The following is a 54,191-nucleotide window of genomic DNA, read 5'->3' on the forward strand; positions in this document are numbered from 1 at the left end:
TGATTAACACCCCCCAGGACTTGTTTTAGACACACAGAAAGACACCAATAAATTTTGCAAATCGTAAATCGCGCAAAGTTTACGCGATTTAGGCTTCTTTTAACTAATCTGTGGAAGCAATTTCAGAATCGCTTTCTCTGTAGGGTTTTTGTGTAGCTGAGTTTTTTGTGTTCTCTAATTTTAGCCGCAGTTTTTGCCCGTTTGTGTTTAGATAAGAGCTACCTTTAATAAGTTAATAGCTGTTTATCTGCTAATAAGTTTCATAGAAATATTACCCTGAAAGTGTTTCCAGAAAGCGTTATAATCTATTATTTAAGTGTAATTTTGCAAAAAATTTCCGGGGGAGCATGCCCCCGGACTCCCCTAGAATACGCCTGCCTTCGGCCCGCTCTAACCCCCACCAGCTTTATTGCTTCCCTTGCTTAACCCACCAGGATGCGCTACTGCACATCAGGTGGCGATGTCTTAAATCAAACATTTTGTCGTTCTCTTCAATTCATCAAATATTTGGCCCCCCCCAAAAAATGTTTTCTGGCTACGCCACTGACCCCTTATAGCACTTTTGGTCCCTACATAACAAGTATCCTAACTTGTAGGGGAAGGCGGGGCAAGTTGTGCAAGTCCCCGTTTGAAAGGAAATAAACAGCGTAATAAATCTTTATCGCCATTATTATATTCTACCCATAATGCCTTTAATTAAAGCACGTGAATCGCAGTTATCAATTTTTTGGGCAGGTTTGGCTTGATCAACAATATAAGGTGTTTATAGGTCTTAGGATCTAAATTCGGATGCAAACGAAATTTGATTTTTTGGATGCATAGTAGAACTAGTCAAACTTTAGTAGTAGGGGTCAGTAGACAAATAGGATGTAGTTTTTTTCGCAGTTAAAATTTTTTCGTACACTTGCTAGTTTTCTTGAAATTTTCTGTTCTTTGAAAAAAGTGTGAATGGGGCAAGTTGTGCAATTGATAACGAGACAAGTTGTGCAACTGCACAATTTTGGAAAAACTATGATCTTAGCCTACAACCAGGCAATGGTGTAGGATGGAATGAAAGATGGAAATATCAAGGGTGAAAAGAAATATAGGCTAAGACTCGAATGGTGGGATAGAAGACTCCATTTCACCATCCCATTTCAATTCTATCATTAAGTTTGCACCGCCATATCAAGACATACAAAAGTTGTAAAATAAATTACGGTAAGTGTAAGTTTCCGTTTGATTAGCCTACATTTTTTCAACAGAAATAGGCTATGTCAATTTTTATTATAGCCTACCGTATTGAACCAGCGCGGCTATTGGCGGACGATTGTTTAAGGAAGTAAAGTCGACAATATTCACACGGTTTTCAGCTGGTCATACAGCCCTTTTTAAGCCTACAAAGAGCCTACCTACGCCTATCCACTCCAAAGTGGCACAAATTCCCATACTGACAGAGAAACAACGAAACGACCGTATGATAATTTTGTCACTTAGGGCGTTTGGCTAAGTATATGTGGTTTGGCGATTTTTTTAACATATGTCGTTTGTTGTTGTGGTATCTACATTGTTATGGTGCTAATTTATTCGTATTGCGTATAATTGTGTTGTGCTGTTTTCGGAACACACCAAATGAAACTTTTCACACTCTCCCACAATACTTTGCAAAAAGTCTTTGCCAACGCCTCTGTCTCATCATTTCGGTAACGACTAGAACATCACACAACTCAGGCGAAAGAGAAAATTGAAAAAAGAAAACTGATCGGGAAAAAATGATGGTTTGCGTTGTTACCCATCATTTCGGTAACGACTAGAACATCACACAACTAAGGCGAAAGAGAAAATTGAAAAAAGAAAACTAATCGGGAAAAAATGATGGTTTGCGAAAGAGAGTTAAAAGCTATAAGCATAGATATTTTATATGTAAGATATCTATGCTATAAGCTAAAAGCAACTACTTTCAATTCTCTCATTTTTGCAAACCATCATTTTTTCCCGATTAGTTTTCTTTTTTCAATTTCTCTTTCGCCTGAGTTGTGTGATGTTCTAGGTTTTTCCCATCATTTCAGCAAAAACCAAGAATAGACCAATCCATCGCCTAGCAACGTTCAGCCAATCAGAGCGAAGGAGAGCAAGCTATCTTTCCAAGCCCACTATCTAGCATTGCTTTTATGCAGTTTCCGTCACATTTATGCTGTGATTTTTTAGAAGTGGAATTTTCTTCTGTGTGGTACTTGCAGGTTTGACAGCAAATACCTATTTGAGATGTCTTAAAAAATTTAAAATCGTAAACCTGCTGCAAATAGTGCTTTCTAAGACACAGTTTAACTGGGTTGTTAGAGCCATGCAGTGTTATCAATGGTTTGAATAGTTGATCATATTTTTATAGAAGAAGTTATATAGCCTGGATGGTGTGCTGTGCTGCAAATGCTACGTTGTTTGTTTGAGTTGTTACAACAATTCACTGGAGTGAAAATTAATCTATAGGCCAAATCTTTTAAATGAAACCCATTTCTTAGCCTGCAGAGAGTCAAAAGTGGCTGATTTTCCAAAGACAATTTCAAACATTTTTTTTTGCATTCTTTGTATTTAATGGCACTTGTGGCATTTTACATCAAAAAATCAAACAGGGTTTTAAATTGCACGTGACTTAAACCAGTAGGCCTATAGGCCTAATATGCAAACAATTCACTAACAGGAGAATTTAAAATGGATCTTACACTGAAAAATGACCCTTCTTGCAACTGTAGCAAAAGAAGAGATTGTGACTCATGTTGCATTTTTAGAGCACAAAGTTCTTCTTTCAAAGCTTGATTTTCAGTTATCAGCTTGCATCTATTGGTCGGTCTATTGAGCTGAGTGACTGCTGACTGCTGAGCAGAGTACAAATTTTTTGAGTTGGCCTTGGCCTGCTAGCAGGCCAGTAGCAGTCGCAGAGTAGGGTTAATAGCTTAGTTCTGTTCAGAATTTTTTTGTAAAAAAGTAGACCAGGAGAGCAGGCATCCTCGCTAAATCAATTGAAGCTTGTCAGCAATGATAGTCTGGTAGCCTGGGACTTGTGGCACTTCAGTAGTCAGTATGGTAACTTGTTTTATTAAGAATTTTGGGCCTACTTTTAATTACGTATTTGTAATTATGTCAAAATTAAGTAGCCTAAATACAACCACACTTGTGTAAAACATTTGTTTGACTCAGAGAATTAAGCAATCTTTCTGAAAATCATGTGAAAGTCATCATTGCAGTCGGGTGCAACCTAGTTCGTACCCTGAACAGTTCGTATCTTGAAAAGATCAAGAAAAAAAATTAAAAAAGGCCGAAGTCGCTGATCGCAGTTTTCGCAAACATTTTAAAAATTTGCCCCTAAAAAGATCAAGAGAAAAAAATAGAACAAAGCCGAAGTCGCTGATCGGAGTTTCCGTTTTTTCCGCAAACATATTAAAATTTCTGATAATAATCCTAAGAGTTTGCCGAATTCGCTGATCGTAGTTTCCAAAAAACATTTTAAAAGGGGTTAGGGAACGATCGAGAGAAAAAAATAAAAAAAAGCCGAAGTTGCTGATCGGAGTTTCCACAAACAAACAAACAAACTGAAAAGATCGAGAGAAAAAAATAGAATCGTTTTTCCGCAGTTCCGCAAACATTTAAAAATTTCCAGTAATGATCCTAAGAGTTTGCCGAAGTCGCTGATCGCAGTTTCCGCAAACATTTTAAAAGGATAAGGGTTAAGGTTGATCGGAGTTTTCGCAAACATTTTAAACTTTCCGGTAATGATCCTAAGAGTTTTTGTTTGTTTGCGGAAACTGCGATCAGCGACTTCGGCTTTTTCAATTTTTTCTCTTGATTTTTTCAGGGTACGAACTGTTCAGGGTACGAACTAGGTTGCACCCATTGCAGTCTACTACTTAATTTAGCCTATATATCTCAAATGATTCCTTCTGTGGGCTAGGCGATATCACCATGCTTGAATTATTGTGCTTAGGCATATTAAACTAACTTCTCAACTGAATATAGCAGATAATATCTTCAGCTTAAATGACTCGCATCTTAGTTAGGCCTATTTCTTAATATTAGTGAAATAACGAATATTTAGCTGGCCAATAACTAAATGCGCTACTCTTTGTCCACTATAGCAGGGCTTTCCAAACTTTTTTGCTCGCGACCCCTTTTAATCTCCTAAAATGTTTCGTGGCCCCTTACGATTAAAACCGTGACAGGAAGATTGCCCGTCGGAAAATTGCCACCCGGAAAATTTCCCGCCGGAAAATTGCCCGTATGGGAATATTGCTCGCCGGAAAATTGCCCGTGTGGGAACATTGCGGTCGAGAAAATTGCCACCTGGAAAATTGCTCGTCTTTAAGTAAGAAATAGCTGCGAAAAAAATCCAGCTGTGAGTCTGTATTGAACTATTGTTCCTCAAATAGTCTAAACTTAGCACCCTTGCAACCATGGATTGGTGCGACGAGATTTAATTATCACGTTTTGACACTGATCTTTGTCATGTATTAAGCGAAATTCATGAAATAGCCTACTTTAATCTGTCGCAAACTTGATTGAAAATGTGCATTAGGTAATTCTCAGTAATAAAGGCACATCACATCATAAATTTATCATTTAGAACATTGAAAGTAGCAACAACTTTCATGCGAGAATGACAAGTATGGGGAAGGTTTAATTGATATCAGAAACTTACATGATTACTATTGTTGCTCATGTGTTAACCAAAGCGATCATACAGAAGGCAAATAATGAGAATACATCTATCAAAACACCCGGAAAATTCCATGATAATATACAAAGTGTAAAACAACTAAGAAGGGTGGCAACATAACAGTTCGTGTCATGTGCGTTGTGCATGGCAGATCAGCAAGTTTTCACTTCTTAGTTAACAATAACAACATCAATATTGCAATATGCGAGTTCGCGTGTAATCTTGCTTTGCAACTTGTAGATTTTCTTTAACTGCACTCTCAATAAATCGTAGTACCACTTTTATTCGTCTTATTCCGATGAAAAATTGTGATTCATCTACAACAGCATTTCTTAACCTTTTCTGACTCTAGCACCCCTGTAAACAGGCCTGACCAGTCTAGCACCCCCTAACTATTGTTGACATGTGATTACTACAGTGCCGACCAAAAGTTTAGCAGAGGCCGAAATTTTGACATGCCTTTAGATCGCTGGTAATATATTTTGTAATGAAGTCTCTTGTTGTAACTCTTTTAAAACAACAGCACAGTTTGTTAGGCGACAAAAAAATACAAAATATACCGCCAGCGATCAAAAACCATGTCAAAATTTCGGCGCCGCTATTAAACTTTGGCCTGCACTATTGAAAGGAAAGCGATGTACAAATTGATCATTGTGTTTATTCTTCAAAACTACTGTCGTCATTAGTGATAAAAGAAATAGGAAAACACGAGAATAGTGAAAGAACATGAACAAACTTGAGCATACTTAACACTTTGCTCCTCAAAGGGAGGCCAGATTTGGCCCCCCCCTCATATTTCCTTTAATTATTTGAAGCACAGTAACGCCATGCACTTGGTTTTTCTTGACTTTTCCTAAAATTGCCAGGCGGATCTGATGATATTAAATTTGATGCTAAAAGTTGTGTAGTTTTCTTGTAAATTCAAGATTTTGGTGAATTTTTGCTATTTCTAGCTAACTTCCAGCAAAGCGTGAAATGGATTACATTGCGATGACAAGCCATAAGCTCATAATTGCTTCGTGCATCGATATGCGCGAGCAGAGAGAAGCATCCTCTTGCTTTCTTTTGTTTGGTTTGACCTCAATAATACAAAGCGCGTTATTTCTTATGCTACAAAGAAAAGCCAGTGATCGCAAAGCTGTTAATTAGAAACAATAATAGCAAGCTTTTTTGCGTTATCAGCTCTACAAAGAAGAATAGCAATCCACGATCAAAATAGTAGGCTATGGAGGCCACAAACTATTCAAAACAGTTGTTTCAAGCAGATAATATTCATTGACGAATAAAAAACGTTACAATAAGAAATCTTTTCTTGGATAAAGACACGAAAACCTGGTTTCGAAATAAACGTTCTATGGAAATGCTCTCATTGACAAAACTTGCAATTGAGGAAATGTATCACTGCAAATGCTTTTGGGAGAAGCCGGAGAAATAGCGTTTTTGCAAACAGTAATTGTGAGATACACTCAAAATTATGAGATAGGCTCCATTTGCACGTAGCAGCTAACTCGATGGCGTCCCTTCACTGCTTTATGTCGCCTACTTGTTGTTATGTCCTGTATTTTTGTTTCACAGTGCACTGTGTTTTGTTCCAAAAAGCGCAAAATAAAGATGATAATGCCTCATCTACATTACAAAATATTTTGTAATGTAGGCCTACAAACAAAATGTACAATGTACACAATGTACATTACAAAATATTTTGTACTGTAGACGAGGCATAAATTTAGGCGTCACATAAGACAAACAACAAATCAGCTTTCTTCATCATTGATTCAACATCTGAATACGTTGCGCCAATGTATAAGAGGCCGGCTATTGTGAAGACCCGCCATTTATAAACGATCCGATTATACCAAAAGTGGGACAAACTAGTGGATCAAAGAATGAATAAATAATGCTGAGAAAACTAAATCTAAGTGACGAACAATACCGATGTCTTCATTTATCTTGGAAAAATGCTGCCTAAACTTATCAACAAAAAATACAGTAAATAACGGCAAGGATCCCGAAAGCAGAATTTGCTCGACTTTGGCATGAATTTAGTCAGACATCTAATAATTCCACACATACAATAACGGGCTCTCAACTGCTGTAAGATACATAATAATCAACCTGGTTCTGGGCGATTTGTGTAACAGTTTAGGGAAAGACACTATTTGAAATGATGCACCACACAAAAGATTTTCAATGAAGACTGAGTCTAAAAACCGATGTGGATAGTGCTGCACAATAACTTCAAGTTTAGGACAGAAGAGGCACAAAATATCACGATAAAAATAAAGACCTTGTGGGAAATTTTCGAGAATCATAACACGATGCAAATACCATAAACGCTTAGTTTGCATGCTGCTCTAAGCTGGCCGGCAACCACAAAGGTAGACAATAGCCTACAGGCAGTTTATAATTCGATAACAGCGCAATAAACATTATAAATACGTAAACCGACAAATTTCTTTTACAAACGTTTTACGTCTAATAGTAAATTTTCCCCCAACAATTTTTTGTGAAGCACTTGCAAACCACGGTTTTGTAAAATAATTCATCATTATTATTTTTTACTTCTCGGATATTGTAAAACGTCATCAGCAAAATCACAAAAAAAATTTCATTACTTCAATGTAGTAGGCCTAAGAATTTTTTATAGAATTGTAGCCACGTTGTTTCAACAAAGAAGCCATTTTTTAGCAATGTAAAGTTATAGAAAATAATTTGCAATCATGCAAATGGTTGGAAAGAATCTAGGAAGTCTTCTCACAATCTGGCACAAAATGATTATGTTTATTGTATCTCAGTAAAATGTTTTACGACAAACTTTGAAGCTTCGTTATAATCATTTTTATCTTTGAAGTCAAACGTTATTTTTTTTTTGGCCAGAAACATAATCACTGCCTTGCTGACGTTGTCGCTTTTACGCGTATTTTTAGTGCTTCAAACAATAAGGACCCAGTCAGCAATCCAGTCCTTTTACATTGATTCAACATTTGTAAACGTTAAATTTATGTAGATTTGCTGACTGTGGGTTATTTCACATTTCCTTTGTTTACGCATGTTCCTCAATTCGCTGTTGCATTATTTCGACGCTGGCGGACTAAAAATGTATTTTCAAATTGATTGACACAATCTTCAATAAAAAGTGAGCTTCGAACTTAGCTTTGTTGATGTAAATGCTGTATTTTTTGTGGATGTAATTTATGAGTCATGTTTATAAACACTCGTAAGCGAAATGACTTATGATGTGGCCTGCATGATATTTGTGATGCGACTTGACACAAATCCACAATTTCAAAAGCACCTAATTTGAACTTAGAAATTTCAGATTATTTCAACAACTTGTTCAATTGTCTTCTCTCTACTAAAAATATTCATACGGTACTACAAACTCAATTGTAGACCTAAAATACACAAACGAAGATGTAAACAGCTATTCAAGCAGGCTAAGGTGTTACTTATGAGAAATTTGGTTCCATAAAACTAGAAGCTAGCCATGAGTTTCGGAATGCATTAGTTTAGGACAAAAATGTAAGACAACAAACGCAGTTTTGTTTTTTTCAAATTCGTGTAACAATATTACTCTGATTGTATCTATTTTAGAATCAGTGAGTACTGAGTAGCTTACAATAAGATTTGCTCGCAAGTCGTAAATTCTAATCAATGCAATGATTCGGCACACCGCACACACACTTCGTGCGTTCGATCGAGCTCTTTGTTATTTAGAAGTTTGCATGAAATCGGATTAGCACGGTTAATTAAAGGCGGCAAGTTAAATCAAAATTGTCGTTTTTAGGTACCTTTGCAAAAATTGAAATATCAAGTTTAACATATAAAATTTTAAAATAATGAGTTTTCAAACTTATGGACAAATGATTTGCTTTCACACCAGTGCAACTTCTGTTGAAATAGCATCAGCGGATAACTCGTAACAGCTGATTGAATTTGATCCAAAAATGGCCCCCCCTTGAGCAGTTAACTTCCAAAAAAACGTTGAAAAGCAAAGGGTTAAGTTACCTAGCTGGGTAACTAGTTACACATGTATCAATGGGATTTTTATTGTTGCTTATGTGTGACCAATTTCTCTATTCCAGGCTTCGTGTTGGTCAAATCCACTCTCATATCGTGGAGCAACCCATGTTGAAGGCGATTCCTTTGTTTTTATTTGGAGCATAGTGGAAAACGCCTTTTCACACAAGTAGGTATAGTCGGAAATAGAACGATCAATTCCAGTGTTGCTCGTGCCAATGCAGGATATGCTGTCAACTGATCACACCAGAAATCAGCAAGCGGAAGGACAAAATTTTGTCCAACAACTCTATTTCACCTGCATGTCAATCAGCTCCTCCTTTAATCTATTATCATCACTCATGTCTGCCAAGAAGGGCTGCTGTTTCCACTCTGGATACGAGTGATTTGTTGGAATGTATTTTGTCATGGTGGTTTCTAGAAGTGAGAAGTGAGCAACAATATTACAACAAAGCACCCACCAGGTAAGTTCGCACAATCTACTCAGGATCAATTTGCGTACTTGACTGGGAGATGACTACAATAACAGCAAATCATGTTGGCTACTTCGAAACAGCAATCACTGATATGACAACTGCTGATACTGGCAGAAAGATGAAAAAACGCAGAAAAATAAAATGGCATTTTTTAGTAGGCTATTATACTGCATGCATTTAGCACCCCCTACAGTCTATTCTAGCACCCCCAAGGGGTGCTAGCACCCGCGGTTAAGAAACGCTGATCTACAAGAATGTGTTTTCCGCGCTCACTTTTTATGACGGTCACCATTTTGGTGTGACAAAATTTGAGACAATAGCGGAATCTGAAAGAAGACTGTCCTCAGAACTCAGTTTAAAGCTGTATACTTTTGTCGGTATGAGATAGAGAGTTGATCTTTATATTACCCAGAAGCATTTTTTCATTTAGCTTAGTTTGGCATTTACAGATTAAAATTTATCATGCCTTTTATTACAGCTGGGTTGCCTTTTATTACATGCAGAGTATACTGTGCACCTGTCTGGTGCCGCAGTGCTCACTGCCACAACATCGACACTGCCATACACAGCGCCCTGCGCACAGTGACCGGATGCCTGCGTCCCACACCATTGGACAATCTCCCCATTCTCGCTGGCATCCAACCTGCTGAGCTTCGTCGCGAAGAAGCCACTCTGTCCCTCGGTCGACGGGCACTGGAGCCTAACCATCTTCCCCACCACAAGATCTCTGCCTTCCCAAACGGGCACCCCCGCCGACTGAAATCAAGACACCCATTCGTGCCAGCCGCTCGGCTTCTGATCAACAAAGCTGATGAACAAGACATCTCTGCGGCTACTTGGGCGGACCATAAATGGAATTCTGAATGAAGGTCAAGCACCACCAGACTCCATTCATTCATCCCCGACGCCGACACATGCCCCATCGGCCTGACACTACAGAGACAGGCATGGGTGCGCCTCAACCGTCTCCGTACGGGCGTCGGGCTTTTCTGCTCAACCATGCACCAATGGGGAATGGCTTCTTCCTCCTCCTGTGAATGTGGTACCGAGGAACAGACCGCAGATAACATCATCAATGACTGTACCATCTTCAATTAAGCCACCTAACGGAGTGGAAGGTCTGCGCGTCATGGATGATGAAACTAAAGACTGGCTGCTCTCTAGCAGCCTTCCAGTGTAGTCTGGGAACATCGTGAATCTGGGGTGGTAAAAGTATAGACCCTCGGCCCCAGAAGCTCAGACGACGACAGCTGGGTGCTAAGTTTAAACTATTGGAGGAACAATGGTTCAATACAGACTCACGGCTGGACTTTTTTCGCAGCTATTTCTTACTCAAAGACGGGCAATTTTCTGGGTGACAATTTTCTCGACGGCAATGTTCCCACACGGGCAATTTTCTGGCGGCAATATTCCCACACGGGCAATTTTCCGGCGGGAAATTTTCCGGCGGGAAATTTTCCGGGTGGCAATTTTCCGACGGGCAATTTTCCTAGTGCTGATTAAAACGTTGAACACTGCGAAAGATAGGCTTACATTTGTGATATTTATTGAAAAGCTTAAATCTAACGAAAACCAAAAACCATTTATATACCGTTCTTAGTTCAGTTTTTTTTTTTTTTTTTTATTTCTGACCATAACAACGAAGCATATGGGCATCCTACTGGAAACAAAACAAAAAAGCAAACACATTTATTCAGTGTGATGGGTGTGACTGCTTTCTGTAACAAAGCAACTCCAGCCGTGGCTCAGTGTTTGTTAATGCAAGTCTCAAGACGGTTTCAATGTTACTTAGGTTGGAACGGTAGGCGAAGTGAGAACATTCCAGATAAATCATTTTGAAATATTTGTTTCAAGATGTTAAATTTTTGATGAACGCATCAATTTTAGATTTTAATGCAAAATATTGATGTCTTCTCTTAATAGGGACAAATTAAATTTGTTCAGTTTTTCAAGCAAATTTGACCTTTGGCATAATTCCAAAAGCTAGATGTCATTGCGAAAATGGTGGACCAAGACTGAATTTTATTCTGTTGGAAAAATCACGATTTCGGTTTTCAACGTTAATTGGCTAGCCATTTTAAAGCTTTGACTTTTGAAAGCCACCTCACTTCATAATGCAGTAAAAGAGTTTTTAACTCTGATTCCATTTCACCTCTTAAATTTTCAAAAATACGGGTAGCCTATTGAGCGCGCGACTCTTAATATACCGTAGTTAATAACTGTCTCAGCATCTGCATAGAAGTGTTAATATGCAGTACATTGTGCAAATTGGTATACTTTCTGCGACCCCTGAAGTTTGTTACACGACCCATTGGGGGGTCGCGACCCCCAGTTTGGGAAGCCCTGCACTATAGGATAGTCTACTCTCAACTCTCATGTCCTGCCTGTTAAACTTTGAGAACGTTTTGACCCTCAAGTTGAAAATGTAGCCCACTCCTGACATATTTAGGCCACTTAGTGTTAATTTGACTCTTTAGCCATATAAATGGTGTCTGAAAATATTCAAACAAATCAATAAAAAGCTCAAAAATCTCTATAGTGTTATACGGTTTAATTTGGCTATTTTTACTGTGTTCAGCTATTTTTTGGTTGAAGTTTGGCTACAAAATGATTTTGAATCTGGTAAGCCTGTGCTGTTTCGAAATTGGTTTAAAAAAGGCAGTGGCTATTTGACCGGCGCCGGTCTTTGAATCTGAAACACTATTTGACCAGTCATGATGTCACTATAGGCACTTCTTTCTTTTTCTCTTTCAAAGCAAAAGACGAGAAGAGTGCCTATATAAGTTCTAAATTCGACTATTACGTTCAACTGATTGGGTGGCGCGTAGTATACGGTACAGCTCCAGTTGGTGTTGCAGAGGGAATGAGTTCGATACTACGCGGAAGCGTTCTTTTATTTTTTTTAAAGTTTTAACTAAATTTTGACCCGAAGTGACTCAATCGTTAGGCTGCTGCATTTTTGTGGTCAATTTTTAATTTCAGAAGCCTTCAGCCCAATTTTTTATGTCTTTTCAACTATGAGTAATAAAGTCAGAGTTTTTAATTTTCTTGAATTTGAGAATTTCTCTACTAAATAATTTTCCGTTCGTCATAAGAGGATGTGACCGAGTTTGCCGAACAACGTAAAAATGTAATGCGTGACCGAGCGACGAACTATGAGTAATAACGTCAGAGTTTTTTAATTTTCTTGAATTTGAGAATTTCTCTGGATAATTTTCCGTTCGTCATAAGAGGATGTGAATGTATTTGCCGAACGACGCATTACATTACAACTCTGACTTTATTACTCATAGTTAAAAAGACATAAAAAATTGGGCTGTAGGCTTCTGAAATTAAAAATTTACCACAAAAATGCAGCAGCCCAACGATTGAGTCACTTCGGGTCAAAATTTAGTTGAAACTTAAAAAAAAAACGCTCCCGCGTAGTGTCGAACTCATTCCCTCTGGAACACCAACTGGAGACGTATACTACGCGCCACCCAATCAGTTGAACGTAATAGTCGAATTTAGAACTTATATATATAGGCACTCTTCTCGTCTTTTGCTTTGAAAGAGAAAAAGAAAGAAGTGCCTATATAGTGACGTCATGACCGGTCAAATAGTGTTTCAGACTCAAAGACCGGCGCCGGTCAAATAGCCACTGCCTTTAAAAAACCTTGAAAATGGATAAAAAAATATGCAGTTGAAACTTCTTTTTGCATATTTTAGACTAGACTACAGAGTAAACTGTAAAACTTTGGCTGAAAAGGCATTGGCAATGCAGACAAGTTTAAAGGTTTTGATGACACCTTTTTTCAACATTTTGCATGTTGCCAATGACAAAAGGATAACACAAAATTATGTGAAATACAGGCAAAGACTGTGTTACTCAATTACAACTCAGACAAGTAGCTTACTTTTGTAGCTTAGCCTGCCATCAAGCATCAACAAGTCTGTCATGATTCAAATTGAACTGTTGCATGAAAGCCGGTAACCTTTTATTTAGGCCTGTGTTGAAAATCACCATGATTTGTCATATATTGTTTTCTTCGTTGTGATGGTCAGAAATAAAAACAAACTGAACTGATTCAAATATTCTAAGCGATGCCTTGTTTCAGACATATTTTTATTCAAATGCAGCAATGATATTTGCACTAAGTAATTACAATTAATAAGTCAAAAAAAAAACAATTGAACAAAAATTGTCTTGTTTAATTATTCCAATTTTACATTCATGTTGCAGATAAGTGCTTTATGTTTATTGCATTTATGCTAAGCCACACCACAACAACTTCTTAGATACAAAAAGGTGTATTCTTCAAGTTGGCATGGATGCAGAATACATGAAATATCGCACTCCACTTGTTGCAAGATATGCTTCAAAAGACATGTCTCACAATTTTAGTGACTATAAAAAGTTCTCAACATGGAGGAAGCTTTGGACTATCTTAGCCAAAGCTGAAAAGGAGCTTGGGATCAATATAACTGAAAAGCAAATTGCAGAACTAGAAGAAAATGTTGAATTGCAAGAAGATGATTTTAACACAGCTAAAGAAGAAGAAAAAAGACGTCGCCATGATGTCATGTCACATGTTCATGCGTATGGTATAAAATGTCCAACTGCTGCTCCAATAATACATTTGGGTGCCACATCATGTTTTGTGGGGGACAACACTGACCTTATATTGATGAGAGATGCTATGGATATTCTTTTGCCTATGTTAGCACGCTGCATTGATCGGTTAGTTTACTTTGCTGATAAATATAAAGATCTTCCAACTTTGGGTTTCACTCATTTTCAACCTGCTCAACTTACCACAGTGGGAAAACGAGCATGTCTTTGGATGCAGGATTTGTTATCAGACTTGGACACTATTGAAAAGTGTAGAGAAAACTTGCGTTTTCGTGGAGTTAAAGGTGCTACAGGCACACAAGCAAGCTTTCTAGAACTTTTTAATGGTGATAAAAAAAAGGTTCAGCTGCTTGATAAATTGGTAACAAAAATGGCTGGGTTTAAAAAATGCTACATTATAACCGGGCAAACTTACCCAAGAAAAGTAGACTCTGACATTGTCACAAGTTTATCTAGTTTAGGTGCTTCAGTCCACAAAATTTGTACTGATCTGCGTTTGCTTGCCAGCATGAAAGAAATTGAAGAACCCTTTGAAAAAAGTCAAATTGGATCAAGTGCTATGGCATACAAACGAAATCCTATGAGAAGTGAACGCTGTTGTAGCCTAGCTAGACATTTAATGAGTCTTTCTATGAATACGTTTCAAACCACTGCTGTTCAATGGTTTGAGAGAACTTTAGACGACAGCGCTAATAAACGTGTTACAATACCAGAAGCTTTTTTGACTGCTGACATAATCGTCAACACTCTGCAGAACATCTGCGAAGGATTAGTGGTGTATCCAAAAGTGATTGAACGTCACATTATTCAAGAATTACCATTCATGGCCACAGAAAACTTCATCATGGCTATTGTAAAGGCAGGAGGTGATAGACAAATTGCACATGAAAAGATAAGGGTTTTGTCTCAAGAAGCTGCAAAAAATGTTAAGCAAAATGGACTGGATAACAATTTAGTGGAGTTGCTATTGAAAGAGCCATATTTTAAGCCCATTCATGACTCAATAACAAGCTTACTCCAACCTTCTTCATTTGTTGGTCGTGCTCCAGATCAAGTAGAAGACTTCTTAATGAGCGAAGCCAAACCAGCTATTTTAAAATATAAAGATTCTAAGGAAATCCAAGCTGAACTCAATGTGTGATGTTATCATACGATATGCATTATGCGTCTTAGTTGTTGTTTAACTATTGTGGACAATTTATGAAGGCACTGACAGAGTTCTGACCCAAGTAGTATCCACTCCAGGTTTTCTTTAAATATGCTATTCTGCCATGAATCTGAGTAAGGTTGCATAGCACCTAATGTAATTTATCGCAATTCAGCATAGTGACTATATTGAAGGCGCATCTGGCTGAATTGACATATCACCCCTTGGATAGCAAGCAGCACCAGACAAGTGTATGCACAAGCGACCATTGCTTCAAAATAACACTTGATACATTAAATGAACTTATGCTAAGTTCAATTATTATTAGCAGTGTAGGTAGCCAATCGATTAACCAATTTCTATTGAAACCAGTGCGGTTGTGTGGGTCTGCTACTATTCGGCGAGTCCGATTCGGAGAGTTCCCTATTCAGAGACATCCCTTTTCGGAGAGTTCCCTATTTGGAAATTTTTTGATTTTTTTTTTTAATTATTATTAAATTTAAAAATTAATTATTTAAAAATTATAGGTTTACTCTAAACTGCCACTTAGGTTTTAACTTCATCTTTTATGGCAAACGCTATTTGGCAACTGTCTTTTTTTAGTTGACACGTTTTCGCTGAGACTTTATCTCATTAACCCCTATTGTTAATCATGAAAACTGTTGTTTTGATGTAAAACACATATTTTGAACCAACCCAGACAACAAAATTCGTCATTTTTACATTGATTCGAACGTCTGCAGATGTTGAATCAATGTAAAAATGACGGATTTTGCCGTCTGGGAAGGCACTCAAAGGTAAACACTGGATAAAATGCAAGAATGCAAAAGAAACGATATTGTGAAATAAAATATAAAATTCTCTAAATAAACAGAAGGATCGGACATACATCTCTCTGTTATCATTCTTAATGTAAAAATTCCTTTTGTGGTCCCTTTGGAACAAATAAAAACTGTGCTGTTGTAATTTCCGGTTGTAGTTTTGGTCTCAATCTCATCATCATGATTCGGAGTAAGATGTTTGTTAGGTGATTCAAAAGGCTAATTGTTCTGTGGAGTGAGCATTCTGTTGCTTCGGTTTTCTTTGGTATAAGTTATGAATATGGAACGTACCATATCACCAGGGTCTTTTCGGTGTCATAAATATGATTTAAGATCTCAGTGGTTAGGTCTAAACCCCACTCATCTAAAGCTTCGATAATTTCAACTATAAAAGAAACGATATTGTGGAATATCCTAGTATGCGTATCCTAGTCAGCTAAAGTTCTCTTTTCTACATGATTTCAACGTTTAGCGACGTTAAAACGATGTAGAAACGGCAATTTCTGCTGGTGGGGATAACTAGACTACGTTATTTCAACGTTTAGTGACGTTAAAACGATAGGCCACACATTTGGTTATCTGTTACTACAATGTAAAAATGAACTGTTAGGCTAACTGGGTTCTTGGAACAAACTTTTACTGGTCGGGATAACTAGGCTACGGTACCCGATAATTTCTTTTCAATCCAAGCTGTAGGCCACACATTTGTTGATCCAAACTACCGGTAATCATTTTAACTATTCAAAAGTACTAACTTATAGACATACACATGATTTTTTTTTTGTAACATCTTCTTTTTTTTATTTTTCCTTCATATCTTAAATTTTTCTGAAGGTGTTGCGGCCGTGCCAAATTTCTTTCAACTCAATCACTTACTTCGGTCACAAGCACGTTTTAACATTCGCGTTTTGTCGCTTCTACCTTTTTCTCGACCTTTGCTATGTTGACGTGTATTGTTTTTGATATGATGGTCACAAATAAAAACAACTGAACTGACATGACGAATTTTCATTTAATTGTTCAAACATTTTATTTCTATTTTCTCTGCACGATTTCAACGTTTAGCGACGTTGAAGCGATGTAAAAACGGCAATGATAAATAGGCTACGATACCCGATAATTTTCTATTTTTTTCTGCACGATTTCAACGTTTAGCGACGTTAAAACGATGTAAAAACGGCAATGATAATTAGGCTATGGCATCCGATAATTTTCAAAAATGATTTCAAAAAATCTCCGAATAGGGAACTCTCCGAAAAAGGCTGTTTCCGAATAGGGAACTCTCCGAATCGGACTCGCCGAAACGGGCCATTCCGTGGCTGTGTAGCACTTTTCAAAAGTTTACCTGTGTGCTGATGAGTGTACCAGCATCATAAATATTTTTTGCAACAGCACTTTGAATTTTTAGAATACACTGCTTTATATACCATATGCCTAAATTAAATACAAGTAAGTTAACTTTTTTTCACTGATATTTTAAAAGTGGCTTGCATACTTGCTCTAAGTAGTGACATATTGTTTTTTTTTTGCATTTCTTTGGCTTCGTCTTTTGCGAGGTCCCTGTGAGTATGTTTTTATTTGCGCTCTTGATCTGTATTACTTTCATTTGGTTTGAAATTAAGTAAGCCATACTGAACATTTATCAGGTTTGAAAATTATCATGACTTATGTAATATATCCATGCTTACGTCTGGTGGTTGCAGATTTAGATTAAGTGAAAGGGAAGGCAAAGAAGCCAATCTTTGTGTCCACCTTCAGGCATGCCACTAAGTGTTTCTTGCCAAAGACCCACCTGCATGCTCTTGAGCGGTGCTGTATTGAGTGCCCCACCAGGGCTCTCACCACTCGGCTATGCAGCCGACATGATCTACGTATCATGACTTAATGAGTGTTTAGTTTTTATGTGTCTCCTTTAAATCTCCCACACAGCAACACATGCTTGACTACCTTTACCTCCTAAAACCCAGTTATTTACAGTACTGCTTAATGCGTAGGCTATTGTGTTTTTTGCTGCGGATTTTTGTTTCGTATAAATTCATACATTTTTAACGTCCAAAATTGATACTGCAATTAACGAACACATGTTAGTTTCGCTTTTGGCTGACACTAAACACTGATTTTATAAAAGTTTCTTCAATCAGTGCAGTTTCCTACACTTATACACTGGCGCATTTTTTCAGGCGTAACCTTCTTATCACTTCCTGCTGTATATTAAAAACTGAGTTGTAGCCGTTAAAGTATTGCATCAAAATGTCTGATGAATTGTCACAACGTTTAGCAAGAAGGCAAAACATCATTGATGGACATGAGCCTGCACCAACTGACAACCTAATGCCAACAAGCGTTCAAGAGAAGAGTACCACTGATGCAGCTGACAATGAATTAGCAAACAAATTACAGCGGTAGGTGTGATAACGCAGCTTCTCAAGCTTGTTGCACGAGTTTATGCCTCATGCTTTGACAATAATAATAATCCGTTTAATTTTGGCTTATGAGGATAAGTCTCAAATGAACAATTAATATATGTGGTCAGAGTCATATATATATATATCATATAGTTGAATGAGTTTTGCTTTTAGCAGCATGATCGTTGCTTACTTCACAGTGTAGATTCAAACGATCTGTTATAGCCTGATGCTGCGGGTTCTTTTTGGCAATATCAAATTACACTAGCTTTCGGAACACAGTTAGAGCTGGCCGATATTACGATATTTCGATACGATACGATATTTTTTCGGCAGCGATATTTATTCACAAAGCTCCGATTTTATCGCTTATAAATGAACTGAAATTATAGCAACATTTTTGTATGCGCAGACAACCCAGTGTGTGTGCTTTGTTTACGCATTGCGAGCAGTCTAACATCGCATGCGCAGACAACCCTCAAGCGTGTGTGCATTGTTTATGCATTACAAGCAGTCTTTGTGATTACGCAATCCTGCTTACTGATTCCCACGTGTTGCGTTGTTGCGAAGGATGAAGTCCGGTAAATACAATAGGAAACTTGCAAGCTGACTGATTTTACGTAGCATAACGTAGCGGCCGTAGCATAGTGTAGCGGCTGTAGCCTACGGTAGCTACAGCTATGTCGATACTTTATTTTGTTTTGCTACTCACAGCTGCATCTCTATTTTGCATCAAAAACTATCAACAATGATCGCTGCATCTGTACATGGTGGCGAGCTAATGCACTGACTTTTCCTACACTTGCAAAAGTTGCAAGAAAACTTCTGTGCATTCAAGCCACCAGTGTTAGTAGTGAAAGGGTGTTTTCACTTAGTGGCTCAATTGTTTCCAAGAAGAGATCGTGCCTAAAATCCTGCAATGTCAACATGCTAACATTTTTGTCCAAAAATCTTTAGTTTGCGACAGTTAAATCGCAGCATTGTTTGCAATAAATGTTGTTCATTTCAGTACCAGTGCTCAGTATGTTTTTCATGCAGTTATACAAAGCTGTGCTATGCGATTCGCCGTAAAATATCGAAACTTAGATTATATCGTTTTATTTTTGGTAATATCGTATCGAAATTATTTTACCAATATCGCCCAGCTCTAAACACAGTTCCCTAGTCATGTGCTATGACAAATGGTGTTGAAGTCAGTGAGTGGTTTTTTAAAATGGCTCTTTGTTTTAGCTCGAGGCTGCCGGTTGTTGAGTTTCTGTGCTGTTAGGCGTTATTGCTGTGAGGTTTTGTTGGATCAGTTGATTAGTAGATTAGATACTCTTAAACGAAATACAGAGAAGAAGGGATAGATGTTCTTCACCCAATAAAGCAGCACCACACCTGACTGAATTCGAAAAGACAATCAGGGAAAACGGATACCCCAAAGACTTCCTTAAACAACCACCCAGACGACGACGACACCGACAAAGCAAACAACCCTCCCCTCAGACATCATACAACCCAATACATTTCGAATTTCCTTATATGAGCGACGACGCGGACCGTAAAATAAAGAAAATCTTCAAAGACCTGGACTTACCAGTCCGCCTCTTTCGGCGCTCCCGAACCCTCCGAAACGCACTTAAAAAACCACAAAAACCCGAACCCTGCCGGATGCAAAACTGCCAACTACGGAACGACAACATGTGCAACACCAAGAACTGTGTCTATAAGATTATATGTAAAAAATGCAAGGAAAGCTACATAGGCAGCACGATTCGCCCACTCCATTCCCGTCTCAAAGAACATCTCAGCTCGGATAAAAGTTCGGTATTTGATCACCAACAACAATGCCAAGCAGACTTTGAATTTAAAATTATTGGAAGAGAAAATGACGCGGTACAATTACGTTTCAAAGAGGCCATATTCATTAGCAAACAAAATCCTAAAATCAACAACCGCGCCGAAAGGGAAGAACTACGTCACCTAATCTACTAATCAACTGATCCAACAAAACCTCACAGCCATAACGCCTAACAGCACAGAAACTCAACAACCGGCAGCCTCAAGCTAAAACAAAGAGCCATTTTAAAAAACCACTCACTGACTTTAACACCATTTGTCATAGCACATGACTAGGGAACTGTGTTCCGAAAGCTAGTGTAATTTGATATTGCTAAAAAGAACCCGCAGCATCAGGCTATAACAGATCGTTTGAATCTACACTGTGAAATATATATCATACCCAATCATAGGCGCCTAACTATTTTTTTGGCCGTGGGGGCGAAAGCGTGTTTCATCAGCAGCAACGTAAATTCAGCGAAATGCCACGCAGATGGATGACGTAATTACAGTATGTCGTCACACTAGGATCGCTTTTATTGCCACACTCGGAGTTATTGCTACGTTCGACCTACCGTTAATTATTATAAACAAAACTCGACCAAAACACATGCTATTTGCTATGCGTCTGCGTTGTCTAGCGGTTGATGGACTGCGATTCTTTAAGCTAAGCACAACATAAAGTTTAGCAACGAACTGGATTTATTAGCATGAAACAAAAGACAAAATACCTGTTGAAAGCAAAATCATTCATGTTTACATCAATTCAACAGCACGTCACCTTGAATAAATTTAAAACTTGCTGACATCCGTAAACAGCCCTTGAAAAATAGTTACGGAGAGACGTTTGATTAAGTTTTCAACTTGACATTGCTCCCTTTTCACTACACTAACAAAAGATGCGCATATTCCCCGCCTTTGATCGGGTTTCTATGGCAACGGTCGTGTGTGCGCCATGCAGTTTGTGCGAGTCCGTTGTTGTGTTGATTATGCCGCGTGTGCGCAATGCGGTTTGTACCAGCCCTTGTTACGTTGGTTAGTGGTTACCTCAGGCCCCGAGACTTCAAGTTCATTTTCACAGCAAGCGATTCACTGCCGCGACAATTCTCTGCAGAGGTTTCGACTGTCGAAAGCGACATCGAGTCTGTTTGTAAGCGCATTAAGCTAAACGTACGCTGCGTCAACGTAGCTAATTATGTTGTTTTTGGGTGCATTCAACATCTGATGACATTGAATCGACGCAAAATGGTAGATTTTTGCTATGTCTCAGGCAGCAAAATCAGTCATTTTTACATTGATTCAACGTCTGCAGACGTTAAATCAATGTAAAAATGACAGATTTTTTTTTGTCTGGGGTGGGATTGTAGCATCGCTACTCGTTCTAGTGATTATTTATCGCGAAGCTGTTGCGGTTTGCATTTAAAAATGTTTTCCTGCTGCCGATCGCTAGCTCATCTATTGTTTTATGTATCAATGCAGCATAAAAATTTGCTCCCACGCAGAAATATAGGTGGGGGCCTGGCCCCCACGGCTTAGGCGCCTATGTACCCAATGCAGTCTTTGATGATCCAGATGCTGAGCTTGTAAAATTTACCAGCGCTTTTTTATCGCGCTATGTTTCAAAACATTTTTGGCTGCTTAATATTTTTGTAATGAAAATTGAAACAAAAATATTTTTCTTAACTTGTAAAATGCCACCGATTGCATGACTAGTATTATTTCAATGGGTGAAAATGTATATTGCAGACAAGGAAATATCAATGAAGGCAAAGAAACGACGCAAAATCCTTCCCGTTCACATTTCAATCCTTACACAGAGTTTAAGGAATTCACAAGGCAACAAATAAAAGATCTTCGTAAAAAGTTTGACACGTAAGTTGGGACACTGCAGGTGCAGGGCCTGCAGACACAGTCATTGAAATGGTTAAGAAATTTAAGACTAATTAAAAGCAGTGTTAATTATTTTATAATTTTCTTTTCGATGAAGGGGCTTTTTTCATGATTATGCGTTTCAGACCTTAATTTCAACTGACTATTTTTATGGTTCTTAATATAAATGCTATTGAGTATGGTTCAGATATGACATTGGAAAAGATGGTTTCATTGACTTGTTTGAACTGAAATTGATGATGGAGAAGCTTGAAGCCCCTCAAACTCATCTTGGCCTAAAAGCGATGATCAAAGAAGTAGATGAGGATTTGGATGAGAAGATTAGTTACAGAGAGGTAAAAGAGAATTGTACTTTTCTCTAAAAACCGATTCTCACACGCCTTCACTCTAACATTTAGTTGATGTGCACATTAACTGTGTATTGATAGATTTTTTAACCGGTAATTCCTACAAATCACAATCTGATTTCAATTTCCTGCTTTATCAGTTTATCTGTTAAATTGCTACCTCCTTATCTTATGAAATATATGTTAGTTTATCTTACAACAGATTCCAGCTACCTCTCAATTTGAATATCGCGACAGTAAAACTTCCGTTTTAACTTTAAACACGTACAGCCTGTACTGATACAGTATGTGATAATTTCACTTCTCACTTATACCACCTGGGCCCACGGTGGCGGTGAATTCAGTTCAAAAATTCCCACCTCGCAATATCTCATGGGCGGATACTGGCAAGCCAAGCTTTTTGCTTTAGTTTGCAGTGTTATTAAAAATACGATCTACTTTATTATGCAGCGCTTTGCAAAGCAGCTATTAGGTTCAGTTCGGTTGTGCACATTTCTAACCATCACAGCAAAAAACAATACACAATTACACATGCATTATTATCTACAGTTTTTATTGATCTTTCGAAAAGCTGCAGTCGGTGAACTTCAAATTGACGGTTTGAAGAAGCTAGCTGAACTCTCCGAGATCGACGTTTCAGAAGAAGGTGTCACTGGAGCCAAAAATTTCTTTGAGGCTAAAGTACGTAAAGATTTAAATTCGTTGACGGTTTTGTGACGTTAGCGTACGATGGAAGGTAGTGCACAATACAAATGTGTTGATATTTTCTGTTGTAAATTGTTTGTAGAACTTATAACTATAACATTGTAGCATCGCTTAGCTCAAAGCAAAAACACAAGCTCGAAAATAAACTTTGGGAAGCGATGCATTGATATGGCACGCTCTCAGAACTCATGCTTTCTGTGTAGGCTAACTAGTCTAGTAGCCACTGAAATAGATTGAGTTTGGTTTTATGAGCATGATATTACCACAGCGAACCCGTAGCATTGGACCGTAACATATCCTTCTGTCTACACACTACGGAAGGTTAACGACAACAGCTAATGAAAAAAACGTATCTACAGGTTGATAAACTGTCAGATTCCAATCGATTCGAACAAGAAATAAAAAAAGAGCAAGAAGACAGAAAAAAACTTCTAGAAGAAAAGAAACAGCGCCAACAAGCGTTTAAAGAAAAGGCAAAGCTTTTTCAGTGACCGCAATCAGCCTGCCAACATCACAAAACTCTTTTTTCAAAATTATTTTTGTAATTTCAGCAGATAATACTTTTTTTTATAATAGCAATTAATATCAAGCCCCCTTTCCCTTTAATTACTCTGTATGAGTTTTCAAAATCAAACACTGTTTTGCGTATTTTTTTCTTGCGTTTTAATTTAATTTTTTTATTTATGCTCGTATCGCTTGTCATTTTATTTGTACTTTTTCGATTTATTTCACTTTTTTATCATTATTGTGTTTGGAATAGTTATATCCTGCAGTCATTCCTGTTTGACCTGTGCGGCTGTGCAAAGATTTCAGGTGCCCAGCACAACAATCAACATGTTGTAAAACTGTGCAATGTCTATCGACGTTTAATCAATGTAAAAACCACCGACCTTATCTGCACTAAACATGTGCTATTAATGTTTTCTTACGTCACAATCAAATTTTTTTTTATCTATTAATTATATGCGATGCATTTTGTACGTTTGAACTACGATTTAGATTTAATTTTTACTGCCATTTATTTAATTTTATGCACATTCACCATTTGCTTAACACGGAAGCATATGTGTAGTTAAACGAAATCATAGTAAGTTAGGCTAATTATCTAACTGCGTTAGTACTAGCTTACGACAAAAACAATACTGCCAATGAAAAATTGTGTAATAAATTTTATAGCGTGTGCGAAATACTGTGTGGATATATTTTTTGGGTTTTGTCTTCGCGACGAAAGGAGAATAAGACAACTGAAAGTTAGTAAAAGAAAGCGAGAAAGGCCGAAACGAAGATGGGAGATTGCGCGACAGAAGATATGGAAATAGTGGGAGTTAAGGATGAAGATGCTGCTGACAGAATGGTTTGGAGGATTGCTTTCTGCACCGCGACCCCACTTGAAGTGGGAATAACGCCAGAAGAAGATGTAGCCTACGGCTAAAATCACCAGTTCATGGGATTGCACTTCTTGAAAACTATAGTCTACTGAGAGTAATGTTCAGCGGCGCTGCTGGGCGAAGTATAAGCTCTCCAGCCATTTTCACGTCTTCTCGTTTGTCATGAGAAGTTACACTGTATTGTCTTAACAATGCGGAAAGAATGACCTTCTCTTCTAACATGGCAAAGCGTTGACCAATGCAGTTCCTAGGTCCCGCAGAGAAAGGTATAAATGCAAAAGGGTGGTGAAGGGCAGAGTTTTCTACCGAAAACCTTTCGGGATCAAACTTATACGGATCTTTCCATACAATCGGATTGTGGTGGATGCTGTAGGAAAATACAAGCACTTGCACACCAGCAGGAACTGGGTAGCCGTCGATTTCGCAATCTTCTGCTGTAACGCGTGCGAAAAGAGGAGCAGGTGGAAAGAGACGAAGAGCTTCTTTTATAACTTGCTCTAAGTAAACAAGCTTTTTCAAGTCATTTATTGTCGCTGGACGATGGGTATCGGTATCAAACACTTCAACAAGTTCCTTTTGAATGCGTTTTTGAACATCGGGATATCTTCCTATTAAGTATATAGTCCACGTCATCGCGGCAGCTACGGTATCATGCCCGGCAAACATGACGGTATCCACTTCTTCTTGAATGTCTTCCAATGACAACTTAACTCCGTCTTCTGTTGCAGCATGCATCAACATTTCAAGAAATGCCATTCTTTTCTTGGAATTTTTAGTTTGATTTTTTGTTGTCAATTTTTCTGCAATAACTTTGCGTGTAAAGCTGTGAAGAGTATGCAGAGCTTGATCATGTTCTTTGCCGAGTCTCGTTCTCTTAAAAACAAAATCCCACCACAATAACGGAGTTCTTTGCCGTAGTTGGATTAAATCGGAAATTCTGCAACACAATGTAGCCTGCAGCACAGCATGGAAGAGTAGTCGCAAATTTGACATTTGGTAAACTATAGGCCTACTGTTTGTAGGCTATTTCTTTGTCCGCCCCATTAGCTCAGTGGTTACGCACCCGGCTCAAGATCACACGGCGCTGGTTCGACTCTCGGGGTATGCGCTTGAGCAACGCATTTCAGGACTGTTCTTTATTCAGCGGCACCTAGTGAATGGAATAATTCCCCGGCAACAACGCTTCAACAATCGGAAAAACTTTACTCTGCCAGTCTCGGCAACCGGCCCTGCATCAAGAGCCCCTACAAGTATGCGAAACAACCAGGAATAACCTATCAAGGCTTTGTCAGTCCGAGTAGCCTACATATAAAGATTCAAAACCAAACCATATTCCATAAAGCACTTTAAGGTAAAGCAACCGATGAGTCAAAAAGCACCCTGCTGGACAAAAAGTAGCTTTATGTTTTTAAAAACGACGTAGGTTGTTATAATTGAATAAGATACTAAAGAAGCCTCATTTACGGTGGGGAAACCTTACCAATTCATTATCCAAGTTTCCAAACCAGGCTGATTTTATTTACTGTAGGCCTACCGCCTAAGGCACCTGCAGCTAATAAGGCCCGCTAATTTTCAAACCTCAATATTTTTCTAAATACTGCATAATTTTGAACGAAACTTGGAATACGGATACTTTGGGTCTATTTAAACAACATATCTGTGAAACAAGCTTCTAAGTAAAAGGAGTTGTGAAATATTAAAAAAATAAAAAAAAATCCCAAGCGGGCCTTATTAGGCTAGATGCATGCTTTGTGAATAAGGCCCGGTTTGAATTTGCACCAAAAGCGAAAGAAAAGGTATATTTTCAAAAGTGATTTTTACAATAACAACACCACAAAACAACTTCTAATCGGCAACACAGGCACAGAACTAATAAGTAAATACACAGAGACAACTATTCCCTCCTTTCCCATGCCCCATTTTTTTCAAAGCGACATGGTGTTTTTAGATGTGGTAGGGATACTAAAGTATTTTGATACTGAAATTATGATATTTCCATTGCAATAACAAATTGGATTAATGGTGTAACAAGAATTTTTTAGGTTACTCAAGTTTTTAACCGTCACTTTTTCAACTAGGGGTGCACAACGGTACAATTTTCCTACCTCATGTGCCCATGAGCCTTATTACCAACATTAGCCTAGTCATGATCATCATTATCAGTTTTGCTTTAATTAGAAAAAAAGTTCAAATTTATTGGTTTTACTGCATCAGCATGCTCATATCTTCCACATAAAATGCAAAAAAACGGAAGTCAAAGCAGTTTGTTAACTGCAGAGCAGTCTAAAATATGTGAAAATTAAGAAAACCACTCAATTTCAGTCCCCCCAAACTTCAACTTTCCGTAACTCAAAAAGTTGTAAACTTTAGGTTGTGAAACTTTACCAGTCAGTCTCAATTCACCATGGCAGCAACCAGAGATTTCACTTTGTTTGACAAGATTTGTAACAACGGAGATCTCGGGGGTAGGCCTTATTACCGGCCGGTCTTATCAGCTGCAGATGCCTTAGTTGTTTGTGAGCCTATAGCCTACCCATTAAGGATGGTTTGGTTTGGTTTTTGAATCTTTATCCTCGGACTGACAAAGCCTTGATAGGTTATGCCTGGTGATTTCGCATACTTGTAGAGGCTCTTGACGCAGGGCCAGGTAGCTTACTGAGATTGGCAGAGTGAAGTTTTCCGATTGTTGAAGTGTTGTTGCCGGGGAATTATTCCATTCACTAGGTGCCGCTGAATGGAGAGCAGTCCTGAAAGTGCGTTGCTCAAGCTGTTCGAAACCAAAACATTTCGATTCGAAGCAAAATTCTTTTGTCTTGATTTCGCTTCGAAATGATTTCTGAGTGAAGTCTCTTGTTTTATTTTGATATCCAAGTCATTTCGTTTCGTTCCGCGTTCGAAACAAAATATAGGGTAGTGCGGGGCAAGACTAGTCACATTTTGGTATTATTGTGCATATCTTCACATAAAGTTAAAAATGTCTCAATTTTTAGTGTTAAACAGTTGTACTAAGGCTTCCTTAAACAAGATAGCAAAAAAAAAGGGAAATTTATTTTTAAGTTATGTTAATACAACATCATTTTTACGACAGAGTCAAATGACTGGTTTTGCCCTAAGTAAGGGTAAAACAGTTCAGGGTTTTTTTGATGAAAGAAAGAGTATATTTACACATAAAAAGTGAAGTTACACATACAAAGTGCACTACTGCAGCACATTTGTTCAGAACAGACATCAGCAAACATGCTGGATTCTATTTTATGACATTATTTGTTCAATTGCTGTGCCGAGTATCCATGGTTCTTCTTGACGACAAAACAAACTGAGCAAGAAAGATTATGACAAAATTTGCCATTTTGTTCACTGACAATGAGGTCCACATGGTACATTACAGTTGTCAAATGTTAGAGCAATTGCTTTGTGAACAATTGATAGAAACACAATCAAAAATACACTTCAAATGTTTTCTAGTAACCTATAGTTCAATATTGTTACATTTTTTTTAAATCTTTCATTTGTGATTTTTTGCGTTTTTGTCCAAACTTTGACGCACACTTTGTATAAGAAAACACTGAGAACCATTGATAAATTTTGCATTGTAGCCTTACCATATCTTAGTGAATAAGTGGAAAAAATTAATTTCAGTGCCAATTTTCACTGGGGTCATGGGCAACCAAGATATTAAAAGGACCCCACTTTTTGCTTTTTTTTTTCATTTCGATCCACGTTTCACATTAAATAAACTCCCAAACACTTTCATATTTTGTACTGATATTTTTTCAGTTCATCGAGAATCTTATAAATAACATTTCTACCAAATTTCAGCCAAAACCAATCAAAAATGGGGTCTTGGCAAGAATTTAAAATTTTGGAAAATCTTAGCCGAGAGCTGGAAACGGCCAAATTTGGATGTCTATGACCTTTGACCTTTTAAGTGACAATGTAAAGGATGTTGTTTTTTCAATATTTGGCAGAAGTACTATCAACTGTAAAAAAATTGGGTTGTTGCCTAATTTGGTTTAGCAGTGATAGGGCCTCAAACATGGCCAAAAATTGTGCCCTCTTGGCAGACCCCCCCCAAACTAAATGTTTCGCTCACACTAGGATAAGCTGATTTTTGATTTAATAGGCAAATAATACCCTATGAACCAAATGCGAAATTCTTTGGTTAAAGAATTTTGCATTTTCACCAATTGAGGCAAAAATTTGGCACAGCACTTCGTGACTGACTTGTGTTGCCCCAACCAAAATAGCCATGACTGAACAAAAATAAATACCCAATAAAACTAATTTCCAAGGAAGAACTACAAGATGAGTAGTTTTGAGACAAAGTACAATAATTGTAATTTCCTTTAAACTGGAAAGTCTTGGTTTAATTAACAATTTTCATAGCGTAATGCTCTGTTTAGTCGAAACCACAAAAAAAAAGTTAGTCCTAAATATGAAGGTAAAATTTTACACCAACTTGCGTTTCGCAGCCTAGACCGAGACAGCAAGCAAAAACTGCACAGCAGTTGCTGTTGTCGCATCACAAAAGAACCACTAAGTGAGCTAAAGCATTTTTTTGAGTGTATTATTTCCAAAAAAAAAGTTATGCTTGATTAAAATCAAACTGACCGGTTTTACCCGACGACTTGTTTTGTTCCGGGCCCGAACTACCCCAAAAATTTGGAAATTTAAAAATTGCCAAAAACACATACTTCAAAGTGAATTCGCCTCATCTTTTTCAAAGGTTTGATATAATCGCAATTCGCAAAGTGAGAAAATCTAAACTTACGAGGTGACAATAGGCTACTGTTATGGTGTTTACGAAACCCAGTTCTACCCCTGCTCGTCTGCACGGGTAGAGATTAATACTCATCGCGTTATTGCTTTATCGTAGGCTACTGTCTGATTGAATGTAATGTAAGTGAAACGCAGACCGGCCATTCTTATTTCAGTTTTCGGACTAAGAAGGGTAATTGTAGCTTTATTTATTTTGTTGTAAGAACACAACAAATACAGCTGACAATGAGCCTATTCTAGAAAAGTGGAACCGGCCACTAGATAGGCTATCTACGGATTTGATTTGGAGCGTTATGCAAATTTTATGATGTCCGACAGCGGCAAACGGCAGTGATATCGTCAAAGCTCACGAGACAGCATAATTTAACGGAATAACGTGCATTGGCCATGATTTCCTACATCTATAGCTGTTCACAAAAAATCGTGCAATCCCACAAGTGCTTAAGTTTACAGCAGTTCAGAGTGAATCTAGCATCTTAAACACAGCGGAGTAGGAAGAGAAAAATTAAAACAATAAACTTGTGAAACTTTGCAATATCACAAGGATAGGCCTATTGATCGATTCCTTACGTAGCCTACACAGCTTTATGATGGTCATGACGTAGGCCTACTCGTACCTGTGTAGAGCTTTTACGTAAGACGAATCTTCATCCTTTTGAGCATTGACTGACTGCCCCATTGCTGTTTCACAAATTATGTCTAGTGCACACATTGTGACGCACATCTCAATGTCTACATGATTTTCGGAATCATATTGCTTAGTAATTTTACTGAGCATGATAGTTGATTGCTCGTTCATGACTTCAAGAAAATCTTGCAGAGTATTAGAGTGAAATGACGGCGTTATTAATCTTCTTCTTTGCTTCCATTTTTTCCCTTCAGACGTGAGTAGTCCAGTTCCCAGCCACTGATGAAAGAAGTTGTACACGTATGACTTCCTTAAGTGTTTAGAACTTTTCAAAATTACTTGAACAGTTTCAGGGTGCAATGCAGTTACGAGAGGGATAGATCCAAGCCACGAAAGCACAACTTTGTTTTTTGTTTGTTCAACTATTTCTTTATTTTGATTGATTATGTAATGGAAGAATTCTGACGGTTGTCCAAGTAACAGGTAGCTGTGGCCAATTAAAGGATAAGCTCTCTGGGGAACTCCGGGAAGCTTTGAAAGTTTACTTCGGTACTGGATAAAACTGACAATCTTTCTTCGATATGCGACGCACAATACGGCTAGAATTAAAATCCCAACAAAGAAAGCAACATACATTGTCAGTAAGAATGGGGCTAGGCCTATACCTACTTTTAGATGACCTACCAATAACAAACGTAAATAAGACAGAGTCCATTTCACAATATGACTGTCAAGACTTGTTTTGGCCATTGTCAACTGACACTAGTGCAACTTGCATGTAAGCTGATATAGGTTACCCAACAAATCAAAATTTAGCGTACAAGACTATTCCAACGGTCCAGTGTTAATTTTCTTTGTCTCAATAATACTTCAATCATTTGCATGTTTTTGGAGAGGTAAACTTTAACGCAATAAGAACCACAAACGACTTTAGCCTTTTTCAATGACGTTATCGCTGTTGCTTTTTTGTTGTTCTATCACGCACTTTTTATAGGTCTACCTGACGTCATCCGATTGTTTTTGTGGTTCTGCATATTTTCAGTGCTCATTTTATTTAAACATTTTTCATAATTTGAAGTAAGCTACTATCTACTAAAAGTAATGTTTATCTCAACAATTCTATTCCGCTGAATACCACAGAGATCCTCAGCGCTTCACCGTACGTTGCAAGCCTGAAGCTGGTGGTAGTATCACTTCTTTGGCGATACTGCACTGCTTTATGTTTTTGATTGTTATTATTCAGAGTCGTGACACCTGCCCGACCGAGAGCCGTGACACTCGTGACAGCCAGAAAGAGAGTCGTGTTCGATTAGATTCATTCAACACTACACTGAACTGTAATGTTTGTAAATTGCATGTTCTTGTGACGTCGGCTTAGTGTGTAGGACTATTATAGATTCTAATATTATGCTAATAAGGTTATTTCCAGGACTCTGTGGTCGTGGCGTCGAAGGAATTTTAACTTTCTGGTCTTTCAATGTCCATTATTCTAGAAGTGTCGCCATTGTTTTACAGTGTTTTTAATGTTATGATGCTAAACGAAGCACAAACTGAGATTGCTCAACAAGACTTTTTTAATGGATCAGTTTTTTTCTCAAACATTTGGACTGGACGAGTCAATCACACAAAATTGACTTCATTGACCTAAAATTAACCAAATGATAAAAAATTGATTGTTTTTTACCTATCAACTTAAAATGTTGAAACCGTAGGCCACGGTTGAAACCTATTCCATGTGTCCAGAACTCTCTTAAAACCACACCGCAATAAGTTACTGAAATAAACTTGACTTCATTGACTTTAGCCTACTTTCCCTACTCATAGCCTATAAGGAAGAGCGTGTGACAATAACCATTTTGTCTTGATCATTTTGACTTTGGCTAGGTTACTGTTGTACATATGATCGTTGAGATGATTATTTTGGCCCGATGCCAATAAACTCCACGGGTCCCAAGTCAAGACTTTCTGAACTTTCCGGTCGCTCTTGAAAGATTGCCACTAAAATCATGTCGGCTCAGGTCCAAAAGTACCCCTAGACCCCCGACGCTACTGGTTCCACAGTCCACACTCTTCAACATGATCTCAAGGCAGTGGGACTGTGCCAGACTAAGCTCATAACCGTGCTAAGCTGGCATAGAAAATGTAAAGCTGGCGACCTCATTGGGTTGGACGGCGAAAAAGACACCAATGAAAGACCAAAGTCTTCATACTTTCTTCATTTGTGTCAACCTGTGAGTCGGGTATGGTCGGGTAATATCCAACATTGCAGGATAGTTGTTTGGTTTTGAATCTTTATCCTCGGACTGACAAAGCCTTGACAGGTTATTCCTGGTAGTTTCGCATACTTTTAGACTGTAGACTTAGAGGCTTTTGACTCAGGCCGGTTACCGAGATTGACAGAGTGAAGTTTCCGATTGTTGAAGTGTTGTTGCCTTGGAATTATTCCATCCCATTAGGTGGCGCTGAATGGAGAGCAGTCCTTGTAACGCGTTGGTCAAGGGCACACTCCGTGAGTCGAACCAGCGCTGCTTGATCTTGAAGCTTCTTCGTTCACGAAGTCACGCGCTAACCACCTGAGCTGTCGGAGAGGACATGTTTGGATGTTTGCGTTGCGTTGAAAATCCACGTGCGAAGCGCACTGTTGGAAACTCAATGCGGTAAACTTTGTTTGGCAAGTTTGTAGAAGGTCACCAACTTAAGCACACGGACAGTGAACACTTTCGGACTGTTGTAAATCTATGTTACGCTACTGTACACAAACTGTGTTGATACGATTAAAGCTCAAACTGAATTGTTTATCAAAAAAACAAGGTTTGCTCAAAGTAAATGTTGGTTTCTAGATAGCATAAAATTTCTATTTTTAGACTGTTAAAACATCAAAAAACGTTGAAACGATGCAAACAGGATACTTTTGCAAGCTGCGTGTAAGTATGCGATCCGCTGCAGCCCAACACTACCTAACAGCAAGTCAATTGTCTTTTTACATTGATTCAACGTCCGCAAGCAATTTGCTGCCTTGGAATTATCCCAACAACCCCAAACAGCTGCAGAGTTCGTAAGCTTCTTACTATGGAGTAGCTTTATTAATAAGAAACTGTGTGTAATAATATCATGCTCTGTAATCATTAATCACATTTTTATGTGCTGACACGGTCCGTCGTTGGTCGTAAAATCTGTGCAATACCTAAGCATTAAGCAATGCTTCCAATTTAACATATTAGCTTTTGAAGAGGGGTGACATGACAGAGCTGCTCATGAAGTAAAAACGACTGCTGTAATAGTTTTTTTTTTCTTTGAAGGAAGGAAAAGAAATCGAAAAAATTTTGGATAACGTTTAAACAGGGTAGCCTATATATTTGTCGCGAAATACTAAGTTATTCCTATTTGAAAGTAGTCTACCTAATAAGTAAACATAGTCAGTCTGATTCGGAAACTTGTGTAGCCTAATTTATTCATAAAGCTTTCGCCTGCCACCGTAACGGCGGCTTCTTCAGTATCAATAACATCAAGGAACTAGAACAGAGGTTGAGAGACATTAGCTCCTATTTTTTTAATTAAGGAACCTTGTGGTAACTATCTAGTCTGCAGCCGAGAGTAAACACAATAAACTCAACGGTTGCTTTTTTGCATTTAGATTCTGTTTAGGGATAACAAAAATGTTGGTTAAATGCCCATATGTAGTACTTATCGCAGCGACCTTTTTTGCACTTGCAAGTTCTGACAAAAAAGTAAGTAAAATTTTAACAGCAGTTCATCGTAGCTTCCTACTATACCACGAAAGAAAATATACTCCCTTCTAAACTAAATTAACACTTCGCAGCTTTGCGCTTGCTGGTGCAACATTCAAATCACCAGGCTTTCGCGGCACACTTGCGTACTTGTAAGCTCCTCTCGGCACACCAGTCTGCCGTGGTACACAGTTTGGAAACGCCAGCAATAAATACTTCCAGTGAACGCAAGTTCGGGATACAGCCTAATTGTGACAGTGTAATTAGTATATTACCGCCGGTACTACGACAGTTTATCGAACGACAATTAATCGAACGACTGTTTATCGAAACGACAGTTCACCGAACGACAATTTATCGAACGACAGTTAATCGAAAACCTAACCCCCAACCCTTAACCCTAACCCCAACCCCTAACCCTAGCCCCTATAGTCTCTAACCCCTACCCTCTAACCCCTAGCCTCTAACCCCTCACCCTGAACCCCTAACCCTAACCCCTATCCCCTAACCCTAGCCCCTAACCCCTAGCCTCTAACCCCTAGCCTCTAACCCCTAGCCTCTAACCCCTAACCCTTGACTCTTAACCACTAACCCCTGAGTATTCCATTGCATATGTGCTTCGTCGTTCGATAAACTGTCGTTTCAATAAACAGTCGGTCGATGAAGTGTCGTTTCGATAAACAGTCGGTTCGATGAACTGTTGTTTTGATGAATTGTCGTTAGATGAACTATCTTTCGATAAACTGTCGTTCGATTAACTGTCGTTCGATAAATTGTCTTTCGATGAATTGTCGCGTCACGGTTACCGCCAGTGGCGTATTTAGAAAGTTTGTAAGGGGGGAGGCCAAGACTTTGTGTATCGGGAGGCCAAGACGACTTTGTGTATCGGTAGGCCAAGACGACAATTTATCGAACTATACTTGGGTTAAAATTAGACTTGTTTGACCCTTTAAACAGGGGCGGGAGTATACCAAAATGTCATATGATGCGTCAGAACGGGGGGAGGGGGTTAGTTAAAACCGTCAGATAGGGGTGAGGGGTTCCAAAATCAAGAGCGAATTTGCAGAAGTAAGTTACTGTTCCAATCAATGAACCAACAAAAGATTTCAAACACTTCAGAACATAAACAATAAGTTTAGTCCTTCCGACCTCGAATACCTTTTGAACATTCTCGGCGATTCGCAATGACAATTTACAGTTTAATGCGATGACTGCGCTTGGCAATATATCAATGACTGCATCATACTCGAGTGACGAGTAGACTACAATATTCTTGTTTAAATACATCTGAGCTAGACCATCCAAATGTGGCTCGTTCATGGTCGTGCAGTAGCCTAATAATTTTTCACGTACCGTAAACCGGGGCTACATTGAACGGTTTTTGACTTCAAAATGAAGTGCATCAGCGGTTTTTTAACCTATCCGAGCTAAATTGCAATATGTTAGGGGGACCAACTAGGTCTCTAAATAGCACAAACAACATTCAGTTTTAATCTCTATCTTAACCGCTTTTTTAGAAAATTGTCATCAGCGGTTTCTTAACCTATCCACGCTAAATTGCAATATGTTAGGGGGACCAACTAGGTCTCTAAATAGCACAAACAACATTCAGTTTTAATCTCTATCTTAACCGCTTTTTTTAGAAAATTGTCAGTGTTCAAAGTAACCCCGTGATCGGGGTTACTTTGAACAGATGTGAATTGTTTACGTTTGTTCAAATTTGGCTGTATATGAGGTTACTTTAAACACATTGAAAGTTTTTAAAAAACCATTTTGATATCGGTACCGTAGTATATTGACAATAAGCAACATATTTCACTGAAGAGAACATATTTACACGAACTGGTACACGAATTGGCAATAGCAATTAGGATGCTACAGGATAACATGAAATATGGCTCAAAACAGTTCATATTAGCATCGGTTTTGCAACTACTTGCCCCACATGTATTCTAAGTCAGGAAATAGAAGAATATTTCTGTTATTGAGAGGAATGGCTTTGGGCTGTAGGCTACTTTGACAATATCATCCCACTCATAGAGCATCTCATCTTTGGTTTGGGGCCATCTCCACCCGCTTCGATTGCACTTTGTCAATGTCGATACCACCGCTCCTTCGCTCTAAACAGTTGTCACTTTACCGGGAAACTTTTGCCCTTCGTATTTAACAGTTTGCCTATGTACTCCCCAAGTGCAATATCTTTTTTGTTAGATCTTCTGCTTCATTTTTTTCAACATCACCATCAGAAACCGTAGCCTACCATCCTCTGATGAAGCACCATCTTCTATGCTTTCGTCCTCATACGACTCATCGCTTTCCGATTTATCTTCACCGTCCGTACCGGTAACTGCAGTTTCACTTTTAGATGTGCCTGCAAAAATATTTATTCAGAACAGCAGTGCAACGAAATCGTAGCTTTTTGCAAATGGTAATGAAGTTGTTAATGATGTGCATTAATAGCAGAAATATTTTAGACACCAATACCAGTACTGGTACATAAAACTAAGTTATTTAACCTTTGCAATAAAACTAAAAAATCAGAGGGTTCTAGAAATAAAAGATCGGTTACCAGTATGTGCTCTGGTGCTCACCTGCTTCTGCTATCTCATCACATGTGATGCTTTTCCATGGAATGACATTGATCTTCTTTGGTCTGTCCTCATCCACACCTACATCATTCTGAGCACTCCAAGAACTGCATTTGACACTCTGCGAGCTGTGTCGGTACCGATACTGGCATCGCCATTTTCATTCAAATCATAGTCTGGAAGCCGTTCCAACACTTTTTGCGGATAGAAAGGAAGAATACCGCATTTTCGAAATCCACTTTTGACGTTCAAAGTAACCTCAGAATACTGTTCAAAGTAACCCCATCTAGCATATTACCCAAGCTTTCCAAAACTACTACAAAAAAACTCGATAGCTTATGCATATTGATATAACTTGCTGATGACTTACCCTGCAATTCATAAAAAGGTCTTGCCCAAAAGCGTTAAAACCACTCAGACACACAATGAAGTATTCTTACCATGCCAAAACTGATTATTTCCCTCAAAATCGAGGCTGAAAGCAAAATAGTCTCAAAGCAGCAATCTTCTTTTTTTTCGAACAGAAAGGGTTTTCAGAAATAGTTTACCAGACACTATTTACAAATTGACTGCTAAACAGAAAAATAAAATAAGCGAAGATACGTTTTTAGGTAAACATACAATGAACAAACAAAATAAAAAAAAAATGTTCAAAGTTACCCTGGCGTTCAAAGTAGCCCCGGTTTACGGTACTTTAGTAAACTGAAACATCGCTCATTGGAGCCAGTTGTAACTGAAAGCGTAGCAAAGATTCGAAGTATTTATGGATAATCGGATAAGTGCCGAGCTGTTCAGCAGCTTGACACGCATCCACAAGAGTCCCAGGTCGTTTATCCACAAAAACTGCAAGCCAATTCGCTCTCCATCTTCGCAATTCAATGGTAGCTGCAAAGCAATTGCTTGGTTCAACATCCAGCATTTCATGGTAGAAGTCGAAAATTTCGTCGATCGAGCAGTCCTCATCTTCATGAATCAATGAAGGCAGAAATGTGCTGACTTCAAAAGCTAGCGAGCAGTGCACATGGAATCTCTCGTGAATTTGTGCCATGCAATTGTCAAGAAAAGGAAGAAAGACTGTTCGTTTGAAATAGATCTCCGCAGTTTCAGCTGGAATGTTAGGTCGATGTTGTTGTCTAGACAGTGCCGGTCTTTGGGGTGTGCAAACCGTGCGATTGCACAGGGCCCGAAAATTAGGGGGCCCGCAATTTACTCAGAAAATGCAGTAATTTTTGTCATTTCAAATGGAAAAAATTCAATTCGATTCACAAGCAAGTACCGGTATCCTTGAAGTCAGTTGCGGTTTTAAGAATTAGCTACAATAAAACATGGAGATTCAGCTTTATCTCCGAAAAATGCCAGAGAAAATATGAACTTATCCTTTTGCCATCGGACAGCACCATGTTACAGTTAATATTCATACTCAAACTTTTGTAGAACATGCGCTCAGAATGCACCAAATTCAAAGTAATTTTTCTAAATTTTCTGGGAGAGGCCCTCCAGACCCCACTCCGCTGGGTGTCGGCGAACACGACTTCAGGCTTCACCCGCAGGCCGTCAAACCCCCCCCCCTTTTCAAAATACTTAGCTACGTTACTGAATTGGATCATTGTCATTGGGGGCCGCAAAGCACATTCCGCACAGGGCCCGAAATATCCTAAGACCGGCACTGGTCTAGGTGGATTTCTTCGCCAAAAACTGAGCAATCCTTGCCAAAAAGTTGGTGAAAAAGCCTATTATCGCCCCTTAGATCTTGCAACACAGTTGCGCAGGATGAATCATCCCAGCAATTATGTCTTGCGCTGCAATTGTTTTGTTTTTTTTGCAAAATTTGTATTTTTTACCTGATCATTAGGGGAGGAGGGGGCATCGCCCTTTATCCTCCCCCCTAAATACGCTACTGGTTACCGCACTTTGCCAACTTTGAAGAAAAATAGCCTACTGCAGATGGTCATCTCTCAATAACTTCATTTCAAACTTTGTGTAGAATTAAATGTGCCAGTAAAAACAATGATTTCTAGGCTATTTGAATAAAATCGCTTTTCTTATGCTACAGTCAAGTCCCTACATAGTCAATATGTGGCACAGGACCAAGCTGGATATGTGTATTTCACCCAGTAGTGTTGCACTTTAGCACACTCTTGAGCTGAACTGCTTGGTATTTAAGCTTGGTTGATAAAAAAAGCCATTCTAGTTAGTAAAAGCTGCTATTTTTACAAAGTTTTGTATAAAGTTACCTTAAGCGTAATGCATAGTGGTAACGTTTGCTAACTGGTGTAACAGTCTAGGAGTTACTGCGGTCCAGAAGTTACCGTTACTTCCACACGTCAAGCCAAACAGCACCGCCTACGTTTTTAAATGAAACTGTGTTAACATTCTGGGCCTTAAAAAGCTAACAAGCCCAATTGACGACACAAAGAACTGAGAGTTACAGTCGAGCAAGTCATTAAAAACGGAAGCTGTAAGCCATAGTTAGCTTCCCCTCCGGGAATATATTTCTTGGAGGAACCAGTTACAGAAATACGAAATTGCACGTTCTTATTCAATAGCCTACAATTTTACGTTTATTAACCTACTCATAAATTTGGTGTAAAGACGAAAGTAATATTTTGATTTGATTGCTGACAATAGTTTTTCAAAACAATTTAAATTTATGGCAGTAAAAAGCATGATGTAGCACACTGTTGTCAACAATAATTGTGACGAAATGTATTATGGATGTATCAGGCTACCTGGTTGCGCGGATCAGCTTTTTGATACGATAGCCATTTTGCATAGAAATTTTATTATCTTGACTTGTTGATTGTTTTAAATAGAGTGCAGATTATTGGATTCAACGTGTTGGTATGACATCAATTGGTCCTGATGGCCCTTATATGTCATCACTACTTTCTTACGGAAATTTGACGAAAAATCTTCCACCAGCATATCCGTCTGATACAACACGCAAAACCGGTTCGGATAACTTAGCTTTGTTTAAAGTAAGTATGCTAAAAGTGAAACCATCTAAACAGACATTTGACCTTTATTTATTCTTATACAAGTGTTATCGTTGAGGGTGGCTGCTTGACTAGAAGACCTTCCAGGTCACTTCGCAGCCACCCGTTGCAGTATCCACACATTCTACGTGATCGTTTGTATTATTTGACTTTGCTTTGAATGTGTGTATTTATACTCGCAACAAAATAAACGCCAATGAATCCATCAATTATCCAAGTCCCAAGAAAGGATGAAGAGCGCCTGCTAACCATTTTGCTCTGGGTCAACAGCACGATCGAAAGGAATTGGGCGAATTCCTGTTTTGTATAGAAAACTTCAGATAGCCTAAACATGGTGGTGGTGACGAAGTATATAGTCATGCTTGTCCAATTTTCTGATTGCTAATTAAGCTTGTGCATGGACCAGCGCTTTTCAACACTTTTATCATTGCGAACTCCTGATTTATTTTTGTGTTTGTCGCGGAACCAGTTGAAGAGCACTGGCAGGGATTATTCTCTTTTGTATTTGTGCTAAAAATAAAATCATTTTTGATGATTCTGTACGTGTTCTTAACAGAGAGATTTTTCAATTAACGTAGCCTATACATTCAATGTTCTTCATTGGACATTTCTCATACCATAAAACTCATAGTATGACAACAACACAACATGAACCGGTTACGATTTGAAAATACTACATGATTTTTTCCAGCCGCTTACAGGAAACTCCACATATGGTCACAGTATCCTCACTTGCAGGTCGTATGAACCACTTTAGATAAAGTTACATTTTTCGCTGTAGGAACTTCCGCTTCCGCCGTAACATGCTTAAAATCTGTTTAAGTATGGTGACTAGGCTACTGGTAAAAAAATATAGCCAACAAAAACTTTGAGACGAACCTTAGACACCAAAACAAAAAAAGACTTAGGCCTATGTGAAGTTTTTTAAAAATCAGCTCACAGGTCCCATCCTTCCCTTTGCTTCGACTTTGACTTTCACGTTTGTCGAATAAACGTTGCAACTGTTAGGCCTACTAGAAAAGTTAATAATCCTGATGAGCACTTAAATATTTCAGTAGTCTATTTATTTTGTTATTGTCAGTTGCTACAGTTTGATAGAATATAAGCTAACCCAACAGTGTAAAGCTTTATTTGTTGCTATTCTAGCCCGGAAACAGTCTTTTCCCATTCTACAAATTCCCAGGAATCGATGTTCTTCATCACGTCAGAGGAGAACCACTGGATATCTACATAATCAATCCAGGAACAGGTGAACTGACAAAAACAAGCATTGGGGCAAGAAAAAAAGATGACGGATTCACGGCTGTTGTGGATGCCGGTGAGATACTACAGTGTAGCCTAACTGGTTTAAATAAAAACTTTCTAACTTGTTCTCTAGCGTAGGCTAAGTTTTCTCTCTTTAATGGTTTAGATAGGCTATGGTGTAGCTTACTTTATACAAAAAGTTTACAGTAAACTAATAATAGCCTATGCTTTCACTGTTAGTGAGGTTTGGCCTATAAACTTTCTGTTGGCCGACCAGCAGCGAATCTTACGTAGGCATAGGCCTACAATCAATTTTCTTTTTGATTATCGATTAATTTTATGGTAGGCTAAATGCACATTCTTTTCTCGTTTCATTAATTTCAGTTAACCTATCTGGTGAGAAATGACTCAAACACACAAAGTTACTTAGGCCTTATAAACTTTCATCTCAATTGACCAAACTTTCTTTTACTTTACAATATTGTTCCGGCGAGTCAATTGCCCTCTTGATTAGAATTGAAATTGTGATGAATTTTGTAACTTGGCTGATTGAAATTAAGCAACGTTGAATTTGTGTTCTTTCATTGTTCTACTTGACGTGGCCACCTGACGACCAATACGTTTAATCTCTGATTGTCGCCTTTGCCGCGTGCCTGGAGCCGTGGTTTCTGGAGACTATTTGCCATTGTGTTGAGTTTCATATTATTATCGAAATAGTGGCCGAGTGGTTTCGCCTTCGGCTCTGGTAGATCTAAGATCGATTCCAGGTCGGGTCAAACCGAAGACTTTAAAAACGGTACCGTACCGATTGTGTTCTATCCTGCATAGCGCAGTGAGAATGAGTCGGGTAATAATGTGATAACATCGCAAACCTGATACAAATTAAAAATGAGCCCTGTCGCTAAAAGACCTTAGCTGTTGTAGAGCGACAATAAATAAAACCATAACATTATTATTATTATTAACTTATTATCGAAATAGCAAGTTATAGAAATGCCAATGTGTACCACGGATTTAAGTTAAGCCATTATAAGTTTATACAAAATCAGGTTTTTATCCCTAACGCTAACTCAAGTAAATCAAAAAACAACAAGAAACAATTGCAAGTATGGTCGAGGCAGACAGAGGAGGGATTGTAGGAAGGCAGTGAGCACCTACTCTTGTAACCAAATATAAGTTTATTTAAAGTGTCAGAAACAATTATTTCATAAAGCTATCCTTCAATAAACCAGTTCTCAATATATTTAAATGAAGACAATAATATATGTATAGAATTTTATGCTGCATGGAAACTACGTAATCGGAAGCGGGAAAACAACTTTTCTTTGGTGGCTGTGACATCCATCCCGGAATACAGGATTGGAGACGAAACTCGTTTAGAAAGAGAGTTTCTTCTGCAAAAATTTCCTCAACACAAAAAGCTCATCATAGAACTTACCTTTCCTTCCGAATAAATACTATAACTTATAGTTATAGTTAATAACTATACGAAACTGGCTGTTTCGTATAGGCTCCTCCAAACTGTTTATACAAAGGTAATTAGGAAAACAAAATCGTAGGCTTACAATCTGTAGCCTAGGCTATAGGCCTAGTTGAATATTAAAAACAACGATGTTTTCTGGAATATGTAGGCTACATCGCTTGCCTAACCTAGGCTACTTGTTTGCTTAATTATTTTCAAATTGTTCAATATTATTCTTTCATGGATATCGGAAGCAAAACATGAAACTAAATTTCTAAATATCAGTTTGTGGAAGAGCGGCTGACGAGGTTATTTGGGACAAGTGATGATCTTCAGTTCATTTCAGAATAAATTGTTTAATAATGTTATGATTATGAAACCAATCAGTCAGTGAAGCGTTGTAACATCAATTCGAATTGTTATGATGAAAATTTATATGTACTGTTGTTAGTTGTGTGATGTGTGTTATCTGATTGACAAAAATGTTGCTCATAACCCTGCGGGGGAGGGTCACTAGTCCTCACCGCGTTGGTCGACGTTGCCTTAAATGCGAGAATGGGTGCTCCCGATTTTGGGGTTGCTCAGTAAAATCCCGAAAGCGGATTAAATTGTTTGGTGACACAACCATACACAACCCCGCACGGACTGGGAGTGACGCGCTCAGGGATGCCAGCGACAAAATTCCAATTGTGTGTTTAAAAACAACGACAAACTTACGTTGCGTGTTCAAAAAAAAAACAGATGAGGTAAAAAAAAAAATGTCTAGAAAAGATGTGCTAAAGCGGTTAGAAGTACCTGTATGTGCTTTTAACACCACTGTCCGCCCCCTTAGCTCAGTGGTTACGCGCCCAGCTCAAGATCGCATGGAGCTGGTTCGACTCTTGGGGTGTGCGCTTGAGTAACGCATTTCAGGACTGTTCTCCATTCAGCGGCATCTAATGGATGGAATAATTCTCCGGCAACAACACTTCAACAATCGAAAAAACTTCAGTCTGCCGATCTCGGTAACCGGCCCTGCGTCAAGAGCCTCTACAAGTAGCCTACCGGTATGCGAAACTACCAGGAATAACCAATCAAGGCTTTGTCAGTCCGACTCCGAGGATAAAGATTCAAAACCAAACCTATACCATTACACAGAAGCCTCAGAACACATATATGTATAATTAGGCTATATAAATACACATGCTTAGCCTATGTTGGTGGTTATTATTATGGCATATAACTATATACCGTAGGCTACAAAAACAAATGATGGGGTTCCTGTTCCAACAGACAGGGCTATTGTCCTTCCACCAGGTGCACAGCTGATATGTTCCTATAATTTTCAGCATTGCTCGGATCTATTTCTCTGTGCATGATGTAATCTTCTCTGATGAAGAGACTCAAAATATTTCTATATTCTGTAGCAACCATAAAATACAACTTCTGCAGACGAAAATGCTCACAATGGAATTCCAGGTTGACACTATTTACCTTTTTAAGAACATATTGCAAAAAACAAGCATATGCCTTGTTCTACAATTAACAAGTGCATCATCAATCCGTTTTGCACTATCAATCTTGTCAGTCTTACCATAGTTACATTGAGACTGAAAATACAAAACCAGCGCTTCCCACTGCTTTAATATGCTGCTGATGACCTGTTCTCGAGAAAGCCACCATGTTTGTGCTAGTTTTGGAATTTTATGTTGAGCTGTATCAGCAACTTTTTGAATCAAAGAAGAGTTACAAACCAAAAACCTAGATTTACCAAAATTAAAAAAAAAACAACGTAAAACCCAGATCTAGGTGGAAAAACCCAGCGCTGGCATCCTTGGACGCGCTGATCGATCGAGTTTTTGCCACTTGATGGCGTTTTCCATGAAAGAAGAGAGTTGCCGTTGAAAAAATGCTAATTTATAATGATATACGGTATCTCTGCAATGAAAGTAAAACTCAATTGGCATTAAAAGTGAAACTTTAATATCAGTCTACTAATCCATGAAACGGTTGTTGTAACTGTAGGTAGGTTGTGACATAAGATTAAAGAAGTGATAGACTAAAAACCTCAAAAGTTTAAAACACAGGAAGTAGGCTACGGTACTTTACTTTGGATTTTGAAAAGGTAAAAGAGGCAAGCCTTTTGTTGCTTTAGAATAAAACAATAGAGTTGATTGTGTGTAGCCTGTAGGCAAAGGCTTCCTATTGTTTTATGCTTGTGGACCAGTAAGCTCCAAGAATTGCTTTACATGTGGTTACGCGCCGGGCTCAAGATCACGCGGCGCTGGTTCGACTCTCGGGGTGTGCGTTTGAGCAACGCATTTCAGGACTGCTCTCCATTCAGCGGCACCTAATGAATGGAATAATTTCTCGGCAACAAGACTTCAACAATCGGAAAACTTCACTCTGCCAATCTCGGTAACCGGCCCTGCGTCAAGAGCCTCTACAAGTATGCGAACAAGTACCAGGAGTAACCTATCAAGGCTTTGTCAGTCCGAGGATAAAGATTCAAAACCAAACCAAGTCGGGTGTTACAAACAAAAGAATTTTGCTTACCAAGGCGTTTCATGATAAGCTACCGTACTTCAAAAACAAGGTTACCAATAGTATTTTTTTATTAGGTTTAATGCATGACTCAATAAAAAACAAAATGTGGGTGAAGACAAGATTGTTCAAACAAAATAATGAAGTTTATTTAAACGACAAAGTAATTCCATCAATATTCAGAGGTAGGCTACTGTAGCCTAATAAGCTCTACTGTAGTAGGCTACTGAATAGTTTTTCTCTTACAAAAACTGTATTGCTTTTTTCCTGAGCTCGGAAATCTGCAAAATAATAATATTAGTGGTGTTACAAGCGGGTCATTCCATTATAATTCAACCAATTTTAAGAAAATTGAAAACCCTCACCTCTCAGATTTTATTTATTTTTGGATATTTTGAAGACACAAAGAAATGATTGAGGACATATTTCAGATTTTTTCTCTATCTCGTTTAATTTTTGAGTAATTGCGTATTTAAAATTTGCATTTTTGCCACTAGTGGCGCAATTCAGTGTTTTACAAAATTGGCCTAAAATCTACATTTCTGACTCAAATTTTCTAAACAAAATGTCTAATTGTATGTTTTTGGGGCCAAGGATTTCAAAAATGAGGTCAAAAACATCAAACAATGCTTAGTTTTCTGTGTAAGGGGTCTTGAATATAAATTGGGGTACCTACCCAACTTCAGATGACCCCAATTTGCTCATGATTCAACATTTTTTTCCCTGGCAACTTGCAATAGTCTTAGAAATGCCTGATCTCACTGGGGCTAAAATATCTTTTAAGGATGTTTTTTATACAATGAGGAATTTCACTTTCAACATTGCCCCTATTATTGATACTTTTAAATAATTGTGCATATCACATCACTTTCAAAGTGCCACTTGTTATGTATATTATATATGCATTGCATCTGTACTTTGATGATTATATATAATGAGCTTGGATGACAATATATTGTTACAGTATACAATACGGTAATATACAGTACAAGTATAGAACAAGATGGATGATAATAGTTGAAAACACCAGTGAATAGTATCAAGCTCACATTAGAATAACAAAATATTGAGCAAAGCACTGCAAAAAACTGAAAAGATTACAGCCAACATTTAGAAAATTCCAGCAATTATAAATCTATCACTTTTTCATGGTAACAAATGCATGAATTTAAAATATGATATTATTTTAAACCTTTAAAAATTGCTTTTTTATTACCACTTTACGCGCTCTTAATACTACCGGTGCTGCATTTTATGTTGCAATTATAATATCATATGGGTAAGACTTCTTAGTAGCCTACACAAGATGTTGATTTCTTAAAAATCTAACTCCGGTTCAACTTGATTTGATGAGATTTAGAACACTGAGTTGTATTTTTTTATAATTATACATCTATCCTTGGTGTGGGTTATCCAAATTAAATTGAGATGAAGAAAAATTATGTCAATGGGTGCAATTCCCAAGACATGTTCCCAATGATAAACAATAATTCAGCACGTAGAAAACAAGGTCTCACTTTTCTCTATAATCATTAATCACTTTCACGTTAAAACCCCAACTACTATTAATTCAGTTAAATACCGAGATAAATGGAAAGAACTGTGCATGAATGCCTAAGCCTGGAACAGGCATGGTACTCAAAGAAGAAAAATGCATTAAGTATGTTAATCAAAACAACGCTTCCAACTTGGAGATCAAAATAAAGGCCTTCCAGAAAACAAATTATTGTTTGCTCAATGCAATAAGATCTTCAGCTGCCAAACTATAACTTCGATCTGACCCCGATGTCAAGGATAATGATTGTACCACTCTAATAATGTTGTTTGTGGGTACCCAACAAACATCGTCTTTTTTCGGCCGGTGGAAAGTTGTTCTAGGGCCATGTGGAGCCATAAATTGTATTTTAACTTCACCAATTTGAGTGTTGTCGACTACCAAGCCAATCCACCAGTGGTTGTCATACATTGCAGCTATATAATCTTGAAGCTTTGGTGTCAACAACTGTGATGTTGTTTGAAAGAAGTGGTGATCTCCACTTGCTTCGTCATCTTCAGCCGTTCATTTGAAAGCTACTACACCAACTCGAATGGGTAAAAAACATGAAAACTGCGTGTCCCAGGAATTGTGTGTCCAATCTTGTATTGTGCTTGCAGATTTTGTCGAGTTTCTTCCAACTCATTTGTTGATATAAAGAAGAATTTGATTTCTTGAATTGATTCATTACAAAAATTAAATGCTTCTTTTGCTTTTGTAATTTGATTATCTCGGATTCTGGTTAAACTTTTGTTTGCTAATTTTCTTTTTACTGTTCCACCCACTCCATCACAAGCAGACTTCCCGTGGCTAGCAGCAAAGAAGTTTCATGTTGCACTTATTCCAAAATCTTGTTGGTGAAAAGTCAGATTGAGAAAATTTTTGTATTGGCCAGCACAGCCATCTGAAAAGTAGTGGATTTGGGTCAAACTGGAAGTAAGAGATTTAAGATGAGAAGTAAAAACACTCTGCATGTGATGAACAAATCCAGTATCATGGTTTAAGTAATCTGAGATGAAACAAAATGAAGAGTGAAGACACCTTTAAATCTCCAGACGAATTGGTGTAGTAGAGTATGAGTGGGTGAATAGTACATTGCAGTTCAGTCCAATGCCAACCTTGAATTGCATCTTGCACAATCATGGCATAGTTTTCTGCAAAATCAGCTAAAACCACACCGCTGGTTGGACACAAGTGGAGGCTTTCTTCAAGAGTAGATAGATACTTGGATTGGCATTTTGCAATAAATGAAGAAGTTGTGAGGTTATCAATTTTGTGTGCCAAAAACTGAAGAAATTCTGGCATATCCATTACAATGCGCACAATAGGGTGGTTTGAATTTTTTTTTTTGCAATTTCAATGTGGGGGGTTCTGAAAACCTGGCAAATCTTTAAAAAATAATACTTATACAATTTTTTTGTGGTAGGCCCCAAAACCCAGCCACCTACCCCCCGACTAAGGTCACGAAAGGTCAAATTAAGTAAAAAATCCTCTAACTTGCTAACTACTCATAGTAGAAAGTTTTGGTGTCAAAGATGCAGAATACCTATGTTTCTATGTGTTATAAAAGGAACTTTTTCTCTAAATGCATTAGTTTTTGAGATAACTCAAAAACATGCATTTTTTAGGGTATTTAGGTCACTCAATGCCAAACGTCCTGAAAATCATAAAGTTCCCAGTTTGGAAATGTGCATTAAATTTGAAACGGAAAATGTATATGCGGTTATCAGGTATTTATAAAATATTGAAACATGAATGTCTCAAAAAGTAGAGCCAATTCTGAAATTGAGGCAACATTCCGATTCAGCGCCCTGAAAATATCGTAAACAGTTGAAACATCTTCGGCATCAGAATTTTTTTTTTTGTTGGACTGTGTAATAGGGCAATGTTAAAAGTGAAATTACTCATTGTATAAAAAACATCCTTAAAAGATATTTTAGCCCCAGTGAGATCAGGCATTTCTAAGACTATTGCAAGTTGCCAGGGAAAAAAATGTTGAATCATGAGCAAATTGGGGTCATCTGAAGTTGGGTACCCCAATTTATATTCAAGACCCCTTACACAGAAAACTAAACATTGTTTGATGTTTTTGACCTCATTTTTGAAATCCTTGGCCCCAAAAACATACAATTAGACATTTTGTTTAGAAAATTTGAGTCAGAAATGTAGATTTTAGGCCAATTTTGTAAAACACTGAATTGCGCAATGGCGCCACTAGTGGCAAAAATGCAAATTTTAAATACGCGATTACTCAAAAACCAAGTAAGATAGAGAAAAAATTAAAAATGCATTCTTGATCATTTCTTTGTGTCTTCAAAATATTAAAAAACAAGAAAAATCTGAGAGGTGAGGGTGTTCACCATTGGTTGAATTATAATGGAATGACTCAAGTACATAAATGTTTTCACTTTTCATGATACAATTACATAATAATAGAGCAAAAAACATAGACTACTACATAAGGTAGGCTATACCATAAGAAACAGAGAACAAAAATTACCAGATACAACGAAGTGAAATAGGCCTGATAATGCAATGAACAAAACAAAGTGAGATACTACCGTACCTAAGGTAGGCTATATTCTATATAAAAAGCACAATATAACACTGGTCTTGACGACATTCTTGACCAATGACAATGCTTTTTAGCCTACTAAGTAGCATTGCCTAACAACGAATACCGGAATTCTAAAACATGTGGTTGTTTAACCATGAAAGCAATGTTTTGTAGGTTTAGTACTAGGCCTACTCTGATAAAATGGCCAGTTCATTTGTTAAAGTTAGTGGAGCGCTTTCTTTGCTGGCTATTCTTATAGGCATGCTTCTCAATCGTCCTAATAACTACAATGATTTAAATGCTGAAATTCCAAACATTCTTGATTCTTTAAGAAGAGCAGAAAAAAAGGTGAGTGGCCTAATTATCTATTTTTATTTTCAACAGTTGTTGTCACATTTTAACACTGTGATGTGGTATTCCAAAAGAAACCATCTTTATTATCACAATGCACTACGTAGTTATCACATCAAAATAGCCAACACTCTTTATTTTTGTTACAAACAATAGCATGATCAGTTTATGATGCCAAGTTTTTCTGTGGCCAATCTACTTATTGCTACACTGAGTGGTTTTTTCATCCTTTCTTGTGTACATAATGCGGTTGCTGTCGTATTAGGTTAACAGCTACACATTCATAACTAATAACAATTAATAGTATTTGATAGCTTACCATAAACAAACCTTCATAAGAGATAATTATGGAAGTACAACATGTAAAAAAACACGACCGTTTATGTATATATATGAAAAATACATAGCACAATAGTACCGTACAGTAACTTAATATAATATATCATAAGATGATTCCAAGGTGAATTTCAACGGATCAGTGCTCCAGTTAAACTATTATTGACAAGCCTCCCCTTGAATGCATTTAGGCTTTGAAATGCATTTACGACTGTTGGTGGTAAATTATTCCAGGCATAAACTATGAAAAAGTTACTTCTTAGCCTTGACGTAGTTTATGGCTTATATATATCAATTTTAAGCTATGGCCTCTTGTGTCATAGCTATATTATTAAAATCTTACCAAAATTTTCTACCTCATTTTTACATGCATAATTGCATATGCTTCTTAGTTTGTGACTTTGAGAAAAGCAAAAAAATGCATCTGTGTGCACTGTACTGTGTGCACTGTACTGTGTACAATCAAATAGCAAAATCAAGCGATGCTGTTTATATCTCAGTAGGTGCTTTTGATTGCTGCATTTAAAAGTCGATACTTTTAATAGAGTATTTTAAAGAGCATTCATTTAAAAAAATAGAGCTTTGAGGTACAACAGTGTCTTCATGATATTTCAACTGCTCATGGAAATAGTGAGCTGTCAGTATTAATGATTCAGTATGTACTGTATTATACTGTAGCAATGGTGCCCAGGATATGTAGTTCAGTTGTAATTTTTTATTCAACTTCATTTTTAGGTTGAAGTCGATTCTTCAGTGAAAGTTGCAATTGGGTTTGGAGGATGCATGGATGTCTTTGTTGATGGTGTTTCTTTGCTAAACAAGTTAAAGATTAAAGACCCAGACGTTCCCAAACATCACAATTTCATTCGTAATGAAGAAGAGCTTGGTGAGGGCTTTGCATACTTTTTTGAGCATGGAGCTGCAGCAGAAAGATACATGAATAATGCCACCTTGTTCAAATCAATGGTGGAAACTGCTAAGAAGATGACAAATGCTCGGGAAATTTTGGGTGGAAATGCGCCTGTAATGGCTAATCGATTCGCTGCAGAAGGTGCAGAGGTTTTATTAGCGGCACAGTCCAGTCCTGACTTCAAGAAGTTTTTACGACCAGAGATAAAAATATCAGGCAATGAAGTTGATCAAAGTGATATACATCTTATCATGGAATACAAGACAGACGAGAAATGGAACAAATACACTTCTAAGCGTGCAAATCGCTACATTGTCCATTCCGATGCATTTAATCCTTCTATACAGTCTTTGGAACCTTTTATGAAAGCTTACAAGGATTTCAAATCTGCCTTACTTGTTGTCAGTGGATTACAAATGTTGGACAATTTCCCCTTCAGGTAAAATTTAAAATTCTTCCTATACAGTCTCAAAGTGCATGTAAATTGCGAAAACAATGGATTCAAGAGAAGTGGTGATATTTAAAAGTTTTAATCTTCAAATGCTCTTTACTGATGAATTTACAAATGAATTTACTGTGACAATATCTTCAAGATTTCCAAAATATGTCTGAGATTGGATTTTCTTTAATTTAATGTGTCATTCTATATTAGTGTTTATGGAAATAACGTTTACTATAAATGGTTCTTATCCATTACTACTTTGCAGTGCTGTACGAGCATGTTTGCTGGGTACAGTTTGGTGTTTTGGGTACTTTACCAAACTGAGTATCAGTGTTTAGTAGGTTACATTTATGCTTATTTGAAGTGGATTTTGTACAGCTAAGAATTATCTTGGTACCGGTAAGCTATTCCGTACACTACAGGAGTACAGGTGCTGATATATATTATATATATGTGTTAAATAAAGCATCAGCCCATTGTCTTTCAAAACGTGTGTTTCAACTTGGTTTGGATTTTATTCATTTTTTACAGAAAAGGAGAAAGAACGGCAAGGCTAAAATTATTGCAAGACCTGTTGCTAGATGCTACGTCACGTAAAACTTTGACACATTTTGAACTTGCTTCGTTTGTCGACGAAGGGTTGTTGGCTGAACTGATGGAGCGTGTGTTGCCATACTCTGACTCCATTGGAATGAATGAACAGGAGTTGCCCAACTTGGTGAGTTTCTTAAAATTTGGAAACATCACCATGGTGTCAGATTCCCACCCACGCGTGGCTACAGTTTTGGATCAAATGAGACAAGCGTATCAATTGCTTCACCAAAAACATAAACGCGTATCTCGTCTCCATGTTCACACGCTGGCCTTTCAAGCCATCATGACCAGAAAATCTTCCTCCTGGAAGCACACCATGTCCGCGGCTGCTCATGCCTCCTTGACGGCAAACCGACACATTTGCGGAACAAAAACAGTCGACATAGCCAGATCAAAGTTGCTACTAGACGAATCATTCTCGACGACAGTGAACGAAGATACTGCCAGCCGTGTCCCGTTTGAACCTGAACGCCCTGTCTCTTGTTGGGAGGAAGATTACGGTTATGGAGAAGTGGTTCTGGTTTGTATCGCACCAAATCTCGTATGCACCAAAGTATACCAAACTGCTGGCGGGGGAGACAATATCTCCTCGGCTGGTCTCATTTATCAGATCTAAGCAATAGTTCCTTCTACAATATGTTCCATTTTCTTCAACCGTTTTATAATTTATACATTGCCTCGATAAATCCAAAGCGGAATTAACAAATATGCGCTTTTACTTTAGTTGAACTGCTGGTATGGCCGGTACAATGGGTACATAATTATGTACATTGTGATTAGCTTGCATGTAGTCTATGCAATTTAGGAATCAGTTGTTGAGGGTTGAACTGAGCGATTGTGATACTCTGGTTAACGTATTTATTCATCTAAATTATGTTCTTCATGATTGCGTGGTTCAGTTGGTGTCATGGCTAGAAAATATTTAAGTGTTCTTTAGGTCACTTATATGTGCTGTATTGTTTTGATTAGCCAGTAGAAACTGAACGCGACTGTTATGTAGGCTGGCCTTCTTCAATTAGAGTGGAATCTTGACCTGTATTTTGATTTTAAGAAATCGCCGCTCCTCCGTTAGCAAAATCTGTACTTTTCAGGCGTTCAGTCAATGATGTAAGAACGGATTTTGTTTTCTGGGTTCACAAATATGCACCGTAGGCCTACAATTGCAAATATTGACATTTTTCACGTTGATACACCTGGGCGAACTTTTGAAAGTTGCCTGTTTTTGTGCAATACGCAGCACTCCAGCATGTTACGATTATGTGATCTCTACTTCACAGCCTTGATTAATTGGTGCATTTGCTGTTGCCCTGTGTTTTATGAATCTGTATTTTGTTGATATTTTATCTTGTTAGTGCTTTCGGTTAGGTTTTGCAAATGCAAGTTCGGTTGTGTTCGCAGATTTGTGTGCTATATTTTTTCTTCTTGGTGACTAGACGTAGACGAATGTTAAAAATACTTCAAAATACTTCAACCTTCAAAACGTGTCACCGCTTGCTTTCAGGGTTTGACGAAGGCTATAAAATACGTGTCATAAGTCTGAAAATTTTCATTATTGCTGTGCAAAAACATTGCAGGCCTCTAAAGCTTTTTAGTTTTCCGGCGACCAAGCATGGCCTACCAGAGCTCCTACCCGGCGGACAAACTCTCGCGCTCGGCAGCCAAAATAAAAAATTCATATTTTAAAAATCCGTTAATTAATATCGTGCTTTTGCGTCTATTCAGGTAACAACGCAAATACGGCCTTGAAACATATTTGCAGTTGTATTGAAGTGTAGGCTACTACTTCCCAAGTAGATGTACAGCTGACCTTCTAGTTTTTATACTTATAGGGCGACACTTAGCCTTTTTGAGAAACTTTTATCAGCAATATTTCTCGTCGTCGTGTGAAAGACTTTGCCTTGCGGATGTGAGTAAGAGAAAAGAGTTTTCACCAACAAACGCAAGTGGAAAATTTTTTCAAAATTCAAATACTGTAGGCTACTAACAGAGTGGAAAATGTTTCTCGGCAGCCGATTTGTAGCAAGAATTGACAGCGATAGACACCGTGTTTCGCCCATGAGGGTTAGCGAATCGCAACTGCTCGCTGTACTAGTGTGTGCTCAGCCTTGTGCTAATAGCCGGGAAGAACGTCCAAGCCTTAAAGCAGCCGGCGGCCATCGCGGCCATGGCCGCTAAGTAGTGCTTGAATGACCGCCGGTGCTACCTTCTCAGTCGGCCAAGTTTGGCCGCCGGTTTCTTCTAGCCAATTATTTAACTTTGCAATAGAATGAGCGTGGAATAACTGTCGAAAATATGTAGTATCAAAGAGTCACGCAGAATTAGGTCAGCGCGTTATAATCACCACTGTTGTATTGTGCGGGAACATTTGCTATTGTATATATGGAATATATCCAGCTGCGATCACCAGCTGTGGGCTACGCGCGAAATCATCCATTGTGCGCGAGTAATAGCGTTAATTACCGTGATGCGAAACAGCAAGTCCCAGGTTTGCGATTTTTTGCATGATTATAGAGCAGTACTAAACGAACATAACAGAACAAAAACAAGAAAAATTTTCCGCTTATTACTTGATCTAGAATAAAGTTTTAAAAAAAAAACTTTCGCTCATTTGCCCGTTTGACTAAGTCTTGTTTGTAATTCCCGACGTTTATTTTAACAAAGTGTTAATCCGAAGTGATAATTTACAGCGGCTGGCAATATTGTCGTTTTTATGTCGATGCAATGTTGTCGGACATTGATTCGTTGTCAAAAAGAAGAACTAGGTTAATTGACATCCGAGGGGAAAACACGTGTCTTCATAGTTGAGAAGTGTTCCCGCTGTAGGTTAGTGACTTCTCACCCTCAATGGTGACATCATGACGGTATAAATGGTCAGATTTCATGAAAGGCGGTATCCGGTAATGCAGTTGAAACAATTTAGTGTCGTTAGATGGTCCCGCAATACCGGATTACAATCCCGATAAAGGAGTTATTGCGTGGTACAACGATTCTATTGCAGGACGTCGCCCAGACTTCAACTACGCTAAGTGATCATTTTAGCATTGTTGCAAGTTTAATTGTATTTACTTTTGCTATCGTTATTTGTGCTTTGGCCTCCAAGCGCGCAGATTTGGCCGCCGAGAAGGAGCTCCTGGTAGGCCACGATGGCTGCCGGAAAAAAATACGAGTTTTAAGGCCTGACGTCTCTTTCTTCACAGAG

General features: G+C 38.1%; 4 protein-coding genes and 1 pseudogene across 4 annotated transcripts; 4 read left to right on the top strand and 1 right to left on the bottom strand.

The window, feature by feature from the left end:
• The first annotated feature begins 13,490 nt into the window (after positions 1-13,490).
• LOC145767077 (adenylosuccinate lyase-like) lies at positions 13,491-15,176 on the top strand. Its single transcript, XM_082578824.1, has one exon. The coding sequence runs from the start codon at positions 13,491-13,493 to the stop codon at positions 14,934-14,936; it is 1,446 nt and encodes a 481-aa protein (XP_082434950.1). The 3' UTR covers positions 14,937-15,176.
• A 2,772-nt stretch (positions 15,177-17,948) lies between these two features.
• LOC145766305 (EF-hand domain-containing protein D2-like) lies at positions 17,949-24,112 on the top strand. Its single transcript, XM_082577986.1, has 5 exons — positions 17,949-18,165; positions 21,736-21,861; positions 22,067-22,214; positions 22,776-22,907; positions 23,291-24,112. The coding sequence occupies exons 1-5, from the start codon at positions 18,014-18,016 to the stop codon at positions 23,420-23,422; spliced, it is 690 nt and encodes a 229-aa protein (XP_082434112.1). The 5' UTR covers positions 17,949-18,013; the 3' UTR covers positions 23,423-24,112.
• A 285-nt stretch (positions 24,113-24,397) lies between these two features.
• Positions 24,398-30,362, bottom strand: LOC145766163 (cytochrome P450 4V2 pseudogene; annotated as a pseudogene).
• Positions 30,363-33,364: 3,002 nt separating this feature from the next.
• Positions 33,365-43,684, top strand: LOC145767217 (uncharacterized). The gene is made up of 4 exons (XM_082579000.1): positions 33,365-33,454; positions 38,856-39,020; positions 40,185-40,356; positions 41,556-43,684. The coding sequence occupies exons 1-4, from the start codon at positions 33,383-33,385 to the stop codon at positions 41,735-41,737; spliced, it is 591 nt and encodes a 196-aa protein (XP_082435126.1). The 5' UTR covers positions 33,365-33,382; the 3' UTR covers positions 41,738-43,684.
• Positions 43,685-48,539: 4,855 nt separating this feature from the next.
• LOC145766416 (ADP-dependent glucokinase-like) lies at positions 48,540-52,474 on the top strand. The gene is made up of 3 exons (XM_082578124.1): positions 48,540-48,707; positions 49,782-50,395; positions 50,930-52,474. The coding sequence occupies exons 1-3, from the start codon at positions 48,561-48,563 to the stop codon at positions 51,606-51,608; spliced, it is 1,440 nt and encodes a 479-aa protein (XP_082434250.1). The 5' UTR covers positions 48,540-48,560; the 3' UTR covers positions 51,609-52,474.
• Positions 52,475-54,191: the final 1,717 nt, after the last annotated feature.

Source organism: Aplidium turbinatum, chromosome 3 (assembly GCF_918807975.1).
Source record: "Aplidium turbinatum chromosome 3, kaAplTurb1.1, whole genome shotgun sequence".
Lineage (NCBI taxonomy): Eukaryota > Metazoa > Chordata > Ascidiacea > Aplousobranchia > Polyclinidae > Aplidium > Aplidium turbinatum.

What these genes read in the sequence shown, in the direction of transcription:
- LOC145766305 (XM_082577986.1), top strand. Translation starts at nt 18,014, where the DNA reads ATGTCTGATGAATTGTCACAACGTTTAGCAAGAAGGCAAAACATCATT. An exon ending in AGAAGATTAGTTACAGAGAG is followed by an intron (nt 22,215 to 22,775) that starts GTAAAAGAGAAT and finishes TATTATCTACAG; the next exon opens with TTTTTATTGATCTTTCGAAA. An exon ending in AAAATTTCTTTGAGGCTAAA is followed by an intron (nt 22,908 to 23,290) that starts GTACGTAAAGAT and finishes ACGTATCTACAG; the next exon opens with GTTGATAAACTGTCAGATTC.
- LOC145767077 (XM_082578824.1), top strand. Translation starts at nt 13,491, where the DNA reads ATGGATGCAGAATACATGAAATATCGCACTCCACTTGTTGCAAGATAT.
- LOC145767217 (XM_082579000.1), top strand. Translation starts at nt 33,383, where the DNA reads ATGTTGGTTAAATGCCCATATGTAGTACTTATCGCAGCGACCTTTTTT. An exon ending in ATAACTTAGCTTTGTTTAAA is followed by an intron (nt 39,021 to 40,184) that starts GTAAGTATGCTA and finishes TTGCTATTCTAG; the next exon opens with CCCGGAAACAGTCTTTTCCC. An exon ending in CACGGCTGTTGTGGATGCCG is followed by an intron (nt 40,357 to 41,555) that starts GTGAGATACTAC and finishes ATATATGTATAG; the next exon opens with AATTTTATGCTGCATGGAAA.
- LOC145766416 (XM_082578124.1), top strand. Translation starts at nt 48,561, where the DNA reads ATGGCCAGTTCATTTGTTAAAGTTAGTGGAGCGCTTTCTTTGCTGGCT. An exon ending in TAAGAAGAGCAGAAAAAAAG is followed by an intron (nt 48,708 to 49,781) that starts GTGAGTGGCCTA and finishes CTTCATTTTTAG; the next exon opens with GTTGAAGTCGATTCTTCAGT. An exon ending in TTGGACAATTTCCCCTTCAG is followed by an intron (nt 50,396 to 50,929) that starts GTAAAATTTAAA and finishes CATTTTTTACAG; the next exon opens with AAAAGGAGAAAGAACGGCAA.